This window comes from Streptopelia decaocto (assembly GCF_964273445.1).
Source record: "Streptopelia decaocto genome assembly, chromosome: 10".
Lineage (NCBI taxonomy): Eukaryota > Metazoa > Chordata > Aves > Columbiformes > Columbidae > Streptopelia > Streptopelia decaocto.
Genome location: NC_138665.1, coordinates 1,582,930 through 1,652,158, shown reverse-complemented (window position 1 = coordinate 1,652,158; position 69,229 = coordinate 1,582,930). Strand labels below are relative to the sequence as shown.

Genomic DNA, 69,229 nt, shown 5'->3' with positions numbered 1-69,229 from the left:
AAGTACTCACTAAGTAACAGCCATTTTACTTATTGTGTTAATCACACATTCTAAAATCAGTTAATAGACAAACTTATAATAGACCAAGAGGCTGCACAGCGAAAGTTCTGCTTAATTTGTCTGAAGCAGAGAAGCTGTAGACATGCAGCCCTGGTGAAGACAACACACTGGCTGTGAGACATAGAGAGTGATCCGTGAATCCCTGAATCCCTTCAAGCAATGTTAATAGCAAGATCAGATGTAATAAAGAATGACAGAAGAGTTAAGGATCTGAGCAATCTGATGACAACTACAATTTAAATATCTTACATTTATGGTCAAAGTGTAAGAATTTGGAAAGGCTGGTTCTAAATCAGCGCAGGACTAACAGTCAACATTTTTACCACCTGATAGTTTTTCCTTGTTCTTTAGCAGCCGAGGGCAATAATCGTCACAAGACCCCCCAAGCTTGCTTTGTTTCCCAAGAATTTGAGCCATTTATCTCAATGCCCAGCACTTTTTTTTTTTTAAAGTAATTACATTATTATTTTGGGATGCTCTTTGGAAAAAAGCACAGGGAATGCTGTTCTGCAGAGAGATACAAACCATGAGCAGCAGTTTTGTGAACTTGCCGGGAGCTTGCCAAGAACTTCTGGTATTTCTAGAGTAAAGACAGAGAAAGAGCATTTGTCACCTAAGCTGCTTGAACTTTTTCAGAGCAGTTTTACTGGTTGTGCCTATAACATGGCATTGTAAGGCACTCAGAGATCAAACAAGCGGATAAAACTAACTACATATTTAAAGGAGAGAAAAAACATATTTTCCAAAGCTCAGTCCAGCAGAGGTGCCAAGAATAGCCAGGGAAGTAAAGCAGTGCAGGAGAAGGGGCAGCGCAGCCTTTTCAGACCTACCATGAAATCCTCTTATGGCTGCGAGCAGGACCAGCTCAGAGCGGACACGAGGAGGAAAAAAAACACCCAGCACATCCCAACAACAACAACCCCCCTGCCATGGCACTGTGCAAAACAGGTTTGGGACACATCAAAGGAGCAGGAATGGAAGGAAGAGGTTAGTAACTATGAATAAGGTGTCTGTGAAAACCATCTGATTTTGTTAGTATTGGGGCAGGTTCCCATTTAATGCCATGATAATTATGAACCAGTTGAGGAACCGCCCGGCAAACAACATTACCTCCTTAAAGTGAAAAAGGAAAGATCAGAGGTGGATAGGGTTTGTACATGAAATAGTAGTTACCTGTAAGGTTAAGTAGACCATGCTGGTGGCTGCTACCTCTGCTTAATCCCCTGCTCTGCACGGCTTGATTCGAGGGATGGAAGAGGTGTCTGAAAGGTGCTTTGGTGTCAGGGTTTATATATGCTTCTGAAAGGCAATTTGCTTTTTGGTTTTTTTTGCAACTGAATTTCAAGTGCGATGACATCAGCCTCCGGGGACTGAGAGGGTGGGGGGAATAGATGAGGAGGGGTGGCTTTTCTCTGCTGAACAGAAGGGAACCCCCCCCTTGGTTTCAGGAAATAAAAAAAGATTTAGGACAATAACTGACAAAGTTCAAGGAAATTCCTGTCTCCAAAATGCTACAGGTGCCAATGTGTGAAGCAACTGGCCCTAGGCTCCTCCTACAGAGGACGACTATAAAACTGGTACTTACCAGGAAATGAGAGGGACAAGAGCATCTTCCCATTGAGCTGAAGTGTCACCAAACCAGGTAATCCAAGCTGCAGAGGGACAAGTCTGGCATTGGTGTCTTTCTTTGATGCTTATCTTGAATACATTCAGTGTTTTGTAATTTGGCTGGATCTTTTCATATCTCTCCTTCTTCTAAATATTCAGCTCTGCGGTGCTGCCTGCCATGTGCTGCCGGTTCATTGAAATGTTAGTGTAGATGTGAACTCTGTGGCTTCCAGGAGATGTTGGGACCCTTCAATCCCAAATGAGTGTTTGGACTCTGGGGGAATGCCATGGCTCTTTGCTTTGTCCGATAGTGAAACCTGGGGACATTTAACATGCTGCATATTATTTTGTACAGAATAACAGCCTGGTGTGATACATCCTGCATTAAAAACCAGACTGAATTTTCTGCTAACTACTAGCAGACCCTTGATCACTGTGAACATGACAATGCATCTCAGGCAACTTTGTGGTGCTTTTCACCAAAGTCAGAGTTGTGATATTTATTCCAGCTGTGTAGTGTTGTTGTGCACTGTTAATCTTGCTGTATGCTTATCCAAAAAGAATTGCATTTCATTCTCTTAACATGTTTACCTTGAGAAACACAGTATTTGCTCGGAACTATATAAACATTTGTTATCATTAATAAGGTGGGATGGAAAAATAATCACAAAATGGCACTGGGGAATAAGTGTCTGCAAGTTTAATGTTTTGGTATTTATATGTGTCCTATGGCATGCTAAGCCTTACTCCACCCTCTTGTGGAGACAATGTCCATGCACCAGCATATTCCCATTGATAATAGCCAAGGTAAAGAAGCACAGGCAGCAGGTGTCAGTGCCAAGCTGATGTGCGCAGTGAGGTCTGCAAAGCCCAGGTATAACAACAAGATGGAAAGGGGGTGCAGAGGGGAACGACCTTTTCTGGAAGGGGTGAAGGGAAGTTATTGTGAACAAGGCAACATGTACAGGAAAGGGTTTTCGGAGGGTGCAGCCCGGCTGGCATGCTGGCCACGTGTGCATGGCTCAGAGGTCATGCTGAGGGGAGAAGAGCCAGGCTGGAGGAAGGACCTCACAAGCCATTGCTGCAAACCCCAGGCTGAAGAATGTCAGGGGCAAAGGGGAAAGGGAAAGAAGACGCAGGATGTTGGGTGTGTGAGGGGGTGGCTTTGGCTTTACCCCCACTGCCTGCGGGATTTGTGCAAGGGAGAGATCACCCCGGGCTGCCCCGTGCGGTAGAGCCCGCTCTCCGAAAGGCCTGGCAGCACCCCAGCTGCCTCCTTACCGTGGGGATGTCTCCATCCTCGTGGTTTCCTGGACAGTGGCCCTGCACTGCCTGCAGAATCTCTACTGAAAAAGCTACTTGACATCAGTCCCAGCTGAAGATGCCCAGCTTGCACAACTCAGTGCAAAGGAAAGACTTGGAAGGAGATCCCTCCTTGCTGTGTTACACAGATTTGGGGGCAGAGGTGTCACGTTATCAGTTTTCCATAGTGCACGCAGAGAAGTAGGTCCCTACAAAGTGCCAGAGGCAACAGCTGTACAAAACAGATAGTGACAGCAGCCATGAGTGGGTTTATCCTTGGGACAAAGAAGGCTTGGGCATACTTTGAACAGAAAACATCCCTGAGGGTTTCCACTCAGACCTTCATTTCTGCAGGTCTTGGTGCAGCACACGGCATTTCTAGTGCTGCTACACCTGAGACAATAACAGGAGGGGATTGTGTGTCCTTGTGTTGCACGAAACAGAGGCAGTAGGCAAAGCACAAATGCTGAAATGGTCTCAGGACGGGGACCACGAGTCTGTGTTTGCAGTGCGTGGCGCGATGCTGTGGGTAGGTGTGAGCAGTGGGTAGGTCTGCAGCTGTTTCTAACCCTAAAACCTTCTCCTCCCAAGGCAAGCTCCTTCATCTTCCTCCTTTTCCATGTCTTTCCCCTTACAACTCCATAGCCCAATACGGCATATTCTGCTATTTGTTTTCGCCCCTCCTCAGGTGTCCTACAAAGGACTGCACAAGGAGAGAGAAACATCCCTATTAGTCGTGTCTCTTAATCCTTCACAAAACCAAGCTGTATGTTGCAGGCTCTAAAACCACTAGCGCAGTTAGTTATGCAGGAACCACGAACAAAGTGAGCCTTGGCAAATTGAAAACCACTTCTGTGAGCCAAGTAGTTACCTGGCCAGACCATCTTCCTCCAAAAATCCATCTCATCCTCCTCTGGAGACCGACTCAAAACAGGTGCTTGTTGCAGCATGCCTAGAAAGCCACTGCCTGAGCTATTTCAGAGCAAAACATCTGGAGGAACTTAATGTTGTGGTCTGCCTCCAAGTATAACCATTTAAACCAAGCCACTTATTTATATCTGAGCTGTTCCTAAGGGTGCATCCTTTCCTAGGGCCTCCTTCAATTCAGTAGTTTATACAGATGCTTGATGTTAAAAAGGAGTGTTCCTCCTGCAGAACTGTGATTTGGTGCATCTCTCTGAACCAAAAAAATCTGATGTTTAGCACAAGCAAACAATTCAATTAATTCATTGCCTCCCTAGGTTCACTTGAAAGTTTTTGCCCTTTCCACATTTCATGAGAGTTTAAGTTTCTGAATCAGTTCAGAGCTGTTTGGAGTCAACTTATCTTTCCTTCTTTGTTGTTTGTTGTTTTTTTTTTTTGTGAAAATTACATCCTTTAGAATAAATGGAGAGAAGGAAAACATGAGGTTTTCAATGGAATGAAAGAATCCATAGGCGACTGATGTTTGTAAAATGTATATGTCTGCCCAGGAATACTGTGTGTTTAAGAGTAGACACTGGGATTTAAGTTCATTAGTATTCCCAAAACTATTTCTTCTATGGGTGGTGCTCCTTCCCTTTCCCTTCACTCCCCTATCAATAGTAGTGCCACATGCTTTCCTTTCTTTCCAAAAGGCTTTTTGGAATGGCTGAGAACAGAATACATCACTTTCTCCTGTTTCAGCTCCTTTAGGTCATAAAATGTTCTAAAAATACCAAAATAACAAGAACATTGCTGTTTTATTTTCATCTTTGTTTCCTAACAAAAACCTCCAGAGAGCAAACTCCAGCTCATGGTACCCAGGAGTGCAGAGGAATGGAAATGTGGGGGCTGCCTGCAAATAGACGAGTTAATGGTAGAAATATGAAGGGTTTGAAAATAGACTATTTAGTCATTAGAGTTTCAAGAAAGGGATGGGGCTGGAAAATTCCATCTGGAAGGGAGACTGCGTATGTGTGCGTCGTGCCTGCCTGTTTGTCTGTAACAGTGGATAAGAAATGTCCTGGAATGGCTCAAAATACCTTGTGGGTTTCGTCTGAATGTTTGTTCATTTGTGTTAAGCTATTCATTCCTCTCCATCTCCAACAGCCTGGAGAAGAGGGGGCAGGAACCATCACCACCACCTGCAGCGCTTTGGGGCACCTAAACATGTTTTTGCCAGAAATCTTTGTAGCCTAAATAGGTTGTGTGTGTTTTTTCTGGATAGGACTCCGGAAAGTAGGCACCTAAAGTTCTGCTTTGAATCGAGCCTTTGTCTGGAGCAACGAACGGGGAGGCACTATGGAAACACCTGAGCCTGTCACCAGTTTCTCCCTCCTTGGAGCGGGGACACGGCTCTGAAGGCTGGCCGAGCGCCCAACCCAAAGCAGCGCTGGTCTAGACACCGACGACGGTGAGGTTTTGGGGGTGACCGCCGACACTCTTGTTTTGTCTGCAAGGGCCATGGCGAGCACGGCGGGTTTTGCCGCCGTCTTCTACAGTGAGCCAGCGGTGCTGGGTCTCCTTGCGAACGTGGTCAGTGCCTTCCTCCTTTGCCTGCAGAACTTCACTGTGGTGCACACCGGCCTCAGGCCACAGGGAGCAGAGGACATCCTCGCAGGTGCGTGATGCTGCTTATGGGGGACATTGGTTGGAGGTGAATTTCCCCTGAGAGCATTGGGCAGGATGGACTCTTTGAGGGTCATCCCCATGGGCCAATGGGCAGAACTGGTGGGACAGGTGTGGGCTTTCTCCAATGGTCTGCGTGCTCCATAAGATGCCTGCTCCCTTTTCCCCATCAACTCTGCCAGGAATCTGTTTCAACCATTCCATGTCCCACCTTCATAAATCCAAACCGCTCCTGGACCTGCCCACCACACTGAACGTACCACAGGGCTCAATGTCCATGCCCCAGGGCTCAGCACAGAAATTTCTTATTAAAGTGGGAAGAGAGGGAGAGACAGAGGATGTGGGGTTGGCCACAAGCAGGCTGTGGGACCTGTGGTGGGGTGTTGCCCAGAGCCTGGAGACACAGCACTGCTTCCTGCAACCCTTTTGTGTTACCTTTCCTACCTGATGTCTTCATGTGTCTCTCAGGTGTCCACCTCATCCTGATTGGAGGCTTTGTCCAGCTCCTGGCAGGATTTCTTGCCTTCCGGAAGTATGACCACCTTGGAGGCGCAGCCTTTCTCACCTTCTCTGCTCTGTGGAGTAGCTACGGGGCTACACGCATCATTGCAGCTGCTTACCCCTCCTGGCAGAACGTAACCCTGACCTCAGGGAACGCCAGCCACCTCCTGCCCGCTGGCATGGCCCAACTCTCTGCCAGCCAAAGTGCGGTGGCTGGACTGGTGGCCTATATTTCCATTTCCTTTATCCTCTCCTTCTGCTCAGCCACAGTGAACTACATCATGCCCTTCATATTCGGGGCCATCGCACTTGCCCTGGTGTTTGAAGCAGTTGCCTTGTTTGGTCAGTGGGCTCTGGTAGTGTCAGGTGTCATTGAACTTGTCATTGTCATGTGCGGGTTGTACGGAGCAGTGGCTCTCCTGTTCAAGGGCATCACACAACGGTACGTCCTTCCAGGCTTTGGGCATCCTCTCTTCAATGTCTTGCTACTGGGGTCAGCACAGAAGAGCTCTTCCAAGGCTCTTGGGGAAGAAAAGAAGAAGAATACCAAGTATGCTGAGCCAATGGCCCTAGGCAACATCTGCAATACTGTCTCTTCCTTTTTATTTGCCTTTTACTTCTTTGGGTACATAAAGAACTTCTGTGTTGGAGCAGTGTGGATATCCATCATCTCCAGCTGCCAGCTGCTGTCCAGCTTCTACAGCTACCTGAGAAGTGATGTCTATTACACTACCAAGTTTGGTGTCCACAGCCTCTACTGGCTGGTGATGTCTTGGGAAGAATTTACACTCACCACCTTCCTTGGGCTGTCCATGGCTCAAGAAAGTAGGCTGGGAATGTTTGGTGGGTGGTTCTTCCTGGGAATTGCCTGTATGCTCTTTCTGATGTCAACCCACAAAGACACCCTGGAGATGCTGCAAAATGCCTCATTCATCATCCTCACCACCGCCTCCATCCATCAGATCCCCCTGCCAGGTGCTTACCTGTTCCTCGGGGTTGCCTGCAGCCTTTGCACTGCTCTCTCAATGTACGCCACTTTTGCCAGCCTTATCAATTCCATTGGGGAGAAGGTTTTAATTCCAGTTGGTGTCCAGGCTATGTCCAGCTCAGCTCTTCAAACCACCCTGATGGCTGCCAAAATCTTTCTCACGAGGTCCAAGAATTTCCCAAGCGGCACCAGGGCTGAAGTGCCAGATGCCTTGTTCTACGTCTGCAATGGTCTGGCTGCAGTCTCTGCCATCCAGGGGACCCTCGGTGACCCCAGCAGGCAGCTCTCCATACCCTCCGTGCTCATCCCAGGAGTCATAATGCAGCTGTATGTCTGCAGGATCCAGGTCCAAGGCGGGAGAAGGTTTGGGTGCATTCTTCCATTCTGCTATGCTGCCTTTTGGGGAGCATGGACCTGGCTCCGGTTTGCAGGTAATGTAAGGTCAAGATTATTATATTGCTTACTCAAAAAAAAAAAATAGATATAGGAAATTTCAGATTGCTTTCTCCAACATAATTCCCTCTCCCAGGAGATTCAATGATACCAGGTTTACCAGTATCCCTCCTTGTGAAAAGATAATGGCCAAATAGCTTTGTGCTCGTGTAATTGATTGCCACTGCTGCAGTCACTTGGTACTCTCACGGCTACAGGAGTCTAAGTCATGTCTTTGATCCCAACAGAGGTCAAGATTTCTCTGCTAAACTATTGTGAGACAGCACTTAAGCTGTCTCTGGGCTGTTGCCTTAGAATAACAGTCCAGGAGATGCTTTTTAGGCAGTGGAATACTCCAGGTTCTGGATTTATCCTTCAGAAGCCTAGAGCAAGTCACCTTGGTCATAGCCATGAAAGAAGATCCAAGAATGATGAGCCTGGGCTTTAAAAAGCCTTATTTAGCTCCAGGTGGGCAGCATGTTCATACAGCCTCCATGCCAGGTCCTATTAAAATGAGCACCTGTGGGGGAAGTTAAAGCTGTTGCTTTAACAGCAAGAAGCTATTAATGTTTTCAGCCAGATCCTGTTTATTACAAGCTGGAGGTAAAATCATCAGCTTTTTTTGGATAACCATCACTAGTTCTTCAGCTAATGCTTCGAATACTTTGCATTGCAGATGCAATGGGTTTCATTGTGGTAGATTTTCTTTATAGTGGCCAACATCAATTAATTTGAATCATAGCCATTTCAACCGCAGATGTCTCATTCTTCTGTTACACTGCCCTTAATGGTTTGCTCACAACCGAATCTGCTGGTTCTGTTTCAGGCCACTTGATAGACATTGCTCCAGGGAACAGTGAAGGATTCACTGCTGGTTCTATTGCCTTTTTGGTGCTGAATGCTTTTTTAATTATTCTCGGTAAGTCTCAGTACCATTCATGATTGTTTATTGAGGGGTATTTGGGGTCAGATCATTAATCGGATCTGTGGTTGCTTTGTGGTGGAGATGCACAAGCGAGGCTGTCTCAGCTCGCTCTGTCAAGATTAAGCAAGAACTGAAATGTTTTGCCCACAGCCAGTAACAGAAGCTGAGCTGGGCTTAGAAGAAACAGTCATAAGGGGATGGAAGAACATTTCAAAGAAAATAAAAGGTTCAAATAAGGTGAAAGTGTTAGACTGACTGGGACGCTGGCATGTATCCACAGTCACCCTCCAGCCCAGCTGCTGTAAATCAGAATCTTCTTGGCTGCCCAAGGAGTGTTTTCCATGTGAGCACAGTGTACTGGCAGATTAAAGGTTTGGCAGCTTCTCTCTTGAAAGCTGAGGGCTGAACAAACCATAGCCGTACCTCTCTGTTCCTCCATCAACAGGGAAGTCAGTCCGTGGACTGCTCAGTTTAATCAAATAAGATTGTTGTTTTAGGAATTCTTCTGCTGTTTCACATACATTTTAATGGGCCGTTCTCTGATGTGAGTCCCTCTTCTTTCTGTTTCTTTTCACAGCTTCCGCTTTTAACGTGGTGCTTCTCTGCATGACCCTTGTAATGGAACTCCTGACCATTTGTTTCCTGCTCTTTACGCTGGACAACCTCCCTTTGCCATTTGAAAGTGAGTTTTAGGTGAACTTGGACCTCAAACCTTCACCCATAGAAGGCAGTGAGGGGGTCCATGTTTGGGGAGCAATGTTCTGCACAACCTGTATCTGTAAAAAAGCAAACAGATGAGTATGTCACCTTTCCATAGAAGACTGGTGTGTGTGTGAGCTACAGTTGCTGGGCCTTTCAGCTCCATGACTGGAGGAGGAAAACTTTCTTCCTTCCATCCCCAGGTCCTTGAGCTTTCTAATAAACATTTAGATGTGACTGATACTGCTGGATCAAGACAATGCCCTGAGGTTCTGTACAGTCCTGCTTTCTAGTAGTTGTTCAGCGTGCTAAGGTTTGCAGTGACCTAAACGTGCAACCAGTGTGCATGGCTGTAGTTCTGTTGAAGCTTTGGCTTTGCAGCAAGTAAAAATTTTATTTGTAATTGCATAGAGTTTTTAGTAAGGTGGTTTGTAAAAGCTTTTCCACCAGGGAAAAATAAATGAAAAAAAAAAAAAAGAAAAGCCATATGGCAAATGATGCACAGGTAGGCAAACCTGGAAATACCTTGAATTTTCAGACCCACAAACATACTGGATTGCAAATGTTGCATGGCGGAAAAGACTGAAGTAAGTTTGCAATACTGAGAAGTCATGAGACATGCAAGAAAAAAGCTCCTTTGTTATCACCCTTTCTGCCTTTGAATCTCTGTTTTTTGTTTGTCTGTTTTTTCCAGTTGTGATGCTAAGCATCTTTAGCATCATCTGCTTCTATGGAGCAACAGCATCATTTGCAAACAGCATGTTTGGGAAGGATCTCATGATGATGGGACCCCCTTTGTTCACAGTAAGAGATTTTTACATGATGGTGTAGCTTTCCTGGTCAGGAGGGAAATCCTGGGGTCTTAGGTCTTCCCTAGAGGAGTACAAATTTCCATCTAACATCCTTCCTTTGAACCCCTTAGTGCAATTTGAAATCCCCATCACAGCATTTCTGTTGGGAGCTATAAGCAGAAAACGAGCTCTCTTCCATTATGAATAACATCTATGGAATCTTGGAGAAGGAGCAAGGACATTTACAAAGCTCCTACCTCACTCCAAGGTGCCTATCTCCATGGTCCTGTGCAATTAGCCATCTCCAATCCAAAAACTGCTGACAGACTGAACTTTTAAAGGCCATAATCTTGGGGACAGGAAAGTTAAAAGCTTCCCAAAGTGGACAGCAAGACATTACTGTACCTGTTAACTTTAAACTTTTTCTACCGTCTTGTATGTCTGACCAAGGCAGTTCCACCCAACTGCGCTGATTGATCTGACAGCTCTAATTCCTGCTGCAGAGAAATATTTTCATTAAATCAGCATTTCTAACCATGGAGACTCATGAGGAAACACTTGAAACTTGATCTTTCTCAAGTTCCTCTGGATTTAAGATTCCCTTGCAGCTTCCTTAGGTCATTTTGGAGAATAGTTATTTCTCCAGGAAGCAGTCACTGTGCTGGGTGGGAATAATCTACTGTAATTGTATGCATCAGCAGTTCCAATGTCTGCTCCTGAGCTAGTCTCTTTGACTTTATCACTGGGACAGAACTAATCACTTCTTCCTTGTAATTCACTCAAGATGAAGTGTCCCTAGAAGTGCTGGCTCTGCCCTTTGACTATCACAGCACAGTGAGATACGTGCCTTTCGGTGGTCTGAATCCTACCTTGTGTTTCCTATGTTTGCTTATTCCCACTGTAATGGATTTGTTGTCTCCTGATTATTGCCAGGCTGAGAGATCTCAGAAGGACACTGAAGATCCTCCACCCTGCATCTGCCCCAGGTCTCACTGTACGAGTGGGCTGAGGACCATCGCTGACTTGCTGAACACAGGGGCAGTGTGTGGCGTCCCAACAGACACTGTTTATGCTTTGGCAGCCTCCTGCAAACACCCTCAAGCCATCGAGAAGGTCTACAGAATCAAGGTGTGAACACAAAGCTGTTGTCTTGTTACTTGGATCCTGTGTATGTCCTACAGATGAGTTATGTACAGAAGCAGGAACAGGAACCCCTTGTTACAAGTTGTCCTAAGCCTCAGGGTTTGACCATGGATAGAGTTTATGAGCAGCCACACCAAAATGTCACGGACCACTTTCTGAGCTGGGCAATGTGTGGTAGAGCACCTTCTGCTCTGGGCATGGGGCACTGGGAATTTGATGGCTCCATCCTGCTTCACTGGGGGGCAAAGCACAAACCCAAACAGGTATGGCCCCAACACTTGTCGCAAGTGGGTCCAAACCCATATTTGTCCTCTGTCTTATGAAATGCTGAATCAGAATCCCAGGTATAAATTTCCCCAGACTTTTGGAGACATTCAGGGCTGGAGTCAGACTCAAAGTTTGCACCTTCAATACAACTTTTGCAGCCTGGTCTCGTCTGTTCTCCATGAGGCAATTTCCTGGCTAGCCTGGAGAAATAAGCATAACAGACTATCTCAGCTGGCACTTAGTGTGAACATCAGCAACAAAGGCAGTCTTTTCTGTCCTGCTTTGGTGCCAATGCTAACCTTCCCTGTCGATGAGATAATATAAACAGAATGTAAATACATGCCCAGATCCTTAGTCATTTGGCCCTGCTGAAACTGATGTCAGTTGAGGACTGAAATGACACTGCTTTGTGCATTCTTTTTATTTTCCCTCCATATCACTGTTCATTTTACAGCAAGCTTATTTCAAAGCACTGAAGAAGTGGTAATGTAAATGTTGTTTTCCAGGGTGTTAGGTTCTCCTTCCATTATCCTGTTGTGAATCGGTGGGTTTGATTTTGGTTTACACAGCATAAGTTAGAAGAAAATCAGGCCTCTGCTGTATAAGATGTTAAAAGCACCAATAATGAGCCCTCCCTGAGCTAGCTGTGTGTAAAGCAGCGGATTTGGATGCATGCCACCAAGATCCCAAGAGCGGGCTGCTCTTCTCTCTCTTCTTCAATTTGCACATGCAGACCTGAGCTGTGGCATCAGTCACAGCATGCAGCTCCCTCCTATGCTCAGCACTTTGTGAAGAGACAACGTCTCGCTTGCTTGGTCCTGGTCCCCGGGAACCACACAAACCAGGATTCCAATGGTCTCCAGTCTTCTCAACACACAGTTTCTCTCTTCATCATTTTTTTCCCTTCCTCTCTTCCTGTTTTTTGCAGGACAGGCCTCAAGAGAAGCCCATCTGCATATTTATTTCAAACCTGGACCAGCTGCGAGCAGCTGCTCCCCCCATCAGCCCACTGCTTTGGGAATTCATGGAAAATGTTTACCCTGGTGGCATCGGCTGCATTATCAAGAAAGGAGAGTGGCTGAAGAAGTTGGGTGAGATGAACAGGGCAACCCTTCTCTCCCTCTTTCATGCTTTCAACACAGCAGGTCTGCAATCCACACACCCTTTTGGGCATCAATGGGGAGATATTCTGCTCATTTTATCCTAAGGAATCATCTCTGGAGCTCTTACAAGCCTTGGTAAATGTTTAGCAGAGGGTGTTAATGAGCTGTAATGACTCATTAACAGTGTGAGCCAGCATGATGATTTCATTAACCCAGTCAGACTCAAAGAAAGGGAGGCTCATCAGCCCCGGGAGTGTCACCTCTCTCAAGCCTATAGCTATTGGTTAGGAATGAGCAGCCCCTGGGCCGGGGTTCAGAGACAGATGTCCCTGTCCCAGGGCAGACAGGGTTCCCATGGGCATCCCTTCTCATTGCCTCATCATGCAGAGGTATGTGACAGAGGGTTGGAGGGTAGGCAATGATCATAAGGAGTTAGACTCTCTGGTATGTGTAGATCCTACATACATGAAGGTAGCTACATCGATCTGCAGCCATTAATCTTTTCATTTTGCAGTTAGTTCCAAAATCTAACAGCTGTTCTTGTCAAATTCTGATCAAGAAACTTTTCTGAAACTGTACAAATAGACTCACAGTTTTATTTGGGGTATGGAGCAGGGTCACTTGCAAAGACAGCAGGAGGAGGTCTCCCTCTGATGCCATGCCAGGTATTGTGCCAGTCTTACCTTTGCCAATGTCCTCTGTCTTTCAAGGAGTTGGAGCAGGCTACAGCAGAGTGGGAACTCAAGACAGTATCATGATCAGAGTGCCTGACCTGACTGTCCTGGTGCACCTCATTGACATGACGGGACCCTTGGCAATCACATCTGCTAATCCCAGTGGAGAGGTTGACAGCACGCACCATGACATGGTCATCTCGTGAGTACACTGGTCACTGACACCTCCATCGCAGTGCAAACCAACTGTCAGGTCCATGGCTGAGAAGTTTAAGTGATCATGGTTTGATGCCCTGTGTTGAGGGGAATTTCAGCACCCTGTATTATGAAGTACTGTGTAGTGTTGTTGCTTTGTTTCCCTACAGGCGTCTTGGCCATAAGCTGGAGGGTGTTCTCTGTGATGGAGAATCTGACGAGGTGGTGGCATCAACTGTGGTCAACTGCACAAAGATTGATGAAAGTGAGTGTAAGAACCACCCTTTCTATGTCAGCAATTGCTTTTTCCTGGGGTGTTTCCACTCCTTTCAACAATATCAATCTGGCAGCGCAGTGTGCTCCAAGAGTAACGGTTCTTGAGTGCCTGGACATTTGCAAACACATTGATGAAGAGGAACAAACAACAGATGTCCTTGGAGGACCTCTCTGTTGACAGAGAATGAAGCAGTGAGGACAAACAAGATTGTGCAAGCAAAATCTGCCTTAAAAGAGCAAAAATGCTTCAAGTGGGAGGGTGGATGCTTCTGAAAGGAAGGGTGTATACTCCTTGTAGACCACCAGGTGTTACAGGAGCTCATCCACAATGACGTAACAGCACAAGTTGAGGAGTCATTAGCTGGATCCAGGTTGTCATTTGAGTGGGATTCTCTAGCGGAAAACTAAACTCTTGAACAAAGTACGGGGTCAGTGTTGGTAGGTGGTTTTGCTTACTGTCAAAGTTTCCGGTGCTCTTGCTACACAACTTTATTTTTCGCATGTCCTGAGCATTTGGATGGCTTTAGTGGAGTCTCCTTCCCTGGAGACATTCAGAACCCACCTGGACACATTCCTGTGCTATCTGCTCTAGGCAAACCTGCTGTAGCAGATGGGTTGAACTATATGATGTCCAGAGGTCCCTTCCAACCCCAACCATTCTGTGATCTAGTGCTCAAAAATGTTTCTTTATATTCCCATGCCTTTCTTTCACCCTTCGGGGATTATCTTAACATTCTTATTCTTCCTCTGGGAAGGTGGTATCACCATCATGAGAGAAGGCTGCATACCAGCAGGCAAGGTGATGCAGATATTTGAAAGAGTGAAGAACAGAGTGGTCTGAAACAGAAGGACACTTTCCCTGAGTAAAGGAACAGTGTCTGCTCTCACTAAAAGACACACTGGAGCACATGGCCTTGTGAAAGTCATACCTTCTCCAATCAAGCACTTACCTCCTTGGGAAACAGCAGCACTTCCCCACCCAGCATCTCTCCTGGGAGTTTTCTGCAGCTATTTATTGTTTATCTCCAGAAAGTGCCTGAAACCGCTGCGAGACCAGCCCAGGGAGTGCCAGCAGGATCAGGAGCTGATGCTTTATTGCTGGAATTCCCAGAGCGTCTGTGTTTCTTAAGTGCCTTGAACTGTGAATGTCATGCCTGCTTGTGTATCCCCTTCCACAACACTCAGATCTGTGTATTTTAAACTGCTAAACTCCACTAAATAAATCCCCTTTTTTTTTTGGAATGTAAGGAAAAACTGTGAGTTTAATTTGATTTACACTGAGCTATTCATGTTCCAAAAATTGCAAGGCTCAATGACTAAACACTAGGGAAAGGAATAAATATTGGAAGACGCAATTCTGACGGAGGGCGTACAGTGAGGAACTCACCCCCTGTCCTTCTTTGGCGCCTTCCCAGCCATCCCCTGCTTGGCCCAGCAGATTCCCCAGCTGGTCTGGGGGCACCCATCTCCTCGCAGAGGCTGATGTGGGTCCATGGCCCAGCCAGGAGCTGCAGAGAGCCGGGTGGGCCCTGGCTGCAACCCAGTCCCCAAGCACGTGGACCTGCGTCATCCAGCATGGACGGGAGGGAACTTCCTGCCAAGACCAGAGAACAGCACTTTCCTCTCCCCCAAAGCAAACAAGAGCAGGAGGGAGTCAAGAATGAGGGAAATTCGCTCTTAATAAAGACAAACCTCAACCAAGGAAACAATGAGTTAGGGCCCGAAGGCAAGGGACTGGCTTCAAAACACCGAGATGTGCATTACAGATTTGGAGGTTGTTCTGTAATGTTTTTTCCTGTACTGGTGGCAGTGTCCAAGTGGTAGATCTCTGCCAGTTCCCTACAGTTGTTCCTTCTCCTCCCTCCTGCTCTGGGCAGGGAGATTGCTCCCGTGGCACAGACACAGCACCACCTCAGAGCACCCAAGGCACAAGCCCCTTCCCTTCTCTTCCTCATAATTGGTTTGCTCATGGACTTCACCCTCCAGCCACATTCCCCCTCTAAACCTCCAGGCAGGAGCTCCCTCCCTCCCCGCTCACCCGACACTGCTCCAAGACCTGAGCAGCCAAACCTGGGAGCTTTTGGGGTTGGACTCCTCCCACGCTTCATTACTAACATGTAAACAGTAACTCCGGTTTTAACCATGCTCAGCTTGCTTTGGCGCTGGGGTTGTTGTCCATCATCTGCTCCTCTACGAGGTGCAGCCTGCTATTCAGTTTGCACTCACAAGTCACCATAAACAGCGGCTTTTACTCTCTCTCCAGGTGACGAATGTTGTTTCATTCAAGCAGCTCCCCAAACTCCTCATCAAAACTCCTTGGCAGCTGTTCCTTGGGTCTGAACACAGGGTCCCCTTCACCCTGCAGCCTTCTGACCCTGCAAACCCACCCGCACCCTCTGCTCCTGGGCTGAGGGCAGTCACTGTTCACTCCGCTTGGGCACAGACGGGTATTCCCACTCTCCTGTGGTTTCCCAGCCTGTGCCAGCATCACTAAGTGGAATTAAGTCATGTTCTCCTCCCTGCACATACCTTGTGACAGCTAAACAAGCCTCTGCACACACTGAGCCCTTCTCTTGCACACAAGCGTGTATTCTGCCTCGCTGAGCCATCGGCCAGGGTGACACCTATATGACAGCCTATGTGTCAAGAGCTCCTGTTCCTCCCCGCAGGTTAAAATCATCTCCCTCCTCTTACTGTGAGTGGACAGCACATCCTTGTAATCTCCGCAAAATGCCATCCAGCCTCTCCTGCCAGCCGGGCACAGCGGGGTGGGAGCAGAGCAAACATCTGCTCATCTTTGGCAGTGCCAGGGGCTGCCCAGGGCACTCCTGAGATAAAATGTGAGCCAGGAGGGCTCTGGCTTGCTGCTCTTAGGCTCAGCCTCCGGCAAAGAGCAAAACCTCTGTGCCCTTCTCCCCAGGGCAGAGCTCTCCCTGTTTTTTGGACCAGGCATCCCCCTTCTCACTGTGTGCTGGACCTTGTCCTCTCCAGAATGCTGTGTACCTCCCAGCATGGATCAGACTGACCAGCTTTATCTGGCATAAGGGAAAAGTCATCAGCACCACAGTGCCAGGGTGAGCTGGACCAGCTGGGATGGCAGCAGGAAACCACAGGAGACTGGGTAAACTGAAGATTACTGTGGGGTTTTCTGGGGAAGTTTTAAAATACCATCATCCTCTCTGGCCCACACCTAAAAAGACACAGAACAAAGTTATCATTAAGTTAGTGTAATAAATCCTACTGCTTCACGGGGACGGTTACCTGTGGTTCACGTGCTCCCCGTATATCTGTAACCCAGATGCAGGTGCTGTCACAGAATACTTAAATTACATGCAGAGATAAATGAATTAGGAAACTACATTAGACAAAAAAGGAGAGGAGGCTACCACTAACACCAGATTATTGGTGTAGTGCAAAGAGTTGTTACCCTTCTGCAAGCCCCAGTATAATAAAGCACTTATTCAATAAATGCATTTAAGTGCCAGCTGAGGTCCACCACCAGCTAGAAGAGGCTTAACTTTAAGCATGTGGTGAGGTCCCACAACATGGGACTTCTCTCATGTCTTAATACTTGAAAAACTACTTGACATTTCCAAGCAAATGAGTTTTTTTTTTAATATTGGCCATAAACTGTTGAAACAAAAATAAAAAAGGCCCCTTCTTGACTTGTGACCTCTGTGATGTGGGTCTGCATTAGAACGTCTCCATGTCGGTGGCACAGGACATTTCAGCTCAAGGGAAGGACATAGAGTTCTCCATCTGCCATGATCAGTGCACACACCAAATGGCCCAGGATTTGGTAAATCAAGGCAAGTTTTGGCCCATCTGGATAAGTTATCTGTGGGTCTGTGGCCTCCTGGGACAAGGTACAGTGAGCATTTTGTTAGTAGAAGCAGCTCTCACCTTCCACTGCCGCTGTCTGGCAGGTAAATAAAAATGGGGATGTCTCAGCCCTTGAGGAAAGCACTTGTGGTGACTGGAAGATCAGGGGTTAAAATGGAAACTGTTTTGCAGCTTCAGAGCTAGGAACAACAGTTGGTTGATGGTTGGAGTTGATGATCGTGAGGGTCTCTTCCAACCAAAATGATTCTATGAATTATATTTACATTATAAATGGAGCAAGACAAAAAAAAAAACTAGAGGAAACTCTTGTCTTCAAACAACGGCTTCATTTCAGGAGAATCATGAGTGGTATTTCCTTTGAAAACATGCTTATGCAAAGAATTACTTACCGGCAGGGTACCATGAAACTAATAAACCGCTTCTATTTATAGGCACGATGAAAGCCAGAGATGTAAAGGTGGGGACTCTTTCATATTTTAACTGACTTATCACGGTTTACTGAACGAGAAAGCAAAGTAATGGTGTTACAGAAAACAAAACACAATAGTTTGGGCCTCTTAACTTGGATCACACTCATAAGTGTTCTCCTGAAATTACGAGAAAGAGGAGTTTGCACTGTACCTGTTTTCCAACATCAGGTGTGGCATGATAAAAAAATAATGTTATTATTTAGCACAGCAAAGGGCACAGTTATTTTCGTCTTCCCCCAGTCTGTGCTGGGAACAAGGATGCATCTCTCTTTGCTGCAATAAGGAAAGAAATAAGATTTCTCAGTGTTGTCTTAGTGCTGCTAAACAGAGTGGAATATTATTTCCTTTGCAAAACATATTGAGGTAAATCCCCATTATATCATTATCATGACAAAGCCCTTCCGTTAATGCGCTGTGTACGACAGTGTTTTACAACAACGTCATTTTATTGGTGTTTTAGCTGAGATTTATCCTGATTCTCCTGTTGACAAGCAAACCTGTTGTTCCATAACGTCCAGCAATGCTGGTCAGAAATGCCCATTTCTGTATGCAAGACCACAGAAATAGAGGAACTGTAAAACTTAAAGTGATTGAAGACATGCCTGGCTTGGGAGCTCACGCCCAGCAGATATCCTCAACAAACGCTAAAGAAAGTCCAGATTTTCCAAGGTGGTCACCCATGTCTGCCTCCAGGAGGGTTTAATATAACTCTGGTCCTAATAGCAGTATTTATGAGAAATTTGTTAGTGAAGATGACCGAAATAGTTTCACACTGAAATTGGAAGATACAGAAAATTGGCTTTATGAAGATGGTGAAGACTAACCCAAACAAATTTACATTGATAAACTGACAGAATTGAAGACTCTGGGCCAACCCATTCAGGTGAGATTTCAAGAATTGGAGGAAAGACCAAAAGCATTTGAGGAATTAGGGAAACAAATTCAACAGTACATGAAAACCGTTCATGCATTCAAAGCAAAGGATGAACAGTATGACCATCTAGATGAAGCAGATGTAGCAAAAGTGGAGAAGAGTGCAAATGAGGCCATGGAGTGGATGAATAATCTTCAAAACAAGAGGAGTCTTACTTTGGACCCAGTTGTAAAAGCTAAAGACATACAAGCTAAAACTAAAGAATTGACGAGTATTTGTAATCCCTAAACCCTGAGCATGCGTGATGAGATCCTGCCCTATGCATCAGCACTAGCTGTCTGATCTCCAGAGATCCTTTGTGATTTTGGTTTGTACATCAGGTTGTCAGTTCTGCCACTTCAGCCAAATATAAAACAGAATTTGTCACTGGGCTCTAAATAGTTATCATGACAAGTTAACCTGGAAAATGGCTTAGTCACCAACCCCAACGTGAGTGAGCAGCACCATGTCCAGACTCCATGAACATAATAGGTCTTTGTTTCCCGTAAACACGCACAAGAAGGTTGGGAGCTGGAGCAAGGTCTCTGTGGTCCCGTACCCAAAATTCTTCCCAAGGACTCAAAGCAAACTCCCCAGATCTGGACCAACCCTACCCACAAGGTTAGAGGGAAACAAACACCTTCCTTAGATCAACAATGGGAGCTTTCCATTCCTTTATTCAAGCTCTCTAAACACAGGGTCCTTTCAGTAGAGCTATCACTAATATATAATACTTTTTGCTGTGTTTTCTGTTACGAGATGCTATATGTTGCTGAAGGATCATTTCCAAATGGGAACCAGCAATGAGCAACTGGACCTTTGGTTTCTAGCAGAGCTAGGTGTAAAGGATATAATCATGTTGTATTTGTCCATAAATCTCTCTTGTGGATGGGTTTCTTCATTTCACCAACCTCCTAATCCTAATGTTTGCTCAGAAGTGAGCTGAGCTCTAATTAAATAGTTTTCAAGGATGGGGCACCAGCTCTGGCAGAGAAGAGCAGCCCACTTGTCTGTGCAAACAGCTGGGAGAGGGAAAGAGGTGTGGAGGCAAGGATGGGAGAGGAAGTTTTAGGCAAGGGGACAGAAAGTCATTATTTTATTGAAAGAAACACTGGTGCAAAATGTTGTTGCAAAGCAGAATGTCTGCTTGTATCATCAAGGAAGAAAGTTGTATTAAATGTCACTGGTGGTGAAGGGCATCACACCTCTGTTCCAGGTAAGATGCTGCAGCCTGGTGACAGGAATATTAGGGCATGACCATCTTGCCCTCCGTGGACAGGCCCGTTCTGCGACCAAGAGGTCACACTCCAAGGGTGACAGCACATGTGAATGCATCACCAAATCTCCAATGCCTCCACAGTGCCTCCTTTCCCAGGAAAGCAAGATTTGGTCAGTTCAGCTACCCAGAGCATGGTATTTCCATCCCTGTCTCAGCACAGAAAACCAACTTGTCCACTCTCCTGGACTCTCAGCTGGCAGCTTTCACCAGTCATTGGACTAGGCGATCTTTGGAGGTCCCTTCCAATCCCTAATATTCTGTGATTCTGATCTGAAAATAAGAAACAGTTGTTCCTAAGACAAGACTGTAAGTCCCACAAGTTGGTTACTTCCTCCCCTGAGCTGACCCAGTCCAAGGTTGTGCTGTCTGGTTTCGGCTCTTGTCTGCACATACATGTCTCCTTCCTTCTTCTTGTTTTGATCTAATGATTTCTTATTTCATTTTATCTGTCTTTTAATGTTATCAGTCAGGAAAAAGCTTCTTTACTGGAAGCAATGAGGTCATAACTCCATGAATTTGCATATTATCAATGCACATTTTACACATAATTTCAAGCAGAGTATCAGGAAAACATAACCAGTCTCTAGTGTTTGTTGTGCACATGCACATACACTCCTCCCCGCCTCTTGATATTCCCGCAGAGATCTGGTGGGACTCACTTCCTCAATAGATGGAATGAACTGTCCTGTTCTGGGCAAAGCACACCCAAAAAGTTCAAAATATCACCAAAACCTGCAGTATCCCAGGTAAAGCAACCTCAAAGGATCCAACAGCTGCTGTATAAAGCCAGTCTTCAGTTACGAACCCCCCAAAGCTGCTTTGTTTCATAACAGAAATTTAGTTATGAATAGACAAGGACAAAGCCTTTAGCTTTCATTGACTCACCATTTGTTGTGGTTTTGGAGAGACAGAGCTTGGAAGTGGGATGGAGAACATAATCAATATTAATTCTGTCTTTGAAAATCCCATTTCAGCCCTTTCTGTGGCCAAGGAGAAGTATGACTGTAACCTGTGTCCCCGTGGTCATGGTCATTGCTGCCTACTGGATTTAGAATCATAGAATCATTCTTGTTGGAAGAGTCCCTCAAGATCATTGACCATAACCCAACGCTGGCACTAACCCATGTCCCCAAGAACCTTGTCTATGTGCCTTTTAAACCCCTCCAGGGATGGTGGCTCCACCACTGCCCTGGGCAGCCTGTTCCAATGCCCCACAGCCCTTTGGGGAAGAAATTCTTCCCCAGATCCAACCTCAACCTCCCCTGGCGCAACTTGAGGCCATTTCCTCTGGTCCTGGCGCTTGTTCCTGGGGAGCAGAGCCCGACCCCCCTGGCTCCAAGCTCCTTTCAGGCAGTTCAGAGATCAGAAGGTCTCCCCTCAGCTCCTGTTCTCCAGCTGAACCCCCCAGGTCCCTCAGCCGCTCCCATCACACTTGTGCTCCAGCCCCTCACCAGCTCCGTTCCCTCCTCTGATCTCACTCCAGCGCCTCAAGGGCTATGGTGAGAGACGCAAAACTGACCCGAGGATTCAAGGTGGGGCCACATCAGTGCCAAGTACAGTGGAACAATTACTGCCCTAGTCCTGCTAGTGTCTTCTTGCCTGGAACTGTATCAAGCTGCTATGTCTACTCCTTTATACCTTTTCCACCTCTGCTGCCTTTTCTACTCTGTGTTAGAGACTCTGTATTACCCATTAGGACTTGGTTTATTTTGCAAGTGAAGGCAGCTGCTGGCAGCCACAGGCAAGGAGGGCCTGGAGCAATAGTAGGGGGTGGTATGAAGGAGGATGGGGGCTGTGGTACCCCTTGGGTCATGTGAGATCTGATAACCTAGTGTGGAAGGACACAGTCCTTAGCAAGGCTGCAGGGGAAAGGATGCCAGAGGTGGTTAGGAGACTTATGGGAATTTTGAGGAGATAAGGTGAGCTTGGTCAGGGGTAGAGTCAGTGCTGCTGGTACTTACCCATCCTCCAGGTTCTTAAGAATAGAGCACTGAAAGGAAATCTGGGCACATCCTGTTAATTTAGGGCAGGGGTGCCAAACTCATTTTCCCCAAGGGTCACATCAGCTTCACGGTTGCCTTCAAAGGGCCGAGTGTCATGTTAGGACTGCATGAGAGTTTGGCACCCCTGATTTAGGGTGTTGCCACTGATTGCACAGGTCACGGTGGAACCCATAACAGTGTGAAACTCATTATACACATCTGTTTTTAATTCAGCAGACAAGAGAGCAATTGTTTGGTGTGAGCCAGCAGTCAGATCAAAGGAGGAAGGTTGTTGTAGTACCTTCTGCAATTGATGTTATGTCAGAGATGGAATTCAGAGCTGGCTATTTACTGAAACTCGACAACAAATAAAATTATGAAAGGCCCATGTTACTTCCTGCTGGGTGGCTAATATGAAAAATAGGGTCTGAGAATGGAGGTGTTCAGGGAGAGAATGCCTCTAAATTCAGGATGTCACCCTACAAGCCCTGCTCCTCTGAGAGCTGCATAGAGACACGACAGGCTGCATGCAAGAAGGTCAAAGAATTTTCTGCTTCTGCAGCAGAATGTGGAGCATGTGAGGTTCCTCAAAGGCGCCTGGGCATGGCCGGTCCTGGAGGGGCTGCAGGGTGTCTGTTCCACAGCTGCTGAGACAGATATATCTCAGGATAACTGTCTGAACCCTGACATTCGTCTCATGGCCAGAGCAGAACTTGTTGAAATTCCTGCTTTTATGTTGTCTAGAAAGAGATAATAACACAAGTCAGACCTTCTCTTTGTGTTCTCCAGGAAGGAATGAAAAGGTGATTCTCACAGAACTCACACTTCTGAGCCTTTGTACAGAGTTGAGGTATTTATTATGACTGCTGAACCGTGGCCAGAGGCAGTGCTGAACTGGATGTACAGGACAGACCTCCCCATCCAGCCCCCCAGAGTGACCCCTTGCACTGGCTGATCTGCAGCACTTTCTGCCAATATTCCTCCATCCAGTCCATGGGGCTGAGAAGTTGGGGACCCATGTGCTGTATGGGATCCCTTAGGTTGAGAGAGGTTCTCCTCTCCCTCTACTCTGCCCTGGGGAGACCACACCTGGAATCTTGTGTCCAGTTGTGGCCCCTCAGTTCCAGCAGGACAGGGAACTGCTGGAGAGAGTCCAGCGCAGCCACCAAGATGCTGAAGGGAGTGGAGCATCTCCCGTGTGAGGAAAGGCTGAGGGAGCTGGGGCTCTGGAGCTGGACAAGAGGAGACTGAGGGGGGACTCATTCCTGGGGATCAATATGGAAAGGGGGAGTGTCAGGAGGATGGAGCCAGGCTCTTCTGGGTGACAACCAGTGACAGGACAAGGGGCAATGGGTGCAAACTGGAACACAGGAGGTTCCACTGAAATATGAGAAGAAACTTCTCGATGGTGAGGGTGTCAGAGCCTGGCCCAGGCTGCCCAGGGGGGTTGTGGAGTCTCCTTCTGTGCAGACATTCCAACCCGCCTGGACACCTTCCTGTGTAACCTCATCTGGGTGTTCCTGCTCCATGGGGGGATTGCACTGGATGAGCTTTCCAGGGCCCTTCAACCCCTGACATTCTGGGATTCTGTGGGTAATGAGACAGGAACCAGTATGGAGGGCTGGACCCTGTGCCTGGTTGCACTTGTGCACCTTCACACCCACTGATGCACGGCTGGATCTGAACGGAGAAGCTCTGGGTCAGACATCTACACTGAGAGGGCTGGAGGTGCAAGACCGGCTCCATCAGAGGTCACAGGCAAACAACATGGAGCCACCGAGCTGAACACAGGCCCTCACACGTGTGGTCGTTTACTAACCGATCCCCGTTGGTAGTGAGATGCCAGCAGCCCTGGAGATGGAGCAGGGGATACAGTTATCTGATAAACTCATTGGTCCCTGCCATAGCTGCCACTATTGCAGAGCCTTTCCTTCCTCAGCCACCCCATGACAATGCCATGCAGAAAGGAGGTGAAAGTCTTGAGGCCATCAGATACTTTTCTAGTAAGAAAGGAGGAATATGATGGAGTCACAACTGGAAGTTAATCCTGTTAATTCTTGTTATGACTCAAGAAGCTCTGTTTCCAGACTGCTGCTTTTTCCCACAGGATTTTTTACACAATCAATTTTATTCACTAGGTAGATAAATTCTCTACTGCTGTTCCACACCAGACAACTTCAGGCGCACCATGAATTACAATGAGGGAAACACGTAGCAAAATACAATTTTAACAGAATTATTTTCTTCTTTGGTTAAGAGCCCAGCTGCTGTCACCCAGCTACCTCTGTCCTGACTTATTCCGAACCTCGGCTCAGGGCTGCTCTGTAAATTCACTATTACAGCTGGCAGGAACGTCAGGGACTGTTAGAGGTTGTCCGGCTCTTGGCTGGGCACAGCAACTCAGCTATCAGGCATGTAGATCCCAGCTGTGTTTTGTGAACCAGATGAAGATCTGGCCCAGGATTTTGAAATATGCTATTTCTTTGTTGTTGGTATTTTCCCCAAAAGCGACAAACCAGATTATCAGGTCATTTTGTAGTAATAACCCTAGGGCCCTTGACATTACAGGGAGGAGTAACAGGAAGAATGCAGCAAGGTAAGTATGACATAAAGTCACTGCGGGTTGTGTTTTCAGATGCTGTGCATTCAACAGTGCCAAGATCAAAGGGCTTTGCTTTGACTTTTATCAGCCGATTAAGCAGGACTTTGCTTCTGTGTTTTCCTCCACCTCATGTCCCACCCCAAGCTATAGGTGGGCTTTGACTTTTCTATTTCAGGACCAGGAGCCAAAAAGGAGAGGGCTCTGTCCCTACAGCTCTCCTAGTTCCTGGTGTTTAAGTTGGAGGTGGTAAAGGGACACTGATGACTCTGCCCATGTCTCAAGGCTTCTGCTCGGCTGGTCACCCTCAGGAGGCGGTGGCGATGCCGCCCTTCCTCTCTGAACCACTGCGCCCACTCTAGTATCAGGTCCACCCTCTATACCAACATGCACGCTCGAAGATGCCGCTGAGTCAATTCCTGTTCCTATGGCACAGCTCTATTCTCAGAAGGGTGAGCTGTTTTTTTCCTGCAACTGGAAAACACACTTCTTTATTTTCCATTTTTTTTTTTTTTCTTTCAATAGACACAGGTGTCTGGGCTCCACAAAGGGCAAAATCAAGGTGGAACAAACCTTCTTCCTGGGTTGTTTCCAACCCCAGTGGGACTAAAATGTTGGTGATTTCACAAAGAGTCCCATTCATGAGATTGTTTCATCTCCCAGGGTGACCTTTCAGGCCTAAAGGCCTCCAAGTCATTGACAATGCAACCAACATTGGCCTTTTGCACAAGTCTCTGAGTTTTCTCTGTCATTTTCTCTGTCTGGGGACCCCAAGTCCCCTCCTGTCCCCCTTGTCTGACACACTGCAATGGAGCAATTCATTCCCATTGAGCAGGGAGAGGAACTGCTCCATAAGAGTCTGCTCTGAGGAGAGCTGGGCAACCATTTTTGACCAAAATCAACATTTTTAGAGTGATGAAAATATTTGATAAACTCTTGTCAATACCTCCAAATGGATTCAATCTCTGAAAATAGGCTGAAGAAAGCTTAAATGTTTGTCTCAACGCTTTCATACTGAAGTATCTTGGATTTGCCAATTAAAACAGCAGCTTTTCCTCTCTCTCCATTTCTCTTTAAAAGTGTTTTTCTTCACCTTGAATGCTAGCAAACCTCTGAAAATATTAGAATTTTTTTTTTTTTTTGCCTTGATTAAAGTGAAACATTTCATTTAAATCTCCTCTTCCTTAAACTATTTCTTTCCAGTTTGCTTGTATAAAGCAGAGGGGTAAAATAAGGACTGAAATTAAATATCTCCCCATCTTTCCCCTCTCCCAGCAAAGCGAGAAATGGTTCCCCCACAGGTTCTCCGAGTGCCCTGATGCTGCGATGAAACCTTTCCATAAGAAACAAGCACCATGGAGAGTGAAAGAGGAGAAATGGACCCAGGCGAGGCATCTTGTGAAGAATCCAGCTTTTTAAACTGCTTTTCACTTGCGGTACACTAAAATGTATCATTATTTGCAGCACAAGGCAGCAGCATCACTGGTATACTTAAGCCAGGGCTGTTTCCTCACAGCAAAAAGCTTTGTGATGCTTCAGCACCTCTCCAAATTAATGCTTCTCTACCACACAGCCTCAGATTTCAGTGTTTATGTTTGGTGGGGTTTTTTTGGTTGTTTGGTTGGTTTTTTTACTGGAAAGTGGCCAAATTCAGCCCTGGTGTTTATAGCTCATTATCACTCCTCAGCAAGGGAACTGGCATCAGGGGGGCGCCCTTAGGAGTTATCTTCTCTTTCCCTCCTCTTTCCCACCTTGGAAAGTGATGCAATTTGATTTCCTCATTAGCAAGGGAACTGGCATCAGGGTGGCGACCTTAGGAGTCATCTTCTCTTTCCCTCCTCTTCCCCGCCCTGGAAAGCGATGCAATTTGATTTCCTCATCGGATCCTTCATGCAGGGCCAGGAAACCTCACATATTGAAATCCGTAATGCTTTGACCCACAAGGTTTTTTATTCAGGTGCCCGCTGCAGGTGATACCGCAGTCCTGTGTGACATATGACTTTATTGAAAATATTTTATTGCTTTCTAAAAATCAGTTTTAATAAACTCCAAAGAGATACAGTAAGTAGACCAGCAGAATTATTTAACAAACTCAATTATCTGGCACTTTCTTTCTCTGCAGGAAGAGAGCCAGTTCTGTTAGAACAAGATGAGAAGACCTGGTTTTGCCATAGTTCATAGAGGCTGAACTTCTTGACTACACAGCATTTATGCTCAAGTTCCAGCAGAACTTCAGGTGAAATCAATGAATCGATTCACTGGTTTCAGCTGGAGTTTGATCAGCACCTTGCACCTGAGTCAGGTAAGAATAAGATCAACAGTTTTCATAGGCTAGAAAAGCCACCGACTGCACAGCCAGGCAGCTTTTTCCAAGGAAAACTCTTCACGTTGGTTTGAAACTTCTTTTCACGTCATCCCGGTTAGCAGATACCGCTCTGCAGTAAATCTGCACTCTGGAGGAAACGTACCATGAGATGTGTACAGTTACGCTATTGAGGCAAGAGACCGGCTTCTAGCACCCTAGCAGATGATTGTCCTGAAATTCATACTCTGCATAAGATAACATGGGAAGGGACAGCCATTCACAATGCTCCAGCGCTTCTAAGGAGATATTATTGGAGTCATCAAAACAGTAATTCCACCCTCACGCTGACTGTGAAGCACAGAAAATAGCATCTTGGCTAATGGCATTTCTTTTTACTGTTGGGTTCTGTGACCTGCCTTTTGAGAAGACACGCCAGAATACAGCCCCAGCTCTTGAGGGGCTTTGCCTCACCTCTTTTAGAAAGTCCACTGCATTCACCAGTACAGTACCTGAATATATCTTCCACTCCTCTGTATCTTCCCTTCTCCCTCTTGCACTTCAAGTTTCATGCAAAGTTTATTCCTCGATATGTAATTATGAAACACTTCACATTACCCTGTGTCCTAAACCATAGCTATTAACTCCCAGTGAAAGGAATAAAGCTCTGTTACCCTGGGGCCAGTCTGTCACTGATATAACACTTTCTTTGGTCATGTCTGATCTCTAGCAAAAGCTGTAAGTCTCCATAGGTGAAAATTTTACTTCTGGGTGACTGTGGTAAGTCAGCTCTGCACTGGGATGTCTTAGCAGGATCTATAGAAAGGTGAATAAGTCACCCCTGCAGCTGGGAAACCTCTCCCATTCCCCAATTTGACCTCTATGTCATTTTCCAGCAAACCATTTCCCAGTGAGCACGGAACTGCTTGACCTGCACAGGAGTCAGAGGCGAGTGTGATTCTCAGGGCTGTCCTTGGGTGACAGTGGTGGCACCGTCCCCTCCACAGCAGCTGTGCCCACCCCGTTGTGCGCGGCGTGGCTGTGATCCAGATGTTCTTCCTGGCCTTTCGTGCTGTAGGTGCCTCTGCTAAGACCCAACATGTGTTTCTTCTGCACCTGCTCCAGTATCTGCAGCACCTGGAATCAGTAAACAGTGAGTGGGATATAGGGGTGGAAGCACTAATTTAATCTTCAGCTATTGAAGTAATGCCCTGTTCTCTTTTCAAGCTATTTGTCTGGGCTCAGCCTTGGGATTGCACTAAGCATTTCTGTCTCCTCAGAGGTCTCTGGGACAGGTGTAGATGGACAGCCTGCCCCGTGGAGGTCCACGACCTTGGATCTCAGACCCGAATGGATCAGTCTCACCTCACAGGTTCCCCAGAGCACAGCACAGAGAGGTGTGAGGGTGATCCGGAGGCAGGATGAGGATGCAGGTGACACAGAGCTCTGTTTTTCTGCTTTTTCACATCACCCTGTGATAATTTCTCATGCTACCACAGATTTCTTCACCTCCTTACGGAACCAGGAAACCCCCAGTCTGAAACCCACTAAATGGAGATGGAGAAAGGGAGTAGGAATAAAATCAAGGTTAATTTTACCTGAGACTTGGGGATGATACCGACTCGGAAGAATCCTATGTTTCCACTGTCGATTTTAGTGCAGTCCACAACAGTGGAGGCAATGTTCTCTGGAGAAGGCCCATCACAGAGAACCGCATCCACCTGAAGAGCAACAGATGTTCACAACAAGTTCCCCTCAGGTGCTTGCGAAAAGAGAAGGCAGTTTCCCTCTCTCAACAGCACGTAACTGTCCTCAAGGGCAACTCTGCTCCTTCCTACCCCAATGTATTGACACTAATTAAGGGCTGACTTTGGAATGAACCAACTTAGTAAAAGCAAAGAGAGAGAGAGAGTTCTATGAGGTGTAGGTGAGCAGTACAGCAAAGACAGGTTCACATCAGCTGAGGAGCTTTGAAGAGGTCCCATCCACAAAGCAAACGTGTAGAAAACCAGATTTCTGAGGAGTTACAGGTGGAAGAATTGTACCACCTTTTGTTTGAAACTGCCCTGTCACAAATACACAAAATGTAGTAATCTCGGGATTCAGCAGTGAAACAAAAGACAGCCATGACCATGAACTTCTGAAAGTCCTGAAAGCCAGGAATATTTTAGAGCTTTGGCACCAGTTTTAGACGAGCTTCAGCTTGAGATGGGAATCCCCCATGTTCTGGCAGCTCAGTACCAGCTGGAGCCTTGGCACATTCAGGCATCAGTGGTTTTATTGCTTGTAAGCAAAGAAGCATTTTTTTGTTGCTCGTATCATTCTGTGTTGGAAGATAAACTAACTCACAGTGCCAAGCTGTTACTATACTGTATAAAACAGAATAATTTCAGTTTCCTATCAAGTTCTGTATTTTACACTGTTCTTTCACTATGACACCAACATGTGGAGCGTCAATGAGATTTTTTTAAAAAGACACTTTCCAAGATTAATAATATCGTCTATTGATTTGCCTACTGGAAATGCAGTGGTTGCACTCTTCCATCCCTCCACTTTTTTGGACCAGCTGGAACAAAAAGAGCAGAGCCCCAATTACCTTGTCTCCCAGCTTGGCATACACTTGGTTGTGGTGTGTTGTGTCCGCCTCTCCCGTTGGGTTAGCTGACGTGACCACAATGGGGCCAACCTGGTGACAGAAAAATGGGAATGAAAGCTCTGAGCAGGTTTGGGTGTATAAAACAGATGACTTGAACTCTGAAGTTCACTCATGAGTCTGTGACTCTAAAGAGAACTCAGTGTGACTCGTCCAGGCAGACATCTACTTTGCAGGCATCTACAGTCCCACCAAATCTAAACTGGGGTTTACAGATGATGATCGGGAAAGAACTTTTTGTTTTCCAGCAACAGCAATTGCCAAGGACCTATAATGTCTATCCCCAAACTGAACAGAACACGCAGGGTATCACAGTTCCTCTGGCTACACTCCGGACCTTCTAAAGTTATTCTGGCTTCAGATAAGCTTGTGCTTGCAATGGAAGTGTTCTCTGTAGGAAATCAGAATAAGTGTCTGTTAATTGCATCTTTTCTGGTTGATGGTTGTTCCTTTTATCCTCTTTTCTGCAACAAAATCAGCCACCAGCTGCCTGCATACCCCACCCCTTCCTAAGGATATTTTTCTTGTGGGAGTTTCTCATTTTAGCACTTTTCACTCCCCAAACCTGTCACTTCACTGAGAAAAGAAGAAAGGGAGGAGAGGTAACATGTCAAGAGGGCTGACAGAGAGCTCCAGCCTCTCACTACCCTCCCGCAGGCCTGAGGACCCAGGTCTGGGGACTGACACCAAGGCGGCTCTTGGGCAGTGGAATGGCAAGGTCCGGTCACCGGTGCTGCTGGGACGAGTGTGCTCTGGCCACTCACCAGGTCGATGAGGTGTGTGGTGACAGAGCAGTCGGGGATGCGGATGGCGATGCTCTGAGGGGTACCGACGTATTTAGCAGAGTCCTTCATTCCCAGGAAGTCCACCCATTCACCTGCACAAGGAAGAATCACACGGCACTTGTGGATGTACCCTCAGCCTAAACACAATGATCTTACCAGAAATATCATCATGGAGCATGTGGCGTTGCAGGGATGCGTGACTTAAAGTTGGAGTTTCAAAGCCAAAGCTCTCCAGGGAGCTTGGAAGTAACAGGATTTCCTCACCTCGGGGAACCACCAAGCTGATGGGAGATGGCCAGGCAGCCTCCATGAAGTCCCAGAGGAGGGGAGTGAACAAATGCTTTGCAGGTTCCAGTTGCTTTAGGCTAGAAATCCAGAGTGACATAGGGCGATCCTGGGCCTGGCGCTTGGAGCTGGAAAGGAGGCAAGAAAAGTGAGCCTGGAAGTCAGATGGGGATTTATTTTCAAGCTGAAAATGAAATTGTACTGGTGAGGCTTAGAGTTAAGACAAAGTGTGCAGGCCCTGCCCCACGACACCAGTCTGTAGTAGAAGTAGGACTGTTCAACAGATTACCTGACAGGAAGGGACATTAATGACTATTCCCAACCAGGAATGTCTACTCCAAATCAAGGTTTTAGCATCCTGCATAGTGATGGGTAAAAGTTCCAACTGCCCAAGTTCTGAGGAAACCCCACCAATACAAGAGCTCCTGGCTGCTTACAAAAGTACAGTTAGAGGCATTTGTTAAACATGAGAGGCATTTTGGTTGTGAAAATATATACCTACAAATATGTGATATAATCCCCTGACCCATTTGCCAGTTCTCTGGGTTTCCTTCTGATATCTGAGCTACCTGGCTCCATCGCCTGCCAGGAGCCTTCAATATCCTAGAAGACAATTCCAGCTCAAGTGTCTCCTTCTCTCATTTGGATCTTCTCCCCCAGACCCATCACCCTGAGTTCCCATGAAGACTGAGCTACATGTCTCTTGGCTCCAGATGGCTACTATAGCCAGTGCTCAGCAGTAGCTATAAGTCCTGTAGGATTGTTTAGACTAGCCAAGGAAGCCCTCGCTGGGGAGGCAAGACAAATACTTACTGGTGAGCTTTTTCCACAGCATCAGGCCGATTACAGGCTGCCACAAGCACATACACAGTATCTGTGGGGATGCCGCAAGTCCCTCCGTTCTTCAGGATATCTGTTGGCATGTGAACAGGGCAGAACCCCTTGAGTGACTAGAAGTGAGGGGCTGTAATTCACGGAAGAGCTGTCACAGACAAAACAGCCAATTCGGTTCTCTCATCTCCTTTTCCCAACTAACAAAGCATTTCCTCTGACAGTGCATTTTCTAGCATCCATCCAAGAGGAGATCTGGCATTTAGGGGAGTTCTGGGACACGTTCATCAGGGCCAGAAGTCATTCAGCCCTGTGGAGAGAGCAAGCACCATGCATTTGCCCTGCTTTCTCTGTATGAAGCTTTCAGTGGTAGCCCCAGCCTGGAGGATTCCTGTGTTTAAGACTGGATGAGCAGACAGGGGTATGATACAGGACAGAGGGAGGCAAGTTCACTGCTAAACCCAGATCCTATCAAGGAATTGGTCTTATTTCTCCCATAGAGTATTTAACTTCTAATGATTCTTGTAACTTGGCCCCCTTCATCAAAACATCCATCCATTATCACGGTTTCCACATCTGGATTGGAAAGATGTTATTTTAATAGAGTTCTGCTACAAAACCTCCCAGAATTTACCCTCCACCCCCACATTATGCCCTATGCATTTCCCTTACCTGCAATTCTCTTGACTGAGGAAGCTTTCCTGGCAGGCAGGTGAAGGCACTTGGTCATTCCTCCCCCCACACCACTCAGCTGCACAATGGGCCTACCCATTGGTAAGTAGGAACCCTCAAAGGTGCTGTTGAAAAGGGCAGACAGGAAGCAGTAGAAGCTGACCAAACCAAAGATGAGGGAGGCAGCAATGTCATAGCCAGCTGGAAGAGCATGGATGGCATCCAGCAAGAAGCTGATAGCGATGAGCAAGAAGGTGAGGGAGTAAAAGAACCAGGCGATGTTTAGGAAGAGTGTGCAGAAGACAATGAAGACATTGAAGAGCATGAAAGCAATGATTCCTACCGCTGCATGGAAGCTTCTGGTAGTGCCATAGAGGCCACCATATCTTGTCAAGCCCCAGATGATCCACATGACAGCATAGAGAATGAAGGCGCTGCTTTCCAGGGTTTTACCCCGGGCAAAGGCCACTGAACCACCTAGAAACTTAAGGATCCCACCAGCTACCACTACCCATGGAATTACAACTGTAGCAAGCGGAGCCTGTGGGTCCCCTGTCATTGTTATAGCAAAAGAAGCGAGGACACTGCATGCGTAGCCAAGCACTTCTGCATCTGCATACTTGGAATACCCCAGGTAGGGAGCGTGAAGGTCTGCCCCTTCACGAAGCTTCAGAAAACTGCTGCGAGCAAGGAGGGCCCTCACAGCACCCTTCCCTGTTGGGATCATGGTGCTTGCATTCGCATTGTACAGGTGAATTAAAGTCATCAAGGCGGAGGCCACAAAGATGGCCATATCCGTGCCTTGGGGTCCACCTTCAAAAAATCCCTTGGGACTGCAAGCTAGTGCAATGCAGTAGGCCACATAAAACAGCAAATACAGGCCATCCGCTGGGCTCTTAAGAGTGAGAAAAAGAGCCAAGGCAACAAAAAGAATTGAGAAAACCACCAGGAATGGAGTATGGAAAGAAGGCTCCTCTGATTGCCAGATTTGGTACAGAAGGCAATAGCCTCCAGCAAATTTCAGGATAGAAGTGAAACCAAAGAATGTAGCCATCAGGACATCCATGGCACGGTATGATAAAATGCAGATGCCAATCTGGTAGATCCCAGCTGCCCACAGCCAGGGCACTTGACCGATAAATAGTTTGCCAGTGACTCCCAGGAGCCTACAGCCGAAGACACTGGCAGACAGCATGTTCAGGATCAGAGCAGTGACTGCAAAATGATTCACGCTGCCACTGGTGGATTGGATCTGATCATGGGTCTTTTTCTTGGCCAGATCAGTGCCTGGGAGGGTAATTTTCTCTTTGGTTAGGAAATAGAGAATCCTTCCCAGGGCAAAATAACCACCAACCAAGCAGACAATCATATAATTGCAAGCCACAGCGGAGGAACCGAAAGCTGTGCTATAATGCATGGCAACTTCATGAGCACTGGCAAGTGAGACAGCAGAAGCAATCATAGCTAGGATGACCTCTCTGCAAAGGAAGCCCACCACTGCGATAATGAGTAGTGCCAAAGTAAACGTGACCAGGCCAGGCACCAAGGCATTGCGGAAATCACCGGTGTCGTTCAAAACTCCTTGCCCTCCCAGGATGAAGACCACTCCATAGCCGCACCAGAACACTGAGATGGTCAGGCAGAGAGACAAGAACAGAGGGGCGTTTCTCAGGCTTCTTCGAATTCCTGTGAAACAAAGGACAAGAGAGACAGAACTGTGATTTCAAGACGATAGGTTATGCAAAGCGGTAGTTAGGACCCTGTTAGGATCCATGTGCTATAGGCACAAGGTATGTTGGAAGTACAATTACTATGCTAGCATGGACCTGCACAGGTCCTGCGTGATGCTAGACAGAGCTATTATATCACAAGTGTGGGCAGGTCTGCACCATGTCCCATTACTTTGTGTAGACACAACCATAAAGACTCCATCAACACGACATTTGTGTTCATCAGAGCACCTGAGGTGAACTCAAAGTACTTGAGTACTTTCAAGTCAGTACTGTACCAGGCCTTGCACACTGTCTGCCCTAATGAAATCAGGGTTCAGCAAGCCATTGTCTTCTCTTCCTCATGATGCCAACAAGGCTCAATAACAAGACCATAATACCTTAATGCAAATAAAGTCTTAACATCTCTCTTGTTGGGGTTGCCTGTGTGTCGTACAACCTGTTGGAGTCCCATAAATAATTGGGCCTTCTCAGGAATTGCAAAACTCATTCCTTCTCAGGCACTATCCTATTTGGTATCCTGATCTCCAAAATGACAAACCCTTGATTTAGCATACTTCAAGTTGAATGCAACCCCTTTACTACCCACAAACAATAACTTAAAGTACCTTATTTTTACTGCTATGCTTTCTCACCTCACAATGTGAGGATACTGGTCAGCACGGGTAGACCTGGAAGCTTCCTTCCAAAGTGGAGCTTTGTAATGGATCTACGCTTCATTTCTTCCTCAAGCTGATAGAGCCTCGTGAGTCAGACTCAAGTTGGGAAGGGAAGCAAGAGCTCTGCTGAATGCGTCCCCAAGCTACAGAGGACTGTAATCACACAAATACGGATCTCTTGGAATAAGGGAGCACAGAAATTCCTGCCTTTGGTAGGAGGCTGTTAATTCCCACCAACTGTGGAACATCTCCAGCCCAGTGGTCCATTCCACATGGTCCCATCAATACAGATGCTTCTAAGCACTTTATACTAATGCTGGGTGCCACCAATGACTGGGAGAAGAGGTGCACCTATGTTTTATGGGTTAAAACATGTAGTGTCTTTCCCAAACTGTCTGCTTTGTAGAGGAAAAAATACCATCATCAAATCATACATTTTCATGTCCTCGTTGCTCTGAGTTAAAAAAGAGAAATAACTCAGCATTTATTCTAAAAAGTGTGGACTTTGTTATAGTCAGATAAGTAGATCTCTTGGCATTAACACATCGACATGCCATTTCAATCCACAGATGCCTAAAGTACTCTCAGAAAGCCTGGGAATCATTTTTAGAGAAATCATGTATTCAGTCTGTTAAAACTCTCAGAGGTCCTGGTAAAGCATTTGTTCAAAACTAACACTGATTTCTTCAGTTGCCTATATAGGAAAAAAATGCTCCTCTAGGAGAACGGATTAATGGTCTGGCAAGGCTGCCACAGCTTGGATAAACCTGTTGGCAAAGCAGACCAAATACATGCAAAGCTATAGAAGGGGGAGGCCCTGAAGCTGGACACCCTCTGAGACTTACCTGCATACGCCAAAATAGATGCTAAAATCAACAGCAGGACTCCTAGAGCTGTGCTGGGGATCAGAGGGGCCGCTCTGGTTAACTGGTAGAAATGCACTGCCAGCAAGAGTGAGCCTGTGTGGAAAAATAACAGAAAGAGCTTGTAAACTATGCCCAAAAAAAACCAGGAGAGAACCAGAGCGGCAAGAGCGAGGAACAGAGAAAAAATAACAGTGCAAGATCTACAAATAATGAAATCTAAGGAGCTGGGGGGGTGTGTTGTAACTTGATTTGTGTCCAAGGTCTCAACTCTTTCTGGGTGCTTAGTTTTAACAAACTTAATCATGTTTGAAAGTGCTCCCCCCTTGTCCAATAAAGGTAAAAACCAGCCCTCCAATTCCAATTACACAAAAAGCAGACAGACACACACACTCTACGGATGATCACATAAGCCTTGTGCACACAGAAAACCAGCCTAAAAATGGAAAGGGCAGCACTCAGAAAGATGAAACACACAGAAGGAGCAAAGGAAAGGGAGTGAACACAGAAAGCAGAGCTGCAGGGAAAACAGCGAGGAAAGGAAAATAGAGGCAAGTGCATCCAAACAAAGATCATTTCTGAAAGTGACTATCAAAAAGTTTTGATTTGCTTCCCAAGTACAAAAAGTTCAGGCCACCACTCTAAAGCCAAGACAAATATTTTGTTGGCTGCTGAAACAGGCACAGGGATCTCTGGATCTAAAAGCTTTACCCAGAGAAGACTCAGAATTAACAGACTCCTGAGCCCCCTTTGCAAAGGGGGCTGTCCATGGCAGCTAGTCCCAACCCCATCGCCCCATGCCAAGGAACTCCATCCCTACCTGCGGAAATGCCCAAGAGCCCTATGGAGGAATGCAGTGACTCAGCTTTCCTGTCGGCCATCGCGGAGCCCGCCGAAGCCCCGGCTGCAGCTCAAATGCTGCCTCTCTTTCCTCCTAGCTCTTTATAACCAAAGCAACTCCACTGGCCTGCGTTCCTCCCTGCTCTCCACCCCTTTTCCCTACAAACATCTTCTGTTAGTGTTCCTTTCTGCATGCGGGAGGAAATGCAAACGAGTTCCTCGCTGCAATAAATTTCGGTCTGTGAGTCAGCGTGGGCTGCTGGTAGCTCCCTCCAGGGGCCTGTTAATTTTACTGTTGATTAACCCTTGTTAAAAAAGACACTTGACAAATAACGCAGAGGGTTTATTACTATTACTGCCTTTTTGCTACTGCCAGCGAGGAAATTACACCAGTTAAAATTAAGGCTTTTTAAATAATCCATCTTGCTGGAGCAAACAAGCACTTTGCAAGCCCAGGAGCTCCTCGGGGACCTGTTATTTCTCCTCACACTGGCCATGGTCCTGCTGTTTGTCCCTGTCACAGCTATGAATGCCTGGCACCACTGTTCTGTGCTGGGCAAGCCCAAGGCACATTCAGTGTCATTCCCTTAAAGGTGACTTCTGTCCACACGTCACACATCTATCTAACCCAGCCTCTCTGCACACACACACGGGGAACTCCTCCAGAGTGGTTTTCATGAGCGAGGTGTCAATGCAGACGTGCGGTCTGGAGACCATCAGCATGAGGATAAGTCTAGAGGAGTCCTGTTGGCTTCCCAGGAGATCTGTGCAGGCGCTGAGTGGATATCAGTCAGTGTCATGATCGCTGGTGTATCCCAAAGGTGACATGAAGGACCTATGCATGGATGCCTGCTGCTTCCCATGGAGAACATGAGATCAGGGCATAAAGGTCTTTGGCAACAGAGGAGAGGATGCAGAAAGCAGTGGACACTGGCTTTGGGATCATGCCGGGTTGCACATCCAGTGGGAATGAGGTGGAGAACTGTCCTGTGAGAGCTAACAGAGCTTTGATGGAAAACAAGGGCAACACCTGCCTGCACTTATGTACATGGTTTTGGTTTTGTGCAATGGACCAGTGTAGGGCCTGTTCCCATGAAGGACTCGGCTCCTGTTCCCATCAGACTCAGCTAAAGCAAATTTCACTCCCACTATCTCGACAAAAGATGCAGAACAGTGTAAAGAGTTTCGCACTAATATTACTGGGCTGGGCAAGGATGACTCTGCAGAGGCCCAACAGCAGCAACCTGTGATGTTCTCCCGTAAGCCACACTCCACAGCCAAAGCTGGAGGACAGAGAAGTTGTTGGAAATAGGAATTAGAGCTGCACAGACTGGAGCTCAAAGACAGGCCACCAGGATCATCTAAGTGGCATTAGATGCTGCTACAAGATCTGTAGCAGCATCCAGAACAACCCTGGACTGTCAGCATCCACAGGTAATCATAGAATCACAGAATGTCCTGAGTTGGAATGGACCCCAAGCATCATGGAGTCCAACTCCTGTCCCTGCACAGGACACCCCACAGGTCACCCCGTGTGTCTGAGCACGTTGTCCAGTCTCTTCTTGAACACTGTCAGGTTGGGGCCGTGACACCTCCCTGGGGAGCCTGTTCAGTGTCCAGCACCTCTGGGTGAAGAACCTCTTCCTCATGTCCCACTGACCCTCCCTGTCTCCCAAACTTTCCTGGTTTCTTCAATGCTTTGGAGGACAGTTACCTTCAACCATGTTCACCCTCCAAGAAGAGCTTTGAGGCAACAAGGTTCCTTCATGCTCATCTTTACTAGAATATTAACACAGATTAAAGCAAGGTGTTAATATTAAAGCCCAGTGTCTCTATCATAATAACTGTGCGCAGACATTCCCACACAGAATGGAATAATTCAGCTGAAAAGTATTATTTATCAACAATATATTTATTGTAGATAGATCTCTAGGTTCAATATGTCTATCGAGATAGATCTTATTACATGAGGAATTACACTGGAACGAGTCCGGTTTGTCTGGTTACATCTCAGCAATTACACCAGAGGAACCAGCTCCGTCAGTTTGCAACAGGCAGAGCTAAATGATGTGGTTTGCAGCAAGCAGTAAATTTGTTTAAATTATCAGCCTCTGGCTATCTTTGTTCCATCATTAGCGGGACTGCTCTCCAACCAGCTGGAGGAGGAAGAAAATATCCCTTCAAGTTGCAGCGTGATTCAGCTGTTTTTTCATGCAAGAGGAAATACAACATTTCTAACCCACAGCATACGATAGATACCCAAACAAACAGCAGTGAAAAGGCTCTCAGTGTTTTCCACACTTATCTCGCAGTTTGATTCCTGGTCTGGGCAATAAAAGTCACTGAAAGGAAAAGCCCGTATTAGATGAGCTGTACTGCAAGTCCTTCCTCACTTGCCTTTTTTTCCTGCTTGTATAGGCAGTAGCTGGGAGTATGTGGTGCCTGATACCACTGGTTTTAAGAGATGCACACAAGAAGTGAAATCACATGCATTAGCAAGGATTATCTTCCTCAGGCCTGCTATGACTAATGAACTTGACAAAAGACTATTTTATTATACACAAGACATACTTCATGTCTCTTCCAAACATGACAGACACCCAAGGAAAATTTTTTATGAATAACCCGAAAAACATTCTTCAGCCGTGTTGCATGAAGTTTTTTGTTCGCTGAAGAATGGCAAGACAACCTGAGCAGGCCACAGTTATTTCAACAGTTGAAACATAATAGAGAGGCACACAATCATCTCAGGTGTGAGCATTTCAAGGACAAGGAAGAACAAATCTGTGCATGAACAAGGGACTTTTCCCATCACATGCTGAGAATCTTGCTGCCACATGCCCCTACAGGGGTCAAGGCTCTGCCAGTTCCTGGTAAAGCATTCCCAGCAAATGGTGCTGCTGATGAGGAATCGAGTAATTAATTTCTTATCATCTCAGGACCCAAATGCCAGGAAACCACCACAAGTGAATGCAAAACATCTGCTCTTGAGAGATGGGAGATGAGAATAGGAACGTTTAAGGTCAGAAAAGGAAACCTTGGTGTTAAAGACTGAGGCTGCTTAAGCAGTGTAGGGTTTAAAAAATGGGGCACGGAGAGGCACGCATTGGCTTGAATACTTGGTCTGGGCAGGCTCCCTTTGATACCATCTTATGTGCAAAGAGTTTGGTACTTTATCACAGAATCCCAGAGTGTCAGGGGTTGGAAGGGACCTGGAAAGCTCATCCAGGTCAATCCCCCATGGAGCAGGAACACCCAGATGAGGTTACACAGGAAGGTGTCCAGGCGGGTTGGAATGTCTGCACAGAAGGAGACTCCACAACCTCCCTGGGCAGCCTGGGCCAGGCTCTGCCACCCTCACCCCCAACAAGTTTCTTCTCATATTTAAGTGGAACCTCCTGTGTTCCAGTTTGCACCCATTGCCCCTTGTCCTGTCACTGGTTGTCACCCAGAAGAGCCTGGCTCCATCCTCCTGACACTCCCCCTTTCCATATTGATCCCCAGGAATGAGTCCCCCCTCAGTCTCCTCTTGTCCAGCTCCAGAGCCCCAGCTCCCTCAGCCTTTCCTCACACGGGAGATGCTCCACTCCCTGCAGCATCTTGGTGGCTGCGCTGGACTCTCTCCAGCAGTTCCCTGTCCTGCTGGAACTGAGGGGCCCAGAAGTCTGAAACAGAACGGAAAATCGACAGCTGAGAAGGAAAAACACAGCTGCTCTGTCGAATAGGTCGTGTCAGCAGGGGAGGCTTTGGAGACAACGTTCTGAGAAGAAGATCTGCAAGGGAGCAGTCAGTTGAGGAAACAAATAATATTTACATACCCTGCCTGCGGCACTGGAAATAAAACCCTCTTGCCAGTAAGAAATTCAGCCCAACCCTCCTGGCCCCACCTGCTCCTGGGGGAGGGATCGTGCTATAAAAGACTCCCGGCCATGAACAGAGCTGCACAGCGATCTGGGGCTCTCCGGGGAATCCTCGTGCTCTGGCTGTGACCATGGGAAAGAGAGTGGCTGTGGTGCTGGCTGGTTGTGGGGTGTACGACGGGAGCGAGATCCACGAGTCTTCGGCTGTGCTGGTGCATCTCAGCAGGGAGGGGGCACAGGTAAGAGGCACCTGCCCCATCTCTGCCTCCTTTTGTCCTGCTCTGCTTTTCAGTCTCTCTCTCTTACTTGTGTCTAAGGAGGTTTGCGGCTTGCTGGACAGTCACAAGCTCCCCGTTGCTGCTGGGATAACTGCGAAGCCAAAGCAAACGGCACAGCGCAGGAGCTGCTGCAGCAAGCGTGGAGAATGCCCTGCTCTCTGCTTCGCTCTCACGCTTTGCTGTATGGGAGCATTGGCTTGGGGCTCCGTGTTCAGTGTATCCAAGCTCTGAAACGAACTTTCCTAAGTGCATTCTCTGTTCTTTTTGGCTTGCACTTCCTCTTTTCTGCTTTGGTATTTCTGTTTTTAAAGGCTACTGTTGTTTTTGGCTGGTTGAAATTCATCTTTTCAAAACTCTGAAGATTAGAACGGAAAGCAGACGAGCTCTTGTGAGTTAAACTTGAATAGGGCTAAAAGAGGCGACCCTCCAGCAACCGCTCTAATATGCCATTAGTCACAACAGCTACTCTCTGAGAGTGGGAGAGGAGGGAGAGAATTTCTCTATTAAAGACTAAGGCACAGTGGGATGTGCATCTGCTGCAGAGCCAACCCACCCAATTCCAAAGCCTTCAAAGCATGTCTTCTCTATTTGGCTTAAAGGTGAGACTTGTCCAAACCTCTTCTCTGCTATGTGTAATTTTGCCTCATCTTCCCAGAGCTGCTGCAGACACGTCCCTCTGCCATACCCTGAACTGGCGGGCTCAGGGCGTCCTCCTGCACCCATCCCTCGGTCAGCAGGGACCTCTAGTGAGGGAAACTCAGGCCTTAGTTCAACCTCCTTTTCTTCTTCAGTTATGCTCGCCTAGGGAAACAAAGAGTAGCGTAGCACAGAATATTTCAGTTGGAAGGGACCTAAAATGACCATCCAGCATGACCACGTCAGGGCTGCCCAAAAGTTAAAGGATGTTATTAAGGGCATTGTCCAGATGCCTCTTAAACACCGACAGGCTTGGGGCATCGACCACCTCCCTAGGAAGCCTGTTCCAGTGTCTGACCACACTCTCGGTAAAGAAATGCTTCCTAATATCCAGTCTAAATCTCCCCTGGTGCAGCTTTGAACCATTCCCGCATGTCCTGTCCCTGGATCCGGGGAGCTCTGCACCTCCCTCTCCACATCTCCTCCTCAGGAAGCTCAGAGAGCCCTGAGGTCACCTCCTAGGAAAACAGTGGCAGGGGAAAAGAAAATCACAGCCCTGTCTTTGAGGGACATGTGGTTTGAGAGCAGCTTGCTGGGTGGGCAGCGGCTGTAGGGGATGATGGGCTCTGTGGGGGCAGCACTGGGGGGTTGCCCCACTGATGGTGATTGATTGCTTGGGATGCAGAAATGGCTTCACAAATGGCTCTTGGGACACTTTGTTTTCCTAGGAAGGAAAGGATTCACTGCTCCCTCTCCAGAACTTCAGGCACCAAAACAAGCTTTCGCTAACAACACCCTCATTCCTTTAGGGTCAGAGTAAATGTTCCTGTGCAGAAGCTACAAAAGACTTTTCTCCCTTTCCCTTTCCCTTCCTTCCTTCCTTCCTTCCTTCCTTCCTTCCTTCCTTCCTTCCTTCCTTCCTTCCTTCCTTCCTTCCTTCCTTCCTTCCTTCCTTCCTTCCTTCCTTCCTTCCTTCCTTCCTTCCTTCCTTCCTTCCTTCCTCTCTTTCCTTCCTCTCTTTCCTTCCTTCCTTCCTTCCTCTTTCACCTCCCTACAACAATAACCTTCCTGACACTATCAGACACAGGTGAGCCTGAAGGTCACCACATTTACCAGCAAAGCTCTTTCCTAGCAAAGTAACTCAAGCACTTTCATTCACTACCTATGATCTTTAACACACCTGAAGGATGACAGAACTTTTCCCCCTCTCCCCAGGCAGAGGTTTATGCTCCCAATGTTGACCAGATGCACGTGGTGGACCACGTGAAGGGACAACCAACCCCGGAGAAGCGCAACGTGCTAGTCGAAAGTGCCAGAATAGCCCGAGGCAACATCAAGGACCTGGCCAAGCTGGATGTCAAAGGGCTGGATGCCCTGATCATCCCAGGTAGGAAGAGGTTGGGACAGAGTGGGGTGACTCAAAAGCAGAAAGCCTGGTCAGCCTGGCAATTCCTCTTTAGTGAAAGCCTGACTGCATGATTTCAGTGGGGATGGATGAGCCCTGGGGCAAGGATTAAGAGACAAGTGAAAACTTGACAGCGTGTTGCACCAGAATTCAGAAAATAACTCATGGGTGAAACACAACGCTCAGCAGAACATTGACCCGGCTCTGCTTCACTTCTGTATGGAGGTGAGAAAGGTGCTTTGGTGTCTCACCTCCTGGCACTCAGCTCACAAAGGCTCAGCTTGTTTGGTTTTAATTATTTTATCAACATCAGACAAACGCTGCCATCCACCAAATCCACTTGAGCATCCTACCAAGTAATACCTATCAAAAAATCCTGTCCTGGAGTACTGGTTTTCCACTCCAATCTGTTTCTATTTTCTCAGGTGGCTTTGGAGTGGCTAAAAACCTGAGTACTTGGGCCACTCAAGGCAAGAACTGCACCATCTCCAAAGAGGTGGAGGACGTCCTGAAGGCATTCCACGCTGCCAAAAAGCCCATTGGGCTCTGCTGCATCTCCCCAGTGCTGGCCGCCAAAATCTTCCCAGGCTGCGAGCTGACCGTGGGTCATGACACAGAGTGTGAGAAGTGAGTAACCTCGGAGTGCTGCTAGGAAAGAGTCAGCAGTGCCTCCCCAGTGCACACAGCGCCCTGTCTCAGCTGTCCTGCCCAGATATCTGAAGTCTTGAGATGAGCCGAGCGTTATTTCTGACAATGAACAATCCACATCACGCATTTAGTAAATTAACCTTAGCTGATAAATTAAATAATCAGAGTTTTTGATGTACCCCTTGTCAGTTATATATTTCACTGGGTATGTCTTGTGTTCAAATTAGAAACTGGATTTTACTTTTTACAGTTTCCGGTAATGGGGATATTTTACCACATGGGGGCACAAGAGACTGCAAGAATCACAAAGGAATAAGTCAGATTTTGAGTCAGGAAGACATTCAGAAGTCTGGAGAGGAGGAGAATCTGTCCTTCCCTTACTCAAGAGCAGAGGGAGGACACTGAGGGGTCAGTGGCACTAACAGGAGCAGAAGGTGCTGGTTTCCTTCCATCCCCAGGCAAAACCCGTCCTGCCGCACACAGACGCTGCTTCAGAGACCGACTCAGGAGTGAAGCTCTAAGTCACTGGCACCCTTTGAAGAATTAACAGTTGAAACTCTTCTAGCACGCAGAAGAATTGTTTTGCTATTCGTCAGCAGATCAGAGGGCGTGCTGTACCAGCAGATTTGTTTGCATTTTTGTATACTTCTGATGGCTTAAAATAAGACACTTTATTTTAGATATAATTTTATATTTGCACCCCCAATGCATGTAGCACCCTGTCTCATGCACCTCTTGGTCCCACGGCAGGAAAGACACCAGATCACTGCCTCCTAAAGTTAAGCAGATCCCAGGTAGGAACAGGACCATTGCACAAGACTTGGTAGTGTTAGGAGAGGGAGTTAAACTGTCCTTAATGATATAGGAAAGCTGAATTCTCCCAATGGCAGGGAAAGAACTAGCATGGCTTTTGCTAGGAAGGGCTAGGGAGTAATGTCACTTGTAGGAAGCTGGAGAAAAAAAAAACAAAACCAAAACAAATACTAAACACAAAGTCTGGAGTGGGCAGAGTTAAGCACTGGAACATCTATAGTGGAACATCAAGGTCTTATTTTGGCTTTACTTCTGATTTTTAACTCACTGTGATCTGAAGGTCTTCCTGGTTCTATAGTCCTGGAGAAACTCCTCTGACAGGAAAGGATTTGGATCCTGTGCAGTAGGCAGGGATTTGAATCCTATTGAGTAGGTGTTCTGCAGGGACCACCCATCTCTCTGTAATCAACAGACTTCTCTCTAGGTCTTTGTCAAATCGCTGTGTAACGACAGCTTCCCCACATAGGGTTTATTCTCTTCTCTTCTTGCAGATGGCCTTACGCAAAGACCGCTGAGACCATGAAGGAACTCGGCTGCAAGCACGTGAACAAACACGTCACTGAAATTCACGTGGATGTGAAGAACAAGCTGGTGACCACCAGCGCCTTCATGTGCAACGCCCCCATTCATGAGATCTATGATGGCATCGGAAAAATGGTCAAAGAAGTGGTCAGACTTGCCTGAATGCCGCAAAGCCACAGAACCCATCTCCTCTGGAGCGCGGGCACTGAGCCTCCGATAATGTTCTTCCCCTTTCATACTTGCATGTCACCAAACTGCGACCTGCATGGAGTTGTTCCCCCCCACCAGCCCACGGGGGGCTGCTGGGGAGGGGGAACTCCGGAGCAATGGAGCGTTGTCACGTTCTGCCGAGGACACACCACCTACTGACAGCAAACTGACAATAACTGGAGTGTGGGCACCAGCTTTCCCTGGGGCTCAAACACAGCCGCTCTCTTTGGTTCCAAGTGGCTAAAGAGCTGCCCAGGTCACGTCAGCCATGACTGGGCTGACCTGATACGGGCACATCACGTGCAAACAGGAATTAGTTCCTTTCTGAGATTCCTTACGCATCCATCTTTGCCCGTACTTCAAAGCTCCCCACACACCTGCACCTCGCAGAACAGATAATTAGTGGCTAAAGGAAGGAATATGGTTCTGCTGCTGAATAAAACTTGAAACTTTTTACATGGGCTGAATTCTGTTTTCATTTTTTTTCATGCTTTTTACTCAGGTTTAGGACATGCTTTTAGTGCTACTGCTTGGCCAACAAGTGGGGAAAATGATATAGGAAGAAGTTACCAGCAACAAACCCCACTTGTTTTGCTAGGATTTGTCAGAACCCAGACTTGGGCATGAATACAACATGGGTGAAAGCAGAATCAAACCCATGTTAGCATCCATGAGAGCTTAAATTCTTCCCTTGTATTAACAGAAGACCTGCTATGATAGCACGGGGCATTTTAGGAGCAGCCTTCCACACTCTCCTCGGCATAGGTGCAGGCATCCCAGAGAAAGCATCCAGTCTCCAGGACAATTCCTTGGAATAACCATTCTACGTGACAACAGGGTTGTTGGCACAGGTTGGTAAGGCCAGAGGGAACCGTTTGTTCGGGTAATCCCGCTGCTCTGCGGGAGCTGTGAAGAGCACAGGCGCTTACATCAGGCTGAGGCTGCCTGAGAGGGTTCAGTCTTGGCCTGAAGATGCTGCCGTGGCATTTGGCAGCTCATTCTCACTGTTAACCAATGTTGTTCAAGATAAGTCATGCCTTATTTCTCTCCTGTAGTTGAAGAACTTACTTCCAGAAGAAGTCCATGGGAGACCAGGCCTCAGAGCTGCACCATTTTCTCCCATACTGTTACTTCTGAAGGGGAATCCACAGCTTAAGCTGTTTATTACCTTAGGGCAAGTAATTGTTCCCAAGCCCTTGAACTCATCTATTGCACAATGCAGGACTTCAGGAACGCTACAGAAGTTTCTGCCTTAAGTACTGACTTTTGAGAGTTATACAGGATTTTCTGTGATTAAGATTGTTTTGACTCGATTACCAGATAGGCTGAAAAGAATGTAGAATCATGGAACCACAGAAAGGTTTGGGTTGAAAGGACCCTCCAAGCTCATCCAGTTCCCCCCCTGCCATGAGCAGGGACATCTTCACCAGCTCAGGTTGCTCAGAGCCCCGTCCAGCCTGGCCTGGGATGTCTCCAGGGATGGTTCATCCACCACCTCTCTGGCCAACCCGGGCCAGGCTCTCACCACCCTCAGTGTACAAAATATTTTCCTCATGTCCAGCCTGAATCTCCTCGCTTTTAGTTTAAAATCATCAGCCCTTGTCCTATCACAACTGGCCCTGCTAAAATGTCTGTCCCCATCTTTCTAATTGGCCCCTAAGTACTAAAAGGACAAAATAATGTCTTTATTATGTAAATATTTATTTTAATAACAGCAGTAATAGCAATACTAATAGTAGTAATGATAATAATGATTATTATTATTATAGTCTTTATTATGTAAATATAATAGGGAGAATTCCAGGGACTGACCAAGGAATTGGAATTAATCTCCGACTTTGCATCCAACCCACACAGACACAAGCTGGTAACAACACTGTTTGCTGGGATGTGGAAAACAGCTTCCAATAGTGGAACAGAAAAATCAGACTTAAAGATGAAACATTAGCAATATTTTGGTGGTTTTGACACCCAAGAAAGGTAACACACAAGAAATAAGAAAGCTGAACAGAATGACATAGTAACCAGTTGTTTATATGGGAATGGGAGAGAAAAAGAAAATCCTGTAGTTATAGGTCGGCCAGTGTCAGAATCCGTATGAACTCCTCTTCGTCCACTTCCCCATCTCCATCCACATCTGCTTCATCAATCATCTCCTGCGGGACAGCACAGATTTGGAGACCAGGTTAGGCTGGATCAGAGAGGGTGGATGCTCACAAAGTGCAAACCCCAAGGAAGGTCTCAGGCAAGGCCCATGCGAGACAGAGATTGTGTCCCCTGCAAAGCCACAATGCCCCAACCAGTCTTCCCTGCAGTAAGGCACTGCCCTTCCTCCCTGAGCAGAGCACAAGGAATAGGTTTGTACTTCACAAACCTGCAGCTCCTCCTCCGTGATGTCTTCCCCGACCTCCTCAGCCACCGCCTTGAGATCCTCTAAGGAGATCTTGCCAGTGCCATCGCAATCAAATGCGTTGAAAGCTTTCAGGATCTCCTTCTTCTCACATGGCTCCGCCTTAGCAAGGAAATGGAAAATGCCACTGTGCAAATATAACATCATGCCACCTTACAATCCCTAGTCGGGCACTTTAGCCAGAAAATGCAATCAAATCCAAGACAACATGGCCATAGAAGAGGGTGATCTGCTTTGACCTTCCCCCATAGAACAGTGTATTCAAGGAAAAGCCCTCAGCGAAGTTGTCTGAGTGGCACGGGGGCTTGGCCTGTTTGAGCCATGGGGATCTCAGAGGGGCGATGAGGACACGGAACAGAAGCAAAGAGCTGGTATCAAACAGCAGCTGTGGGGACAATGCACGAGCCTGAGCGGCTGAGTGTCAGTGGGTATTCAGGGATCATTTCACTACGGATGGTGAATTGTTCGGCTGATGTATGTTTGCTCACCACTGTCTTGAAGAGAAATATCCCTGTGATTAGAAAGACAGAACGGAAATGTCATATGGAAGGTTTAAGGAAGAGAGATGGGGACTCCCAGGTGCTGTGCGTGCTCAGGGATGGGAAGGCAGTTTCTTCTGGGATGCAGCTCTATCCGAACCAGCCATCCTGCCGCCTCTGCAGTTCACGGAAAGAGGCAAGAGGGGTAAGACAATTCACCCAAGGGTAGATCTCTCACATAGCTCACATGAAACTCCTGAAACACTGCTGTTTCTGCCCTGCAGGGAACCAGACTGACCCAATCTACAGTGGCTACCTGCATCATAAAGTTTGGCAAGAGGAATTTCACTCTTTGTGACCGGCTGGGCTCACATACCATTTTCTGAGTCATCACCTGCAGATAGGACTGAAAGGTTACCTTCCCTGACCCTTTTTCACCGAATTCAGAGACTATTTTCTTCATTTCACTTTTCTCCAATTCACAGCCCAGAGCCCTTACGTTCATCTGCCAAAAGAGAAAACAGACCAATGCTTGGTGTACAAATCACACAAAGATGGAAAGACACCCGAAACAAGCAGGTATGTGATAGCGGTGAAAAAAACCTGAAGGGGAATCCACAGCTTAAGCTGTTTATTACCTTAGGGCAAGTAATTGTTCCCAAGCCCTTGAACTCATCTATTGCACAATGCAGGACTTCAGGAACGCTACAGAAGTTTCTGCCTTAAGTACTGACTTTTGAGAGTTATACAGGATTTTCTGTGATTAAGATTGTTTTGACTCATTTACCAGATAGGCTGAAAAGAATGTAGAATCATGGAACCACAGAAAGGTTTGTGTTGAAAGGACCATCACCAGCTATTCATCCACGATTTTGTCTTTAGAGAACAGAAACATCTGTAGTGTGAGATCCTGAAAAATTAGCAGCAAAGAGCTGTCAGCAGGGGCCAAGGAGGGAGACCCTGGTCCCTCCTCAGGATACCTGGCTGTATGGTGGCATGAACATCACACCACTGACAGCTGCACAATGAGTCAGGGTTCAGGTGGCAGAGTCTGGTAGCACAGCAGGTGCTCCAAAAGCAACAGGTGGTAAACACCAATTGGTCTGTTGCTGCTTTGAAGCAGCGTTTATCAGGTGCTTGTAAATGATTCGCCCCATTTCCAACACTTCTGTTTACTGCCAGTCATTTCTGTTTGACTAATTCAAATTCAAAGTACAACTGTGGTCACAAAGTGCCTGTGTGATTTCTACCAGCCTGAGGGGACCCAGGCTTCCGATCCGGGTTAATCAGACTGGGCAAACACACCCCGCAGAGCAGCAGATTGAACAGCCTTCAGCTACAGAAACTTGCACTGTGTATGGAAAGGCTGTTAGGAGACAGCGGCTGTTAGAGAATTCTACCTGCAAAACATTTTTTCTCAACTTCTGGAGGATGGGGGGGTCACTGTGAAGAAAGACAGGGTAGGAGACCCCTGATATTTTTTCCACAGCCTTACAAAAAAAGGACCTGAACCTGCTACTGATCTGGGCTGAAGTCGATCAGCAGCAGAGTGATGACAAACTCTACATGCTGGTATGTTAGGTGGTTTTGTTAGGTGGGAGTGTTGATGTGCTGGAGGGTATGAAGGCCATACAGAGGGATCTGGACCAGCTGGATGGTTGGGCTGAGGCCAATTGTCTGAGGTTCAACAAGGCCCAGTGCTGGGTCCTGCACTTGGGTCACAACAACCCCATCAACGCTCCAGGCTTGGGGAAGAGCGGCTGGAAAGTGCCTGGTGGAAAAGGACCTGGGGGTGTTGGTGGCAGCAGCTGAACATGAGCCAGTGTGTGCCCAGGTGGACAAAAGGGCCACCAGCATCCTGGCTGGTACCAGCACTGGTGTGGCCAGCAGGCCCAGGGCAGTGACCGTCCCTGTGCTGGCACTGCAGAGACCAAACCTCGAATCCTCAGGTCAGTTTTGGGCCCCTCACAGCAAGAAAGCCCTTGAGGTGCTGGAGCGAGTTGAGAGAAGGGAACAGAGCTGGTGAAGGGCTGGAGCACAAGTGTGATGGGAGCGGCTGAGGGACCTGGGGGGTTCAGCTGGAGAACAGGAGCTGAGGGGAGACCTTCTGATCTCTGAACTGCCTGAAAGGAGCCTGGAGCCAGGGGGGTCGGGCTCTGCTCCCCAGGAACAAGCGCCAGGAGCAGAGGAAACGACCTCAAGTTGCGCCAGGGGAGGCTGAGGTTGGATCTGGGGAACAATTTCTTCCCCAAAGGGCTGTGGGGCATTGGAACAGGCTGCCCAGGGCAGTGCTGGAGTCACCATCCCTGGAGGGGCTTCAAAGACATACAGATGAGGCTCTTAGGGATGTGGGTTAGTACTGGAGTTATGGATGGACTTGATGATTTTAAGGGTCTCTTCCAACCAAAATGATTCCATGATTCTATGAATTCTCACTGCCAGCACAGTAGTACAACAGCAATACTGCAGTGACATGGTTTTCCACATATGAATAGGTTCTGAAGCCTTTTCTGCACACCCATGCCTTCCTTCAGGGCTGCCTAAGCAAAGCACAGCTCCGACAAGCTCGCTGTGGCCAGAGTTCTCATTCCTGACCAGGTTTCCTTCTCCACGGCCCAGAGGCACGTGAGAGCAGCAAAGGGACCTCACGGGAACGTCAGGACGAGCCAGGAGTCACTAAACCTCACAGTTTGCACCACTAACCACGCTGCATTTTTACAGCTACTTGCCTTCAAGTCTCCAACGTCTATGAGGCCCTCGCCATCCGGATCGAACAAGTCGAAGGCCTCCCGCAGTTCTGCTCTCTCCTCTTCGGTCAGCGGGAACGCCAGCGCCGGTTCGTCCCCCGGGGAGCTCCCGCCGGCGGCGCCGCCCTCGCTGCCCGCAGCCTGGGGGACAGAGATCGGCGCCCTCTGAGGGGCGGGCGGGGGCACGGGCACCTCCCCGCCGCCCCGTTTCCCTCAGTAATGCCCCGAGGCGTTTCTGAGGGTGGTTTCCGAGGGACAAGCAGCCGCTCCGCAGGGCAGCCCCGGCCCCGAGGGAGCGCGGAGAGACCCCCCGTCCCCACCGCGCCGCCCACCATCCCACCGCCAGCCGTCCTCGCTGCAACCACGCTTCTCATTGGCTGGCGCTCCTGCTCCTCAGAGAAAGCGCGGGGCTGATTGGTCGAGATGTACCCCTGTGGGCGGGTTCCCAGTGCCACCTGTAGTCTCGAGAGGAGCTGAACGTTATTTCCGAGCACGAATGATCCACGCGGCATTCATTAGATTAACCTGAGCTGATAAATAAATAATCAGCTTTCGATATTCCTGTACCTGTGTTTCGCGTTAAATTAGAAATCGGATTTCATCTTTTAGTTTGCTGTAATGGGGATTTTCTACCACACGGGGTCACAAGAGACCGCAAGAATTCTGTCCCCGTCTGACTGTGCTGGAATAAACCACGTTGTCAAAGACGGAAAACGTCTCAGACTTTCTGCAGTGATCCGGGACAAACACAGTTCGCTTGGTTTCATGTTTAGGCCAGACGGAGAATGTTTCCCATGTCCATGGGCTGTGGAGTCAGTTAAATGAAAAGACCGACACAGAGTCTGTGAAAAGCAGAGGAATGAATCAGATTTGAGTCAGGAAGACGTTCAGAAGTCTGGAAAGGAGGAATCCGTTCCTTGCCCAGGAGCTTCAGACACCAACTGCTGCAGCTGCTGCCTCGGGAGCAAAGCGTTTAGTCACTGGGACCCTTGGAAGAATTAACAGTTAAAAGCTGAAACTCCTCTAGGACCCAGAATAATTTTGTTGTTTGTCAAGAGATCAGAGGACGGGCTGTACCAGCAGATTTGCTGGCGTTTTTGTAAACTTATTTCCATGACTCAGATGGCTGAAAATAGGACACTGTATTTTAAATACAATCTTATACCTGCAAACATACAGAGCTTTCACAGCAATAGTGGTAACTTGCCTCTTCTAAGAGATTTCTGTAAATGTGGGAACAGAATAGCACGAAGTTGCAGCATCTATTTACACTTAGCTTTTTTCTCAGTTTAAACATACTAAGAATAAGAGAGGGGATAATAACCGTAAAATAGAGTATAAAAGATTCCTGGAAATATCTCAGATAAAGAGTTCACTGCTGCTGTGCCCAAACCAAGACATGAAACTGAAAACATCAACTGCTGGGAAATCGAGGTTTACATGATGGGGTTTTGAGTCCTCTCTTTACCAAACCATAATCATCTGACACATGGTTTTTAGTCAGAGAAGGATCTGAATACTGTCACTGGAAAATGTGATTTATGTACCAAAACTAGAGTGTAAATGTCTTCCAAGCACAAACAAGCAACCCTGTTGCTCCATGTAAACAGGTGAGCAGCTGGAAACTGTTCACAAACACAAGTTTAAGAACATCCACTTGAAAAAAAAGAATAGACTGATATTTTCTGCTGTCTCAAAATAAATAAAAGATTGTAAAAAAGTGAGGCACCTACCAAAAATAAATACACGTGCAAAAATAAATAAATAAAATATTGTTTCAGTAAAGGCTGGTTTTCTTCATGATCCTCAAGAATTCTTGCTCGTTCACTTCTCCATCCCCATCTCTATCTGCTTCATCGATCATATCCTGAAAGATATTCACATACAGAAATTAGATGCATGCTAGACTTATCAGATTAATTCAGAATCAGAACCACTTTTTAGTAAATTGTGGGGGAGAGGACAGCGTTAGCTCAACATCACACCTACTATGCTACAAAATATTTACTAAAGTAGACACTAATATTTTTTTAATCTATATTTATACAAAAATCTGTATAGAAATGTTATACTATAGCAACTTTCCTGGAAGAAACAAAGTGCTTGGAGCAGAGTTGACCATATTTCCATAAAACTGCAATTTTGACAGCCAGGTATGCTTAACCCGTCTTTCCCCTCAGAATCCATTTCCCAGCCACAAATTGACAGAAGATTTCGATTTTGGCTGGGAGAGAGGGAGCAGATTTTCCTATCAGGACCCTAGAGAACAGCAGGTGGAGCTGGCAGACTGCTGCCTTTACCTAAAAACTGACCCTGAGAGGGTTTCCTTCCCCACTGACGCAGGTATTTGCATCCCTTACTCTCTCTGCTGGCCCTGGTGCTTCGCAGAGCAGTCAGAGATGGTTTAGCCCTCCAGATAGGAGGAGAATTAGGCTGTGACTATTTACATCGGTTTTAAACTAATACAAGTACGAACCTAATAATACATGAACATTCTGTGACAGCGTAACCTGGACCTTTCTATGGTCGTACACACAAAGGCAGGCAGCGAGTGTGTGTGAAACAGCTTCATATACCAGGTACAAACCTTCAGCTCTTCATCTGTGATATTTTCCCCCAGCTCTTTGGCGACACGTTTGAGGTTCTGGAAAGAGATTTTGCCAGTTTCATCATCATCAAAGAGTTTGAAAGCTTTGAGAATTTCCTCTCTGGAATCTTTTTCAGCCTTAAAGAAGTAAGCACAAGTTTAAGGAAAAAAAGCAGTGGTTATGTTGTAGGTAACACTCAAAGTTATAAACAACAAGCATTAGATACACTGAGAAACTATATTAAAAACAAATTTCAAGAAGCCCAGCCAGCAGGAAGGATACGTACAAAGGCTGAGGGTACACAGAGACACAGCGATGCTGCCCACACCTCCAGGCTGCTTGGAATTGTTTCTTTCATAGCTAGCTAACTGTCTTTGGGATTTCAGTATCAGAATCTTCCACTGATAAATATCTGGTTTTATTCAACATGTTTTGAGATTTTTTTAAAACCAGAGATTTCATCTGTAAAAATCTTAAAACTCCAGGAAAGAAAATACAGTGCATTGCTACACAGTCACCCGTGTCATGTGTCAGTGCTCCCGACAGTTTTCTGCAGCCAGAGCTGGTTTTAATCTGTGATAAAAACACCAGTTTCAGTTTTTCCCTTTTCTCACACACACAGCCCTGATTGTTAAATAAACTTATTAATGACTTAATTATTTTAACCTCATATTGAAAAATAAGATAGGGTAGTCAGTGTCTTGCAATTCTAACTCTTCTATATTCTGTTGTTATGATTAAAACAGTGATTTCACCTTGCACTAAAATAAAAGGAGATGAAAGGTACTCAGCCATTTTCAAAGTTGCTTTCACTTTGAATTTTTTAATTTACATACCATTTTAGGTGTCATCACTGCCAAGAATTCATTGAAGCTGATTTTTCCTATTCCTTCTGTATCAGCATCTGATATAATTTTCTTGATCTCTTCTTTTTTAGGTTCAAAGCCCAGTGCTCTCATGGCCACCTGTAAGGACAAAGAAACAATTTATAAATCATACGAAACTATAAAGAAAACCACAGTGGGTAAAAAGAGTTGAACTTTATGCCACATTATATTAAAACAAGCATTGTGTGTGTCAAGGAAAACAGCAAGGTACGGAGCACGCTTTGAGCAATGATTCTCTACACACACATCAAGATGCAGAAAACAGGACTGCAACCCTTCAAATTCTGGGGTTGTCCTTCAGTTAATTCAGAAATTTCCTAAACACATTCTTACCATCACATCCACCACCCCCAGCTGAGAACTGTCAAGAATTTAGAGGATAAGACTATATAATAGAGTCTGGGGATAAATATTTTATCTGAGAATATTTGGATTTCTTCAGAAAGTCTTAGCATACCTATTTTGGTATATATTTTTTAAAAGTCTTGTTATGGGCACTCAAAGCTTAAAGAGTCTCGTTTTGATTAATAGCTTGAAGGAAAAAATCCCAAACTGTCACACAGTGCTGTTGAGAGCAATTTCCAAGGCTACTGAAAAATGGAATATTATTCCATTCCTGTTAAGGGAATTGCTACTAGTATTCCCTTTGCAATGAGAAACAAGAAACTGACTAATAATAATAATTTTAAAAGCTTAATACAGGCCCTGTCATATGCAAGATGGTTAAATGGAAGACCCAGAAATATCTCAGACAAATAACTTCAAAACAAGGGAACTAAAATCAGTTAATTTTTCATTCTAGTGACAAAAACCTAGTTCAGTGAATGTTGGGAAAACACAATTCAAACATGTGCCTTTCTGACAACATTCCTATGAGCAGCACAGCCATGGACGCCTTCACTTGTAGACATACGCAGTCACACCTACACACTTTACTTTTTCCTCCTTTGATAAAGGGTGGAGCGGCACGTTTGAAATCAGTTCTCCTCCATATGGTCTTAAGCAATACGAACATCCAGGTAGCAAGTAGGAAGAGCAAATTCTGAAAGCAAAAGAAGCTACAGAAAATTATATCAGATACTGATACGGAAGGAACAGGAAAAATCACCTTCAATGAATTCTTGGCAGTGATGACACCTAAAATGGTATGTAAATTAAAAAATTCAAAGTGAAAGCAACTTTGAAAATGGCTGAGTACCTTTCATCTCCTTTTGTTTTAGTGCAAGGTGAAATCACTGTTTTAATCATAACAACAGAATATAGAAGAGTTAGAATTGCAAGACACTGACTACCCTATCTTATTTTTCAATATGAGGTTAAAATAATTAAGTCATTAATAAGTTTATTTAACAATCAGGGCTGTGTGTGTGAGAAAAGGGAAAAACGGAAATTGGTGTTTTTATCACAGATTAAAACCAGCTCTGGCTTCAGAAAACTGTCGGGAGCACTGACACATGACACGGGTGACTGTGTAGCAATGCACTGTATATTCTTTCCTGGAGTTTTAAGATTTTTACAGATGAAATCTCTAGTTTTAAAAAAATCTTAAAACATGTTGAGTAAAACCAGGTATTTATCAGTGGCCCAGACTCAAGACCGCCCTTTCCCATTGGTTAATGCCGCTACGGCGCTGCTATGGCAACGGACACGCCTATTGGGTGGAGAGCCGGGCGCGGGAGGCGCTTGCGGAACAGCTATTGGCTGTTTGATGCAAGAGGCGGCTGACCGGGGAGACCTCTCCTCCTTCCGTCAATGCGATTGGCCAAAGAGGGGAGGTCGCGGGCCAATCAGCGAGCGATAGCCGGCTGGCGCGATGCTCAGCCCAGGACGAGCGGGAGGAGAAGGGGCGGCAGCCGGAGGAGTGGGTGGGGTTTGCTGGAAGCGCCAGTGCCGATTGGTGGGCGGGAGGGACGGAGGGGCGGAGCCGAGCTGAGGTGAGGGCGGGGCTGCGGGGGCTGAGGCGTGTGAGGAGACCTGGGCTACTTGAGGGGACCTGCGCTGCCTGAGGGGACCTGGGCTACCTGAGGAGACCTGTGGCGTGGGGAAGGTCGTGGGGGCAGCAGCACCTGCAGGGCTGTGAGGGGTCTGGGGTAGGTTGTGGGGGTGAGGCGGGGCAGGAGGAACATGGGGTGTGGGGAGGGAAGCTGGGGGCGGGCAGAGCCGTACGGGGGATGTGAGGAGGGCTGGGGCGTGGGGAGGGCTGTGGAGTGTGTGGAGGGGCAAGTTGGGGTGTGGAAAAGGTGGGGGGGGTGGGAGGAGATGTGGAGCGAGGGTGAGTCTGAGGTGCTGTGGGCAGGGGGAGCTGCAGGGATGTGAGGGCGTTGGGGTGAGAGAAGCTGGGGGTGTGTGGAGGGCGGCTGAAGAGGTGGGGGAAGGATTGGGGGGCTCTGGGGTGGGTGGCTGAAAGAGCTGGAGGGAAACTGGAGATGGAGCTGTTCATAAATTACGTTTTGGAGAGGCGTTAAGGGAGATGTTAAGGGGTAGAAGATGGAGGTAGCTGGAGGATGGATCACCCCATGCTTCCAAAGCAGCTTGGTGTTCCTGGCTGGACAGGCACCAGTCCCCCCCCTTTTTCTTTCTTTTCTTTTTTTTTTCTTACAGTTTCAAAGGGCTTTTAAAAAAAGTATAAAGAGAGAAGTGCTAAATTGTGTAGCTTGCAGAGTGGGCAAGTCCAACAGATGTATTTGGAACTGTGATAATTTTATAGCAGCATTGCTGTAGCTGTTCCTGGATGTGATCCAGTTGCATTGGCACTAGTGTTCCTGAGGTCAGATGGGTCAGAGAGTTGCTCTGGCTGAAGTCCAACCCAGGCAGAAAATGGTTATTTTCAGGTAGTCATAGCCCTGATCCATCTCAGTGCATGGATAATAGAAGGTAGTTGGAAGCACTGATTAGGAATAAGGAGAATCAAATCAACCTCTAAAGGAGTAGTTTCTTCTAGTGGTGGTTTGAAGTGACTATAAAGGCATCAGGAATCTTAGTGTGCAGCTTGTCTTTGCATCGGAAACAGATCTAGATAGACATGTCATCTTTTTCTGTCTGTCCCCACGTACTAGGATCCCAGCTGAGTTGGGAATTTTGTTTGCTATTGCTGGGAGGAAGAGTGTATTTTAATGAAACTAGTGGCAAAAACAGCCTGTGATGTGAAAACTTGGTACTCTACAGAGGGATCTGGACCAGCTGGATCATTGGGCTGAGGCCAGTTGTATGAGGTTCAACAAGGCCAAGTGCCAGGTCCTGCACTTGGGTCACAACCACCACATGAACGCTCCAGGCTTAGGGAAGAGCAGCTGGAAAGTGCCTGGTGGAAAAGGAGCTGAGGGTGTTGGTGACAGCAGCTGAACATGAGCCAGTGTGTGCCCGGGTGGACAAAAGGGCCACCAGCATCCTGGCTTGTACCAGCACTGGTGTGGCCAGCAGGCCCAGGGCAGTGACCGTTCCTGTGCTGGCACTGCAGAGGCCAAACCTCGAATCCTCGGGTCAGTTTTGGGCCCCTCACAGCAAGAAAGGCCTTGAGGTGCTGGAGCAAGTGGAGAGAAGGGAACGGAGCTGGTGAGGGGCTGGAGCACAAGTGTGATGGGAGCGGCTGAGGGACCTGGGGGGTTCAGCTGGAGAACAGGAGCTGAGGGGAGACCTTCTGATCTCTGAACTGCCTGAAAGGAGCTTGGAGCCAGGGGGGTCGGGCTCTGCTCCCCAGGAACAAGCACCAGGAGCAGAGGAAACAGCTTCAAGTTGCGCCAGGGGAGGCTGAGGTCGGATGTGGGGAACAATTTCTTCCCCAAAGGGCTGTGGGGCATTGGAACAGGCTGCCCAGGGCAGTGGTGGAGCCACCATCCCTGGAGGGGCTGAACAGATGTGGAGATTTGGTGCTTGGGGACATGGTGTTGTGTTAGATTTAGGTTATGGTTGAACTTGATGATCTTCAGGGTCTCTTCCAACCAAAATGATTCTATGGTTCTGTACATCTCACCACTGGCTCCCCTCTCCTCGCTGATGGGCACCAGCGAGTGCCGGTGTTTCTTCCATGCTGTGTCTGCTGCTGTGGAACAGGCGGGCATGGTGCTGCTGAAATGCTTGAACTTCAGTTTTATTTTGTTGTTTCTAATGCCTCTGGGTGATTATATTTTGGAGGGGGTATTGCCAAAATCTGCAATGCTGTTCATGTTATTTGGAGTATAAATATTCAGACTTAAAGGAAGCGCATGAAGCTGTATAAGCTGAAATAAGATGGTGCCTTTGTTAGTGAGGGTATTTTATTATATTAAAACTATGATGTTGAGAAAGCTATTTGATATCACTGTTACTCTTGTACTACTCATTTGTTCAGCAGGGTAGGGAGAATTAGCTCACTCTTTTCAGGCTTCTGCTTTAGCATAATGGCTTCAAACTTAGATTTCTCTGGCTAAAAATCTGTTTTTTAAAAAAGTTTGGTTTCCGTTAATGGCATGCTTAAGTAAGTTAAGTATTGTATTGTGAATAAAATAATATTCTCCTTTTTTAAAGGAATCAAGTTGATAGTGAATCATCTGAGAAATGGCTACACGCCTCAGATCGGTAAGTTGAGGACTTTAGTGATGCTTTATGAAGGTTTGTCTTGCAGAAACATATTTTCATAGGTATTCTTTATGAATGTTACTAGAGAAGACTTGAGATTCTTGGTCTACTCCAGAGATGTTGCTGGGGGAAATGTAATTTACCAAGGCACAGTTTGCTGCTGTTATGGTTCCCAAGAGATCCAGGAATGCTCCAACCTCTAAAGAGCAACAGTGGCTTTGTCAGTGCTGCTAAATCAATTGGTCTGGAGATTTAGTTACTCCAGGGTCATTTCTATGTGCCTTATAATATTATTCTGTGTTGTAGTGCAGGTTGGGGTCCAGCTGTGCTCCCTGACATCCCTATGACCATTGTAACCTCTTGCTGTGATTACTGCATTGAATGCAGGAGGCTGAACATGGGAGGAGTAATTTTTGCTTAGCTCAGAGATGTTTGGACATTACTCCTAGGAGTACAATTTATTAAGCTGTTGCATTATCCGTGGTTCTTGTTTATGCAGAAACTTCTACCTTGTGGACTATTTTCCTCATTATTTCCTCTGAAATTTATGGAAGACCAGTAAATCTTAGATGTTTAGGAAACAAGGAAACAAAAAAAACCCCAATGTAGCATTATGGTAGAGTATGTGAACAAGCTGTTGTATCTTAACAGTGCGACACTAGATACGTAGTAATTAATATCCTAAAATCATGCATAGCCTGGATTTCTACCTGCATTTTTAAAACCAGCTAATTATTCCAGGTGCAGCACCATTAGCTGCAGTTATGCTGATTCTGGTCATTGAGTTGGTTCCTTTAGTACTTTCCCAAGAGGCGCGTGTACTGGACTGTACTGCATATTGTAAATGTGCACAAATGATTATTTAAGTAGTTTGCTTCTCATCACTGGTTTGAATACTCTCCCTATACTTGGGTGAGTGGAAAACTCTCATACAGAAAAACCTGGACTATCTGTGCTGGTAGAAGCGATTCTGATATTTAGAGCCAGACAGAGGGCGTCATTCTGCTGCTGTAAAACTTTGGTTCAGCACATTGAGTGCAGTGTGCAGTTCGGGTGCTCTGGTTTTGTGAAGAATGCACTGGGATGAGAAAGGGTACAGGGGAAGGCAAGTAAAACCACCGATGGTTGTGAAGTAAAATCACCAAGGGATGTGATGGAGTTTAGAGAATCAGGAAGCTGATGAGTAAAGCAAACCTGTTGTAGTGGGGGAGTACAAGGAGAGTGAACTGCAGAGGCTCCTTAGACTCGCATGTTCTTTCTATATCGTCCGTTCTCTTGCAACTGTCAAAACCAAACAGAGCACTGGGCCAACCCATTAGAACTATTTTAAAATTATTTTAATCAGATTGTACTTTGCATGCACCATTCTAAATGACTGGTTATGCTTTAATGTAATGGAGCAACTGTAGTGAACTCTTCTAATTTTTGTTGTGGATAATTGGCACTTTGCAGTAGAACATTCGTTTAAGGATGTAGCACTTAGAAGTTTCTGAACTACTGTCATCTTTGGTTACACTGAGTTAAAATTCCCTTCAGCTCAATAGTGTAAGTGGAGAGGTGGGTTTTTATGTGGCAACAATAAGGAGCATATCTCTTTCCAACCAGGACAGGGCATTCTTAGTACAAAAGCTTCCTCAGACTCGTTGCCTGTATCTTATGTGTCAGCAATCTAGTTAGATGAGTGACCGGATCAGAGTGTGTTAAGCAGTGACTCTAGCCGTTGATTTTAAAAAGCTTAGAAATAGCAAAGAAGAACTAATGGTTAACTAGAAACAATAATCCTTGCCTTTACCTGATTGCATTCTTGGCATGGAGAAGCTGAAGTTTCACGTTCTCTGAAAATGGTTTTGTCCTTGCTAACGGTGATGGTTTTAATATTCTGAATTATCTGTGCCATGCGGCTGAAGCAAATTCTGTTTACTTTACCATCAGGGTGGGGTTTATCCGAGCCAGCCCTCTTTTTTGTCCCTACTACATGAGCCACTTGGTTATGAGGCAGGGAACTGCTGGAGAGAGTCCAGCGCAGCCACCAAGATGCTGAAGGGAGTGGAGCATCTCCCGTGTGAGGAAAGGCTGAGGGAGCTGGGGCTCTGGAGCTGGACAAGAGGACACTGAGGGGTGACTCATTCCTGGGGATCAATATGGAAAGGGGGAGTGTCAGGAGGATGGAGCCAGGCTCTTCTCGGTGACAACCAGTGATAGGACGAGGGGCAACGGGTACAAACTGGAACACAGGAGGTTCCACTTAAATATGAGAAGAAACTTGTTCCTGGTGAGGGTGGCAGAGCCTGGCCCAGGCTGCCCAGGGAGGTTGTGGAGTCTCCTTCTCTGCAGACATTCCAACCCGCCTGGACACCTTCCTGTGTAACCTCATCTGGGTGTTCCTGCTCCATGGGGGGATTGCACTGGATGAGCTTTCCACGTCCCTTCCAACCCCTGACATTCTGTCATTCTGTGAAATACAAACCAGCACAGGAGCTCTGTGCACCATTAGCATGTCTGAACTTTTAAGTTACTGTAGCAGCACGGACATACCGAAGAATCTTCTGATATCTGGATTTAGACCTCTTCAATTAAACTATAGCTACTGATTAGTTGTGCGCAATTCCAGCATATTAAGATCTCAGGGCATTCATATCAGTTTGCTTGTGCTGTTTGTTGGTGTGTGACTGCTTGCTAAAATGCTTTTCTCCCTGTCTCTGAAGGCTGGTAAGAAATGTACGGTGATCGGCGGGTCAGGATTCTTAGGCCAGCACATGGTGGAGCAGCTCCTGGAGAAGGGTTACGCGGTCAACGTGTTTGATATTCAGAAGAGGTTTGATAACGCCAGAGTGCAGTTCTTCCTGGGAGACCTTTGCGACAAAGAGGTACAGACTAATGACAGCACATGACATGGGTGGGTAGAAAGGATGTCTGGTTAAAGAAATGTTTGTTCAAACAGCTTCCTGAGCCTTGCCTGAAGCGCTAAAACACCTGAAAGCATCACATAGAAAGGATATATAGATGTGCCCCCACAACCTTTTCCTGTGAAGTCAGTAGCCTAAGCAGTTTTCTGTGGAACCCTCATCTAGAACATTTAAAGAAATATACTGACGTCTGCCTGAAGCCGAAAGAACAGAAATTGTTTTGATTTGCATTACTGCTAGCTTGGATATACAGTGTAATTAGAGTCTCTGTTGGTAAATGTGTGCGAGTGCTCTCCTAGCTAACCTCAGCTGCATGAGAACAGCAGAATGCGTTATTCCTCACAGTGAAGGCATGCCAAGACCTCTTGCCTTAACTCAGTTGTATGCAATGTGAGGAGGCATCTACCCACCATGATAAAATGTGTCTGAGAGCTTTATGACAGTCACCTCAAACGCAGACGGTGCCACAGGGTACTGCTGGCTGTTAAACCTGCTGCTTGCTGAGTTTTCTAACTCCCATCTCCAGGCAATTTTGAGTCTCATACCTGCACTTGAGACTATTGCTGGTAGTTAAGTCTAGGTCGCCTCCAGGTCTCAGAAGGTTCCCAGGTTCTTCTCTGGAAAGAAATGATGGTGTTGTGCTTTATTGCCTAGCAAGAAGGAGAGGATATTGTGAAGATCCTGGATGCTAATCCTATTCCAGCTGCTCACCTTTATGGAAGGAACATGACTTGGCATTTAGTAGTTTTGCTTCCATGAAGAAAATAACTGTTTTATTTCTTTCCTTTTTTCTTTTTGTTTTCCTGAGTAGTCACTATTGCGGTCATTTCATTGCTGTCTCATGTGATGCATCTTCCAGGCTTTGCTCCCAGCTTTACAAGGCGTGTCGGTGGCTTTTCATTGTGCATCACCAGCACCTTCAAGTGACAACAGGGAGCTGTTTTATAAGGTGAATTTTATGGGGACCAAAGCAGTCATTGAAGCTTGTAAAGAAGCTGGAGTGCAGGTAAGGGTAGAAAAGCACATGGAGACCATAAGACACTGATGTGGCTTTATAACAATTGCAGCATGAACGAATTTCAATCTAGTTTGATAAAGGGTTCTGAGACACTGAATTCTTACTTGTTCTGTGAAAATTAGTAGAAGAGACTCTGTTGTCTCCCACTTAGTGTCTGGTGTAAGCTCAGTCCATGGTTGTTACAGAAAACCTACATGTTGCAGTTGTCCTGGTTGAAGGAAAAGAATCCATTAAAATTTGTCCTACTAGATGTCTGTGAATCACCTACAGAACTGTGACTGATGGGTGGATTCTTTCATGCTTTAATAAGGGGCCAGCTCTAATGATAGCTTTTCCAGCAGTGAAAGTATTCATGGCATCTATTAGCTCAGTGAATTCGTTGACTTACAATGAGGAGGAACACACTCGTACCATAATCTCAGTGTAATTTGATTTAGAAAATCATTTGCCCACAAAAGAAGGAGCCAGAGGAAACCAGGCTGCAAGTTTGGTTTTGTTTTTGTTGTTGTTTTCTCCTTATGTTATCTTCATATCACATGAGATTTCAATTAAATTCCTAGCAAATTTTTGAGCACAATGCATTTAAAAATCACTTATTCTGAGCAGAGATGTTGCCTCTAAAGCATATATTTTTGGGCAGTGTCCACATACAAATACAGAAATGATAATGTTTATAATTAAATGACGTATATCACATAGAACTCTCAGCCCCACTGTTTAATATTTATTGTTCTTTTTTCCCCTAACCTCCTGTAATAAACTGTTGTAGGAAATGGGCCACGCAGTGTTTACCTTCAGGCTTAGTCTGGGTTCTGTCCGAGCAAGGAGTTAAGTCTTGTTGGAACTTGTTGAATCTACTCATCTTCCCATTACAACGTCATTCTTGTTTAAAACCACATGTTTCTGATTACTCAAATACATTACTGACTTCCTGTTTTGAATCCACTAGGGCACATTTTTATCCAACAAAAACATCCAAGATGAGAATTATTTTCTGGTTTAATCTATCTTGATATTGTTATCATCAGGATGAGCAAATATATCTTAAAAACACTCATTATGTGTTAAGTGCTAAATTGTACCAAGCCAAGTGGGCACTCTGATTTTCCTGGAGATGTTTTCCCCTTGACTGGATGCCTTGGATGTTTGTTGAAATATTTCTGTCTCCTTTAGGTAGTGCTAAACAATGTAATAAAGTCAATTAGAACAGTGGGAGTTTTCTTACCTGCCCTTTCAGATCATCTTCTGTTAGCCCGCATTCTTCTAGAGTTAGTTTATTATCTGTAGAATCAGTTGATTAAACATTATTATTGTCTTTACTCAGCCTCTGTAAATAATGACCCTGTTGTCTTAGGCTTTTAACAATAGTTTTCTTTCACTTCTGTTGCAGAAACTGGTGTTAACTAGCAGTGCCAGTGTAGTTTTTGAGGGCACAGACATAAAAAATGGATCAGAAGACCTCCCTTATGCAAAAAAACCTATCGACTATTACACAGAGACGAAGATCCTGCAGGAGAAGGTATTTGTCATCATATGGTTAACAGTGGTATTTTCAATGCTTAAAACTACCCTTCTAAAAGTAGGGCATGCCCTAGGGAACACAACAGCCTCTTCTGACTGAACAAATCTTTATTGTTCTCCAGAATCTCTCCTTCGTTAAAAAGAAACATCTCGTTCTTACAGCGGCAAAGAGAATCTGCACAGAGTCACGCATATGTAGCAGTGCCTGCCAGAGTTTTCAGGGTATCGCTGAAAGAGAAAATTCCCTTCTTTTCGACAAAGCTGTCTGATTTTAACCCTGTTATTCTCAGCAGGGAGGCTGGTGGGCTGTGGATTCCTTTGTTCGGCTAGAGACGTTTGGCAGGTGGCTGCCACTTGTCTTTCACGAGCCACCCCCATCCTTTGCCCTCTCCCAGCAGTCCAAACACATTCAGTGCTCTGTTACATCTTGCTTGGCTGCTGGAACTCCTCGGTTGTGTATTTGCTTAATAAGAGAGAATAAAATATAACTGTGACATAAATTACTGGGGAAGTTAAATGAAATAGCATGTTACACTGCGGAGTTTGTTTCTAGAGGAAGAACAAACGAACTGGCAGAGATGTCACTTCTGTTGCAAGAGCCATGTGATAACCCCATTTCTTAACTGATGCAGCTTTGTTTTAAGAGCAGCTGAGGGGAGTTGTTTTGCCCTTCTCTGATCCTGCTGGAGGGGTGTTTCAGAACCACATTTACCTGATTTGCAGCCTGACATTACAGTTGGGATTGTGAACAAGATGCTGGGGAAGGAGAAGATGAGATGGAGATGTGGGGCGGCTTAAGGAGCATGTCAACCCAATAATGTGTTGTAAGCTAATGCCATTTGCCATATGCTGAAACTATTAAACTATTCTTGTTAGAAAAAGATCTAAAAATTTCCCCTACATCTGAACGTCCATGACTTTGGATGTTTGCAGATCACCAAGATCTGTTCTATTTCAGGTTCTGCAGTATTTGTGTTTTAAATATGATATGACAATATTTGAAATCAAAGCAAATAAACATGATTTGTTTTTTTGTTTTTTTTTTGTGTGTGTGGTGTGTTCATTGTTTTCCAAATGTTTTTCAGTGGGTTGCATTTCAATTGTGGCAAGAATGAACGCTTTTTACGCAAGAAGAATTGAAGCTTGCTTCCGTACTGAAGTCAACAGTGTGTCCTCTAAAGTCAAATATTAATGTTTAAGAATTTTTCTTAGGTTCCTTGAAAAGAGCTTAATTGAAAACACGGCATAAAAACACCTGTCCATTTGCAAGGATAACCATTGTGCAGTACAGCAGACTGATAAAGTGGAAGCTCAGGAGTAGCACTCAAGTCTAGCCCAAAATGCTTGTAGACGTCTTAGTTTTGGGTGAAACAGTGAAAGTATTCAGTGTTTATTTATATGTCTTGTTCTTCAATTTTTTAATAGTAAATCCAGCAGCTGTTAAAAATTGTGGCAACTCACAATAGAATTAAGTCTTCTTCAAACAGGCCTTGCTAAATCCACTTGGTGCTGCCAGGAAAGTAGGATCTTACCCCTTCTGAATGAGATTGAGAAGGCCCGTGATGGAAATCATCCGCTGGCTGAGGAAAGAGAGATTTAATTGCTGTGTGTCCTCCTTTTCTCCAGCATGTCCATAAAGAATTCATGGAGTGGAGGAACTTTCAAAGCTCCTCTGCTTTCTATGCTGTTAAATTAGAGAGTTCCTTTCCTTTGCCTGTCAATTCAGTAAGTGCTCAATAACAAAACCAGACTTTTTTTCTGTTTTTCTCAGTGAAGAGAAGTGGGAGAAGGCATGGGGACAAGAGAAGGATTATTTGTAACGATATGGGTGGACAGTAATTCTTTCACTGATGCCTTCCCAAGGAAATGGGGGAACACCCACCACCTTTAGTGATGATCTTGGCATATATATTACTGAGCCATATTTTTCTTCACGGTCTTTCTCCCCTGATTTTTGTATCTTTTTCCCTACAGGAAGTGCTCGGTGCAAATGACCCAGGCAACAATTTCTTCACTACTGCTATTCGTCCCCATGGAATATTTGGTCCTAGAGACCCTCAGCTGGTTCCCATCCTCATCCAAGCAGCTAAGAGCGGCAAAATGAAGTTCATAATTGGGTGAGCAAGGCTGCCTTATTTTATAGCTTTTGTTACAATTGATGCTGAACCTCCAAAGCTCTTTTGGAAGGGAATAATGTGAAATCAGTAGTGTTGTTGTGGCATAAAAAAAATACATTGCTTTAAGTTTTCACTTGTGATTCAGGATTCTTTTTAAAAATCCTTCTGTGTTACGGACTCAGATGTGAGTGTTCACAAGGCAAAAAGAATATCAGTGAGGAAAGCTGACATAGCTTGAGCTGTCTTCTCATTGTCTAAAGAGCTGTCCTTTTAAATACGAGAGACCTCAGATTACTTGCTATTAATTGAATTTATATACGCTTCTGGTAGTTGAGTTTCTTGTGATTAAAAAGCCTTTATGGCAGTGTTTTAGTATTTCTGATTATAAGATCGAAGATATTTGCCTTGTTACTGAGCCTTGCAAAGCTTCTAGCAGACCACTGAAATTGTAGAGCAAGAAATAGCTCAAGCTACTACTAAGGATATTTATTTCTATTGCGTTATGCTCTTGAAAAAAAATGTGCACTTTAATTTAGGATAGATTTTTATTACATGCAAGGAGCTGGCTTGTGTGTATATGTGCACATGTGAATATGTGCTTGGGGTAGAAGGAAGAAAGGGAATAGGGCTGTGGGTATTGAGTTGGTTTTTTGTTTGGGGTTTTTTTTGTTCTTATTCTTCCTTACAGTTCAGTTCTGAGTTGATCTCTCAAACTGATCTGTGAGCAGCGAACAAACTGAAGGTTTCCACTTCATGCAAGTCTGCATTCTCTTCCAGCTCAAACATACATTCCTCCTTTGAGTTTTCCTACCACTGTACAGACCTGTGTATCCTTTCCAAGAAAGCAAATAAAATAGCCATTCATCCCTGAGCGTAGGAAATGAAAATGATTCTTTCTCAGAATGTTGGATTGCAGCAATACTGGTTTTATGGCCAAATGAGTGTGGCGGTGGTTTTGTAACAAACTGTTTGTTTGATTTAGCTGGACTTATGAAAGTGATATCCAGATTATTTTTCATTTTCTGTACTGGTATAGAAATGGATTTAACACAGTGGGTTAAATCTGTTCCAGCTTGGGCTAAGTTGGCTTATTGAGGGTAAGTTAGAATGTCATGAGCCAAGAAATTCATAATTGAAAGCTTGTCCTTATATGACTTTCTTTGTGCTCGTTACCACTCTGTTTCTGTCTGTTCTGCTTCTGTGGATCTCTCTCCTGATTCTGAGACCTGTGGGATCTGCAAGACCTGGGAACTTGGTAACTTGTGAGATTTTAAAATGATATTGTTACAGGAATGGAAACATTGAGGGTCTTGACAAGAGCTGAGACAATAACAGCCTTTCCTGTCTCCAAAATAACATGTAGCGATGTCATCTCTCTGACAGGGTATAAGCCTGAAACTGCAGCACAAGAGAGCACGAGAGGAAACTGGGGACACATATATCTTGTGTGAAAGTCCTCCCTTTGTGCCACAAGCAGATTTTCAGCCTAACTCACCTTTGGGCTAACCTTCTTCCTTTTGTTTGTGCAGGGATGGAAAGAACTTGGTGGATTTCACCTATGTGGAAAACGTGGTCCATGGACACATCCTGGCTGCAGAAAAGCTTCAGAAAGACTCTCCCCTATGCGGGAAGGTAAGGAAGGACCTCGCAAGAGGAGAAGAGTGGGTGTCCCTTAGCCGAACTTCATCTGCAAGCCTTGTTTCACGTGTCAGCTCTGTAGTTCATGCGCATTTTTGTCTGTACTGAACATCTGCCTTGGAGAGGAGCGGAACTAGCACACACAAATGGGTCAGGTGTCATGAGTGGGTATCATGAGTGGTTGCCCATTTGGCGACCGTTGTGTGCAACCACGTGGGCTAAGCTGTATGAATGTACTTTAACTCTGTGCTGTAAAACTCCTCGTGGAAGGAAATTCAAGCAGAATTGCGCCAGCCAAGACGTGTACATAAGAAACAGAGTTATTTTGCTTTTATGATAGTTCAGAATAGAAGAAATTTTTATAGATTTTCGTGGCACCACCACGCTCTGGGCATGCACTGTCCATACAGCTAGGATGCTTGTATGTGTTTGTGTTGTCTCATTCCATTTGTTTGACAATTTATGAGTAATCTTAACCTCCGGAGTGTCAGAAGGAGCTGCCTTTCTTAGCAAAGAAGAGGTTTGTTGCTTCTCAGACAGAGGTAGTTGGTGCAAAGCAGTTTCTCGTGAAAATGTGTTCTCAGGCAAGTCAGGGATGTCAGTCTCCTCAGCACGAACATGAGATGGGCCATCACAGAGCCAAACTGATGAAAACCGTAATTATATTATCATCTGGCTTTTTGTCTTCCTCTCTTTCAGGCATTTCATATCACAAACGATGAACCAGTTCCTTTCTGGGCTTTCATGTCCCGTATCTTGACTGGCTTGAACTACGATCCTCCCAAGTACCATATTCCCTATTGGCTGGCGTATTACCTGGCCCTGCTCTTGTCTCTGGTGCTGTGGCTGCTGAGTCCTCTGGTCACCATCAAGCCCACTTTCACCCCCATGCGGGTGGCGTTAGCCGGAACATTTCACTACTACAGCTGTGACCGGGCCAAAAGAGACATGGGCTACAAACCAGTGGTGAGCTTGGATGAAGCGATAGACAGGACTCTGCAGAGCTACCCCCACCTACGCCGGGCTAAGGCCTGAGAAGTCCTAGATGGATTTTTTTCTACTTGATTTTCATAATTGCTTTGACATTTTAACATGAACACTGAAGCAAATTTCATTAGTCCTCTGGAACAGGGTGTTTTCCCAGAGTCCCTCCTCCACTTCACCATTATCTGGGTTGAAAAAAAAACTCATGTAGGAGCTGTGCTAACAGTTCTTGTCTTTGATGTGACATCTTGTTTTGAAACAACTGCTGAACCCTACGGACGATGAATAAACACCCTGCTGTGCCCTCTTCAGTCCCAACCCAGCGCATCAACATTCCTTCGTCTTCTCTCTCCACCCTTGTCCTCTTGTTTTGTTGCTCTGGTGATAACAGCCACTTCTTCCCATAGCTGTAGACTGGTTAATGAAATACTTCTCCTGGCTGGTTCTTCTCTGTGGACTGGCTTTTTTCTGTCCAAGTGTGATGAAAGAGAGGCTCATGCCAAAAAGGAGCTCTGCCACCATCTCTTAAATCATTGAAGCTCATTTTGTTATTCCCTCTGTGATTGGTGGGTGATTTGGCTTCTTACTGAGGCATCAGAAGTAAACCTGACAAGAGGTGCGCTGGGCCTCTCTTTGTAAGGAAGCACGTGCCTTTGTTTCTGCAGGAGCCTATTTCTACTCAAAAATAAGCCAAATAAATCAAGAAGAGATGACTTCCTAATCTTGCGTTTTATCTTTGAAAGGGCAGA

At 46.1% G+C, this 69,229-nt stretch overlaps 5 protein-coding genes across 7 annotated transcripts; 2 read left to right on the top strand and 3 right to left on the bottom strand.

Moving 5' to 3' along the window:
• Window positions 1–26,621: 26,621 nt before the first annotated feature.
• Window positions 26,622–36,403, bottom strand: LOC309444368 (uncharacterized protein). The gene is made up of 9 exons (XM_082062123.1): window positions 36,240–36,403; window positions 35,402–35,515; window positions 32,168–33,853; window positions 31,478–31,577; window positions 30,644–30,792; window positions 30,359–30,471; window positions 29,538–29,627; window positions 28,540–28,662; window positions 26,622–28,078 (listed from the first exon to the last, which is right to left on the bottom strand). The coding sequence occupies exons 1-9, from the start codon at window positions 36,298–36,300 to the stop codon at window positions 27,884–27,886; spliced, it is 2,631 nt and encodes an 876-aa protein (XP_081918249.1). The 5' UTR covers window positions 36,301–36,403; the 3' UTR covers window positions 26,622–27,883.
• Window positions 36,404–40,215: 3,812 nt separating this feature from the next.
• On the top strand, window positions 40,216–45,082 carry LOC309444118 (glutamine amidotransferase-like class 1 domain-containing protein 3, mitochondrial). The gene is made up of 4 exons (XM_082061697.1): window positions 40,216–40,358; window positions 42,249–42,420; window positions 42,864–43,065; window positions 44,391–45,082. Exons 1-4 carry the CDS (start codon window positions 40,251–40,253, stop codon window positions 44,581–44,583), a joined length of 675 nt encoding a protein of 224 aa, XP_081917823.1. The 5' UTR covers window positions 40,216–40,250; the 3' UTR covers window positions 44,584–45,082.
• Window positions 45,083–46,329: 1,247 nt separating this feature from the next.
• LOC309444221 (uncharacterized protein) lies at window positions 46,330–50,818 on the bottom strand. Of its 3 annotated transcripts, none has more exons than XM_082061874.1 (5): window positions 50,600–50,818; window positions 50,250–50,408; window positions 47,897–48,025; window positions 47,006–47,143; window positions 46,330–46,787 (listed from the first exon to the last, which is right to left on the bottom strand). In XM_082061874.1, the coding sequence occupies exons 1-5, from the start codon at window positions 50,777–50,779 to the stop codon at window positions 46,701–46,703; spliced, it is 693 nt and encodes a 230-aa protein (XP_081918000.1). In that variant the 5' UTR covers window positions 50,780–50,818; the 3' UTR covers window positions 46,330–46,700. The 3 variants fall into 3 exon arrangements, with proteins under 3 accessions (XP_081918000.1, XP_081918001.1, XP_081918002.1); XM_082061875.1 differs by having other exon boundaries at window positions 47,939–48,025; XM_082061876.1 differs by lacking the exon at window positions 47,897–48,025.
• A 1,095-nt stretch (window positions 50,819–51,913) lies between these two features.
• On the bottom strand, window positions 51,914–57,800 carry LOC309444405 (uncharacterized protein; the record flags this gene model as incomplete). Its single annotated transcript, XM_082062191.1, has 5 exons — window positions 51,914–52,134; window positions 52,855–52,992; window positions 53,692–53,820; window positions 54,076–54,103; window positions 57,706–57,800. The coding sequence occupies 5 exons, from the start codon at window positions 57,798–57,800 to the stop codon at window positions 52,045–52,047; spliced, it is 480 nt and encodes a 159-aa protein (XP_081918317.1). The 3' UTR covers window positions 51,914–52,044.
• NSDHL (NAD(P) dependent 3-beta-hydroxysteroid dehydrogenase NSDHL) lies at window positions 55,731–68,703 on the top strand. The gene is made up of 8 exons (XM_082061873.1): window positions 55,731–55,832; window positions 58,246–58,296; window positions 61,002–61,163; window positions 62,062–62,208; window positions 63,611–63,739; window positions 65,716–65,858; window positions 67,388–67,490; window positions 68,196–68,703. The coding sequence occupies exons 2-8, from the start codon at window positions 58,276–58,278 to the stop codon at window positions 68,529–68,531; spliced, it is 1,041 nt and encodes a 346-aa protein (XP_081917999.1). The 5' UTR covers window positions 55,731–55,832; window positions 58,246–58,275; the 3' UTR covers window positions 68,532–68,703.
• The last annotated feature ends 526 nt before the right edge of the window (window positions 68,704–69,229 follow it).

Bases quoted from the DNA above. Each gene is read 5' to 3' on its own strand.
- LOC309444368 (XM_082062123.1), bottom strand. From the start codon at position 36,300: ATGGCCGACAGGAAAGCTGAGTCACTGCATTCCTCCATAGGGCTCTTG. The intron at 31,578-32,167 runs GTAAGGGAAATG...ACATGCCAACAG, and splicing joins CTCAGTCAAGAGAATTGCAG to ATATCCTGAAGAACGGAGGG. The intron at 28,079-28,539 runs GTAAAATTAACC...TACTGATTCCAG, and splicing joins GTATCATCCCCAAGTCTCAG to GTGCTGCAGATACTGGAGCA.
- LOC309444118 (XM_082061697.1), top strand. From the start codon at position 40,251: ATGGGAAAGAGAGTGGCTGTGGTGCTGGCTGGTTGTGGGGTGTACGAC. The intron at 40,359-42,248 runs GTAAGAGGCACC...CCCTCTCCCCAG, and splicing joins TCAGCAGGGAGGGGGCACAG to GCAGAGGTTTATGCTCCCAA. The intron at 42,421-42,863 runs GTAGGAAGAGGT...CTATTTTCTCAG, and splicing joins GGATGCCCTGATCATCCCAG to GTGGCTTTGGAGTGGCTAAA.
- NSDHL (XM_082061873.1), top strand. From the start codon at position 58,276: ATGGCTACACGCCTCAGATCG. The intron at 58,297-61,001 runs GTAAGTTGAGGA...CTGTCTCTGAAG, and splicing joins TGGCTACACGCCTCAGATCG to GCTGGTAAGAAATGTACGGT. The intron at 67,491-68,195 runs GTAAGGAAGGAC...CCTCTCTTTCAG, and splicing joins ACTCTCCCCTATGCGGGAAG to GCATTTCATATCACAAACGA.
- LOC309444221 (XM_082061874.1), bottom strand. From the start codon at position 50,779: ATGCCGCGTGGATCATTCGTGCTCGGAAATAACGTTCAGCTCCTCTCG. The intron at 48,026-50,249 runs GCAAGTAGCTGT...CTCTTTTGGCAG, and splicing joins TAGACGTTGGAGACTTGAAG to ATGAACGTAAGGGCTCTGGG. The intron at 47,144-47,896 runs GTATGTGAGCCC...TTCCTTGCTAAG, and splicing joins AGGTGATGACTCAGAAAATG to GCGGAGCCATGTGAGAAGAA.